Source organism: Sphaerodactylus townsendi, linkage group LG03, assembly GCF_021028975.2.
Source record: "Sphaerodactylus townsendi isolate TG3544 linkage group LG03, MPM_Stown_v2.3, whole genome shotgun sequence".
NCBI lineage: Eukaryota > Metazoa > Chordata > Lepidosauria > Squamata > Sphaerodactylidae > Sphaerodactylus > Sphaerodactylus townsendi.
The window spans coordinates 154,461,445-154,531,945 of record NC_059427.1 but is presented as its reverse complement, the minus strand read 5'-3'; the positions used below and the strand labels follow the sequence as shown (position 1 = coordinate 154,531,945).

The following is a 70,501-nucleotide window of genomic DNA, read 5'->3' as shown; positions in this document are numbered from 1 at the left end:
AGGCCAGAAGTTACCAACATTCCAAAAATGAAAGAGGAAAAAACAGGTCAGGATCTTCAGACCATGTCTTGTAGGTCTTGGGTGTTCAATACTGTCAGGCTCACACAGTGTGACTGCTGAAAGTCAGAGGTCCCCAAACTTTTTGAGTCTACATCTTTAGAATTTTGTGAGGAGTGGTGAATGCCAACCTGAGATGGCTGCTACAGGAGATGGAACCAAACCCAAAATGGCTGCCATGGGAGGTGGAATCAAATTGGAGGAACACCGTCTTCCTCACATCTTTTGGGAAGAAGTAAAGGCTAAAGGAGAGGTCATGGGATGGATCACAAACTGGCTAAGGAAAGCCCAAGTACTGAAGCAGTCTTCCTGATCCTTCAGTTGAAGATGTTTTAATTGGAGCAGTGGTACCCGGTAGCAAACCCTAACTAACAGTGATCTCATCCACTTTCTGAAAAGTTAGTTGGATGCCAAGGGCAGGATCCAGGGTGCCCACAGGTGCCCCATTGGGGAACCTTGCTCTTGGTGTTAGATTATAGGTGCTGCATTCTGGGAAGAAGACACAAACATTGTCTATTATCCACACTGCATTAATCACAAGTGAAAGTGATTTTGAACATGTGTTTAAACTTCTGACTCAACACACCATGTGTAACCACAGCAACCAGGGGACTGGATCAACAAAAATTTAGCCTGTGTGTTTTCTTGACTTGGAGATTCTGTGATGGGAAAAGCTACATCTCTGTGTCAGCCTACTTTTAAAGGCTAGTGGGGAAAAAGTCACAGAAGCATTCATGATACCCAGCCCCAAAATCCAAGCTTATCACCAAGGATTTTAGCCCTTTGTCATGTCTCAAATGTTCTCCAGGAAAGCTTTTAAATTTTAAGTCAGAATATTTTAAGGTCAGTGCTGCTTTCAGAAGCCCCAGAAGTTCCTGAGCCCTTCGGGGGTAGGGTGGTTTATCAAATCAAATAAATAAATAAAAATAAATAAATAAAACATATGGCAATTGAAAATTAAAGCAAGATTGGGAAGGGGCAGAGTTCTAGAAACAGAGGTGCAATCCTCAACCCAACTTTCTATCATTTTCAGCCTGTTCTTCTGTCACAGAGCTCAGGGAGGCTGGCATAGATTTCTCCTATCTTGACTCCTTGGGTCCTTTAATGGGTTAGGATGAAAAAGGGCATGTCAGGGCCAAGGTCGTGCAATGAACTTTATGGCAGAGTGGGGATTTAAACCTGTCTCTCCCAGGTCCTAGTATGACATTCCAACCACTATGCCACACTGATTCTCACATGCTTTCACATACCCTCTACCATTCCCCGCACACCCCTCCAAATTCACTTTATGATATCTCAGTAGATACAAACTGGATTATGAGCACCCAAGGAACAAATTCAACATTACACACAAACACATGCAAAGTTACCCAGGCTGCCAGCCCTTGAACACATGAAGCTGCCTGATACTGAGTCAGGTCATGAGCCTGTCAAAGTCAGCTTTCCTACTCTGACTTGCAGCATCTCTTCACAGAGGTATTTTCCATCATACATCCTCCTAGCTGGAGATGCTGGGGATGGAACCTGAGACCTTCTACGTGCAAAACAGATGCTCTGCTACTGAGTTCTTAGCTTCTCCCTCTTCCTTACACAGATGTCAAACTTGCGGCCCTTCAGATATTATGGACTACAGTTCCTATCTACCCCTGCCAGCATCATGCTTCCCACAGGACAAGGAAGATCAGAGATGTCAGAAGGAGGAGATATTTAGCTCTTTCCAGGTTCCACTTTGCTTGTCCAAAAAGACTTTTCCTACATGAAAAGTGCCATTGTGGGAATATTAACATGCATCTCTGGGTAAAGGCTAGTTTGGCTCTATGACATTCTGCAGTGCCAAGCTTGGTGGTTTCTGTTCTGCAGTTGGTGATACTTATTTTGAATTGGAACTATCGTGTTATAGAACAGCCATGTTTTACTAGGCTATCATTACCCAAGAGAACAAATCTTGTACTTCTGCAGGATAGATTGCCAAGTGAAAGTATACCACAGACAGAAAAAAGACTTTGTGCACATGGAGGGGTGGGGAGGGGTTATTCAATGGGAAATTCAGAGTAAGAATGCAATACTTGTGCCTGTTTTCATCTGTGAAATGCTGGCATCACATACCTGAGACTAGGAAACAGATCTTCAGTTTCAAAGGCTGTTTCATACAGGCGAGGAATAGCCAAGCGTATAGGGGACGGCAAAAGCTTACCGTCCCCAGGCCGCCATTTGCACAGAACGCTGCTGCTTGGCAGCATAACCGCCCTCGCGCCGCCCGACCAGCGCCAAGCCGGCATTTCCAGAGTGCGCTTGGAAGCGCGCTTTCCTGAAAACGCCGGCTGGGAGCCGCTGCCGTGCGAACGGCAGCAGCTTCCAGGCGCTTCCCCCCTCCACTCCTTCCCTTCACTTACCTTGTCCCCGGCCCTCCGGCGCGTCGCCGAGGCCACAGGAATGCGCCTTCCTGCCCTGCGGCAGCTGCAGCAGTACGCAGGGCCGGGGAACGTGTCCACAACGCTTAGCGATATTATAGAAAGAACCCACGGTGGTTTGGTAATTAAGCTGTAACGATAGTTGCAGCTCTGCGCCGTCATCCCAGCCGGTTCCCGGACCGTCCATGCAGACGGTCCCAGCGTCGTCGGGTCGGCGTGGTATTATTGCAGCTGACCGGGCAACCTCCGTCTCCGTGAAGGAAGCGGCCAAAGAGAATTGCTTCCCAGCACTTTTCTTCTTTCTTTCTACCAGTTAATGAATAAATTGCAGTCAGACTGGGCCTGATTTCATATATTTACTATAACTGAAAACAATCTTTCAAAGGTTAGTTCCCAGAAAGTGTAAAGAAGGTGGCAAAGTCAAGGATCAGTGAACTGGGATGTCTCACATACAAATCTTGCTTGTGACCAACATTTCACAATATGTTCAACAGGTGTTGTGTGATAGGAAGTGGGAACCAGTGGGAAGGTAAGGAGTGGAGACATCATACATGCTGTGACATCACTTTCATGGAAAACCTGGTAGTGATGTCAGGTAACTCTAGGAATCAATGGAAACTCTGGGTTGCCAACATCCAAATGAGACCTGGAGTTCTGGAATTCTCCAGGCTATAGAGATCAGTTCTCCTAGAGGAATTGGCAGCTTTTGAGAATACACTCTATGGCATAGGTGTCAAACTCACGGCCTTCCAGATGTTATGGACTACAGTTCCCATCATCCCCTGCCAGCATCATTCTGGCAGGGGATGATGGGAACTATAGTCCATAACATCTGGAGGGCCGCGAGTTTGACACTTGTGCTCTATGGCAACCATCATATTTCCACTAAACTCCCTCTTCTTTCTAAGCTCCACCCTTTGCAGGCATCTCCGTCCAAATCTCCAGGAATTTGCCAAGTTGGAGTGGGCAGCTTTAGGTAGCGGGAGAATCTTAACCCCCTTGGATGAAAAAATTTAATCCAATATGACAGGTGACAGTTTTCTGTGGTTATTCATCACTAAATAGGCACATACACACAAACAAGAGGGTTGTTTCGCTTGACATGCCAATTTTCTATCTAAAAGACTCCCTTTTTTTTTTTACAAAGGAGCATACAGTTATGCTCACCCCTATCCGTAGGGTGAAAGTAGGCCTTAGTAGATTCTCAAAACTGATGCTAGCAATTATGATGTCATCCTTCCAAAGAGAATGATGATGCCACAATATCTGCATGTCTTGAACAAGCAAGCGCTTGGTAGTGAGCAAAGGAATGCTTCACGTTGGGAATAAAAGAATAAAAACACCAGGGCTGGATTTAATGCAAAACAGGAGCTTTTACTCACTGCATGCTCAAATTGCTTAAAAGCGTTATAATTCTGCAGTTTGCAAAGAAGCACATCTCAAGCTAACAGCTGTCTAATTTTTCAACTTTCTAAATGTGCCCAGCCCACTGGCTTTAGATGATTCATAACTGCTTGTCAGGACAAAGAGAAGTGATCTCTTTCTAGATGGTTGAAGCTATGGGCTAGGGCTATCTTAGGTGGCATTCATAATTTTCCATTGCTGTTTCCAACACATAGGTGGATTCCACATGGGCCAAAAACAGTGGTGTGAAAATGGTGTAAAAGAGTTTAAAATGATGTAAAAGGGTTTACACCGTTTTCACACCACTGTTTTTGGCCCATGAGGAATCCGTCATAGAGTAATTTTAACACATCAACCCTTATTTACTTTGCTTCTTGTAGGACTGGAATACAATTTTTCCTGTGATTTAATTAGTTCTGTTCCCCACTGGGAGCTAGGGCTGCCAATGCTAGCTTGGGAAATTCCTCAAGATTGGGGATTGAAGCTTGGGGAAGGGGGGTTTGGGGAGAGGAGGACCCTTAGCAGGGTATAATGCTATAGAGTCTGCCCTCCAGAGCCGCCACTTTCTCCAGGGACACTGATCTCTCAAGCCTGAAGAATGACAGAACTGAAACCTAGTTCTTTAGCAGAGAAAAAACACAGTAGAATTAGCAGACCAGGTGCTCAGCAGCAGCAGCAGCAGCAGCAGCAGCAGCAGAAGGCCGTTGCTTTCACATCCTGCACGTGAGCTCCCAAAGGCACCTGGTGGGCCACTGCAAGTAGCAGAGTGCTGGACTAGATGAACTCTGGTCTGATCCAGCAGGCTCTTTCTTATGTTCCTCTTCTTATGTTCTTATATAAAAAGGAGTTTTAATAAAGTTCTAAATATAAAAACTCTACAAAAATATCTTTACAAAAAGAGGAAGACAAAATAGTCATGTGCTACAAAGTACTGGCAAGCTAACAAGCTTACACAATAAGCAAACAGGGAACAAATACAGCCCAGCAGCATACAATGATACAGCATAAAGACCAGGAGCAAAAAGGTGAAGGAAAAAGGGAGGAGAGTAAGGTATGGAGCAAGCTACACCATAATATGCAGCATTGAAGGTCACCCTCAATCAACCAATTAACTGCCCAGCTGCCCTGCATTAACATACAGTAACCAAATGGTGCAACTATCTTTCTCCTGCAATTACTTACATAAGAGGTGCCAAATATTCTAACAAAGAGTAGTTATAATTCCGGGAGTTCTCCAGGCCTCACCTGGAGGCTGGCCAGATTTCTCTTATTACAGACTTCTCTTTGAAAATGCCAGCCACAGATGCAGGCAAAACATTAGGAACAAGATCTACCAGACCATGGCTACATGGCTGGAAAACCCACAACAACCAGTTGAATCCATCTGTGAAAGCCTTCAACAATACTTTCAATGTTTTTTAATCTAGGGACCCCAGATTCTCCCTTTAAATCCACTCAGAAGGGACCAGAATCTGGGGACAATTTGAGGGTGCCTGTTAGGGGAGCAATGTTTATGTTAGCAGTACCAAAATTTCAGGCTACTTTCGGGAGACTATCCGGATGATACCACCCAGGTTTGGTGAAGTTTGGTTCAGGGGGTCCAAAGTTATGGACCTGCAAAGGGAAACCCCATCTACTATTAGCTCCCAATGGAAACAATGGGGGATGTGGGCACCCCCTTTGGGGGTCCATAACTTTGGACCCCCTAAACTAAACTTCACCAAACCTGGCTGGTATCAGCAAGAGACTATACTGATGATACCACCCAGGTTTAGTGAAGTTTGGTTCCGGGAGTCCATAGTTATGGACCTGCAAATGGAAGCCCCATCAACTATTAGCTCCCATTGGAAACAATGGGGGGTGTGGGGACCCCCTTTTGGGGGTCCATAACTTTGGACCCCTTGAACTAAACTTCACCAAACCTGGCTGATATCATCAGGAGTGTCACCTGATGATGACCTGAAATCTTGGTGCCGCTAGTCTAAAAACTGTGCTCCCTGCCAGCCAACAAAGTAAAAACACTAAAATATTTTCAAATACATTTTTGATTTTTGGCGCCCCCTGCAGCCGTGTGCCTGGTGCAACATGCACCCCCTGCCCCCTGGTGGGCACGGTCACACAGTCACGGTCACACAGCCTGGAAAACACACAACAACCAATATTGAAAGCGATGCTGGTTTTTTTTGGGGGGGGGGAGGAATCTATCCTGAAACAGCATCATTTTCAATGTTGTTTAAACTAGGGAGCCCAGATTCTCCCTTTAAGGTGGATTTAAAAGAAGAATCTGGGCTCTCTAGTCTAAACAATATAAAAAGTGATGCTGTTTCAGTGCGGACCCCCCCCCCCCCAAAAAAAAACAGCATCACTTTCAATGTTGTTTCAACTGGGGAGCCCAGATTTGTGAGTTGGGGCATGTGTTCAGATTTGTGAGTTGGGGCATGTTCTATAATGTGATTGTGACTTTGAGATGACATGGTGCTAAAAATTGTTCTTTCATCGTAGTGGGAGAGGGCAGCCTTTGGTCGTGGGGAGACTGTCCATATTGGGGGGGGCACAAAACTCAGATTTTGCACCAGGGTCCATTTTCCCCAGCTACGCCTCTGAATAACAAATTTCAGAGACCTTTATTAGGCATCATGATAAAATACAGATAAAACTGTGTAGTAGTATGATCCGAGTACAAATTGACAAAGTTAACAACCACTAATAGTTTCCGAGCATATCTGGATGTGCCTTACATGTGGACAACACAATGGATGACACAAGGGGGCCACCTTGTGGCCATGAATGAGAAATACAACACACCCTTTAATTCAGTCATAGTTCCTCACTGTGTGTAATTTTGAGAGCAAGCTTTCAACTCTTTCTCAAATAGGATGTCCCGAAACAAACCTCAATGCTATGTTGCCAGGTCAGGGCAGAGTTCTTGCTTCATGGAGTAGAAGGCTAGTCATCTCCAACTCACTTGACAGTTGGGTCCAGAGGGAAATGGATGAAGGATCAGTCAAATGGCAGCCTGAGGGGCACACAGGTCTCTGCTACATCCAAGCAGCACCTCTGTGAGAACTTGGTGCTTGTCTCACTTCTTTGAGGCTCACAAGACCAATGAGGATGCCAACTTTGGGGAGCAAATGTGATGCTCTGACTGGTAGGAGATTACAGGTCTCCCATCTGGGAGTCCATAAAAAGAGGTAGCTCTCCCTGAGTATTCAACCAGCCACATACTTCACTTGTCTTGATAATAGAAGAATGTAGCAATATTACATAATGGGTTGCCACTCTCCAGGTTGGGTCTAGAGATCTCCTGGAATGACAACTGGTCTACAGATAACAGAAGAAAATGACTGCTTTAGAGGGTGGATTGAACTAGCCAAGTTCTCACCTCCCAAACAAATGGCCACAGGAAAAAAGGGTGCCTGCTTGGAAAATGTCACTGGCAAAGACAATAAGGCTAGGAAAAGCTGAAGGCAGCATGAGATGAATGCACTCAAGAAAGGAAGCCATGGCCTTCAGTTTGCTAGACTGGGGCGTTTCCCCACTCACCCCGATCCCCCCTATGCCGCACGCTTGGGTGTCCCCATGACCCCGCGCTCTGCAGGGGTTAAGGTAAGTGGGGAAAGGCCCCTGAGCAACCTGTTAACGTTGGATATTTTGGAGGTCATTAATTCACAGAATCACCAAAAGTCAAAAATGACTTGATGGGACTGAACACGCACACAGCGGGGAATCTTGGGGTTCAGAGATTTTCAGGAAATGCTTGGCAACTAGTGGCCGAATTGGAGGGAGTCAGGACTCCACAATACCCACAATATCCATCTAAAATGCTTCGAAGGGCTAAGAAAGGCAAAGTTCTGGAGCATATGGAGTTTCCAACTGTTTTACAAAAAAACAAATGCCACTCCTCTGCCTCAAGTCTGCCATGAACAAGCAACAGTACTTTTCTTCAAGCCATGAAAGTGTCACTTTGATTTCTGTAGGTGAAGCAGCTGTTGGAGGCACAAGAACAGGTTGGGCTGCGTTTTTATGATCTGACATTTCTCCTCTCAACCTTTGACTCAGTTAATGTATGTGCCAACTCAAGGCAGCAGATCACAGCTGAAACATGACTTTTGTTCTTCAAAAAGTCCTTAAGATTAATCTAAAGTGTGTAAAGGGTGGCTGTGGTGATTTGGTTCATGCTCAGTGCACATATTTGCAGAAGCTCTCTTTATGATGAACGAGAAATTTGTTTTCCATTAGGAATGAGATGAGTCATAAGGGAGGATGCTTGTGGCAGGACAAGATAAGACCGTGGGATGACTAAGCTGAAGGGCAAGGTTTGTATCAGAGTGTACGTATTGAGCATGCTTAACAGGGTAATGCATATTAACTTCGCCTCCTGCCCGGACAATAAACTGTATTATAATGAACATACAGGTGGAATATGGGAGTGGGCCACATATTAAGGAGAAAACATGTAAATAGGCAGACTGGAAAGTTGTGACTCTAAGTACCCTTAGCCCAGTGGTGGCGAGCCTATGGCACGGTTGCCAGAGGTGGCACTCAAAGCCCTCTCTGTGGGCACGCGCAAACAGAGTGCCCCCCCCCCCACACATCTAGGCTGGCCTAGGCCACTGGGCTCGATTATTAGCATTAAACCTAAGACCTAGTTTTGGGGAAGCAGTGTAGGGAACCCTATTAAGCGCTGTTAACCTCACTGATTTTCATGTGAAAAACTAAAGCGCCATTCTTTACCTGGGAGTAAGCTCGGTTGCTGGCAATGGGGCTTGCTTCTGAGTTAAACCCTCCTAGGGTCATGATTCACCCGTTGGAAGAGTTGCACGGTTGCTTCAAAGCCAAGCCACCGACTATTACCAAGCTTACTTCCGAATAACGCAGGCCTTGGAGCCAACCGTTTTTTCTAAGCTAAAACCTCAGTATTCATGTTAAATTGCTGTGTTGGCACTTTGTGATAAATAAGCGGGTTTGGGCTTGCAATTTGGGCACTTGGTCTCAAAAAGGTTCGCCGTCACTGCCTTAGCCAATGGGGGAATAGAGAGGATGGGGTGAATTCTGGAGAAGGGAATAAATGGCCTGAGGATATACTGTTTTGGTGGAGTTGACCATGTGGGGACAGCTCCCCTTTCTTTGCAAATAAAGCTATTTAAAACTCTCATCTGTTGGCTTGATATTTGGTAAAGAAATGTTGGGTACCACATCTTTTCCTATATTCTGCAAAGGAGCCCAAGCAATTAATGTTTGTTATAGGCCTGAGTCATGCATTAGGTCCTGCAGAAAGCAACCAAGCCAGTACTCACCAGACACTGGAGGAGAGAAACTGCCTGATCTCTCAGTCAAATGTTATCTTTCCTTCTTGGCCCTCTGACCTGTCGATAAGAAATATGCCTGCCTTTTCCACACAGCCTCCCAGCTCTGCTAAAGCTGGATCTCTTCTCCTGGAATTCCTCCCCCTTCTCCTTACATTGCATAGCTCCACATTTCTCCCTCACATCATTCAGTTTTCATTTCCCTCTGGAGCGTTTCTGTGGCTGTGAAGGTCTGTGTCTGAGGGAAAGCAGTCCACCAGCAATTTGGCCCAGGCTTGCCAGTACTTTGTCTTTCAGGTGTGACCTCACAGATGACTTCACAATGTTGCTCTTAGAGATCACAATGGCTGCCTAGCAGAGCACTTGAAGGCCTGACAAGTCCTTCACAGGAATGTAGGCAGCCCACCCCCATGTTTTAAACTGCATGTCAGTGATGGAGACCTTTTCGAGAGGCTAGAGAAGCCACAGTTGGCAACTGAAGAGCAACAATCAGAAGTGGAGGGTAAGGTTGGGAAAAGTAAAGAAGCCCAGTGTGTCAAAAAGCTAATTGGGGAGGGCACAAGCTTAACTCATAATTCCTTTGAAGAGTCTAGTCTTGAGTAAGAATCTACCCCCTGGCTCACATGAACATGAAGTTTAATTCTTCCAGAAAAAAATTCCCACCTCACTCTGTATCTAGCTGCTTAAGAAAGTGTTTTGCTTGTTTTAAACTGTGTCATAGAGAAACCACCAGCTTTTCCTCAGGTGAAAAAGGGAAGCTGTCCATTTTAGACCACTCAGAAGATTATCTTGAGGATCAATGGATTTGCTAGGATGAAAGCCCCTTTGGATCAAGACAGTAGTAAGAAAAGTAATTTATTTATTTGTATTTTTATCCCACCGTATACCCAGAAGTCTGAGGGTGGGTTACAACATAAGACTCATAAAAGTAATAAAATCCACAATCTGAAAACAATTACAACACGCAATAATAAAACCTGTTTAAAAATTCATGTTATTACTGAAAGGGGAAAACCCTCTCTTCAGTCAAAGGCAAGGGAAAATAAGTGCATCTTTATCCGTTTTCTCAATGCATATAAAGATGATGCTTGGGGGAGACTGTTTCACAATAATTGTGCTGGATTCAACACATGGAGGTCTGGTCTATGTCTTTAAGCCCAGTATCAATTACATTCACGGAAAGCCAAGCCTGGTTCCAGGATGTGATCCAAAGGAAATGTACCACCAGCAGCTTCAGAGGTTAGCGCAGAAGAAATAAAATGCAGCGTCATTTCCACTTTGTATTGGCAGCACTTTTTGTACCAGCTAAAAAAGTACTTATGGCCCTAACTTGGATGGCCCATCCTGCATAGCCCAGGCTAGCTTAATCTTATCAGATCACAGAAGTTAAACAGGGTTGCCCCTGACTAGTACTTGGATAGGAGACTGCCAAGGAAGTCCGGCGTTGCTATGCAGAGGCAGGTAATGGCAAACTACTTTTGTCTCTTGCCTTGAAAAGTGCCCTAGGCCATAAGTTGGCTGCAACTTGATGGCATTTTACACCCCCTAAGCAGGGATGTTCACTGAAGCCTGCACAAGACCCCATGTGGTTGTGCAGTTAGCTGGCAGGACTATACCATAAACTTCCCAATACCTTCCTCTGGGTTGATTGACTCACATCTGGTATTTAGGATGACTGAGACTATGGAAGGAACTTGGGCATAGTCTGAAATTCTCTCAGGATGTAGATTGTGATATTGGGTGAAGAGCTCATTTGTCTTGAGAGACCAAGTTTCTAGAGCGTATTTAAAATATTTATATATTGCCCCTTCTCGTTCTACCCTCAAAATACCTTGATGGTTTTAAGAGTTGCTTAAAAATATGATGCGGTGATTATACTGGAAGACCTTATTAAAATGTGGTAAAATATTAGGGAAGCATTTCTGTATGTACATTACATTATAAAGATTTGAAAATTATCATTGTCTTGGGACAAATGAATTAGCCTTTTGGGTGTAAAAGTGGACTGACTCTACTAATGTTCTAGAAATGGCTAAACAGGATTTTCTACAGAGGTGGACAGGCGGTAGGGTATAGCCTGATAGTAGTAGTAGTAGAAGAAGAGGAGGAGGAGGAGGAGTTTGGATTTATATCCCCCCTTTCTCTCCTGTAAGTGACTCAAAGTGGCTGACAATCTCCTTGCCCTTCCCCCCTCACAACAAACACCCTGTGAGGTGGGTGGGGCTGAGAGAGCTCCGAAAAGCTGCAACTAGCCCAAGGTCATCCAGCTGGCATGTGTGGGAGTGTACAGGCTAATCTGAATTCCCCAGATAAGCCTCCACAACTCAAGCGGCAGAGCTGGGAATCAAACCTTGTTCCTCCAGATCAGAGTGCACCTGCTCTTAGCCACTGCTCTTAGCCACTACGCCACTGCTGCTCCCAGATTGCAACTGATCTTGTAAGTTAAGCAGGGTTGGTCCTTGGTGGGAGACCAGCAAGGAAGGCTGTGCAGAGGACAGCAATAGCAAACCCTCTCTGCTTCTCACTTCCCTTGGTAGCTCCTTATTGGGAATGTCAGATTTTCAGTGCAATTTTTTTTTAATAAGATGTTTATTAGGTTTAAAAAGTCCAAAAAAGTGGTACAGATACCTTAGGAGAACTCCTGCAATCTTTGAAAACATCAATATAAACGATGAATGTATACATTTATATTACCTAAAATCTATTATTTGCCTGTCGCAACACATCAAATCTATTAGTAGTTCAGGAAGCAAGCTTGCCCACTAAATTATTACAGAGAAGTTCGTCTATAAGCAGCTGTTTGAACAAAGTGCCGTAGGAGTCCTGGCTTTACCTTTGATAAGATGTGTTAGGGAAGGTCATATACAAAAGCTCATGAGATTCTGTAAGGTCCTTAAGCTAACCCTTTATAGCCCACTGTGGTCTGAATAAATTTACATAAATGGTTCAGCTAATGCAGGCATACCACTAATTATTAGCTTTTTCTAGAGGATTGACCCTAGGAATGTGCAATATTTTTATTTATTTATTTATTTTATGGGATTTCTATACCGCCCAATCCCCAAAGGGCTCTGGGCGGTGTACAACATGGATTCCATATACAGTACATAAACAAAACCCCATTAAATTAAAATGTAAGTTTAAAAGTTTAAATATTTAAAACGCAGCAGTAATTCAGTAAAATGGCGTCAGCAATACCCCAGATTAAACCCTCCCAAAAAAGGGGGAACAAGACAGTAACAAAAGTGGGTCCCCTAGATGACAGGGGGACTCCGAAAACCGGAGGAATAGAGTAGAAGGGGCACCTTTTAGATTCAGGAGATTTCTACAGAGGCATTGTCACAGCCCTTTAAATACCAGGTCAATCTGGAGCAAGTAGCAGGTGATGCTATTTACCTTTATGCCATGAAAAATCTTTAGTGACCATTTCCCATTAATTACATCACTATTAAAAAGGGATAGGACTTTCCCCCACCCCCCTGTCCAGCTGGCAAGCATTACATTGAATGCCTTGAGGTTACCCTAGTCCAGAAAAATCAGAATAAACAGTGCAAAGCAAGCCAAATGCAGAAGTTCTTCCAATCTGTATACTTCATTTGCTTTTTTGCCATCATTTCATATGATTGTTTTGCTATCAAGTCATAGTTGACTTATGGCAACTCCATAGACAAGAGACATTCAGAGGTGGTTTGCCATTTATTGCCTGCTTCTGCATCACACCCCTGGTATTCCTTGGAGGTTTCTCGTCCAAATGTTTGCCAGGGTTAACCCTGCTTAGTTTCTGACACTGATGAGATCAGGCTAGCATTTCATACAGAACACAACATTCAATTTGTCCTGGCTTTTATTTGTTACCAGGGAAGTCACACTACCCTGGATATACACACAGCACTTGAAACCATCATTGGTGGAATGACCAAAATAGTCATTGTAAAGCTTGGCTGTACTGATCTTCTCCGATTCACTGTTTGGCAGCTCCTTAGATGCCATATCCCAGGGGTCCTGAACCATTTTGTGCCTGCAGACACCTTCGGACTTCTGACGCATAGTGGTGATTGCAGCCACGAAAAAGCTGCCACAGGAGTTGGCTCCAATCACAAAACAGTTATGGCAGCTTAACTTCATCCATGAAGATATTTGTGCTGTGGAACAAGTTGCCATCAAAGCAACATTTTAAAAAATCTGCACAGCCAATCAAATTTCGAATAGCTAGTCAGAAGCCTTGCTGGGAAACCTCATGTGTCCCTGCTCACTTTCTAGAAGCACCTGGTGGTGCCAGGGAAGAAGAAGAAGAGTTTGGATTTATACCCCGCCTTGGTGGGAATCAAACCTGGTTCTCCAGATTAGAGTGTACCTGCTCTTAACCACTACGGCACTGCTGATCCATATGCACCATGGCACCCTCGGGCACCATGTTGGGGACTCCTGCTACATAACCGTGACACTTTCCAGCCAAAATCAGTCCAAATACTCCCAAGCTGTGGTTGACGGTTACTTAAACCCACTCATGTGCACCAATGAACACTAACTCATACCTAGTAATTCACCAACAAAGTGGAATCCGGAAAGAAGAGCAGCTTCTTTGCAATATCTAGCATTTGAAGAAAAGCTGAACACAGAAGAGAGGAGGAAAAACACAGCGCCGAATGGTTTGCAATTTACATCTTTAATTGTGCATTCACTTGACACCACATCAGACCGTTCACATGATAAAAGACTGCAACGCCATTCCCTGCGACTCCCTTGACGACTAGCAGCTGAAAGCAAGTGTTCCCATAACACACTTTGTCCTGGCTAAAGAAATTATCATATTTGTTAAACACAGTGCTCCACAAACGTACCACTTCTTAAATTTAACGAGAGAAAGAGAGAGAGAAAGAGAGAGAGAGAGACAGAAGAAAAAGAAGAAAACAGTGTTAGTTTAGTGCCGCTCCTGAGCGCTACGACCAGACGTGGAGACTGTGACCTGGAATGTTAGCAGGCCGGGCTCTACCCGCCACCCGCACTTGGTGGGCTTCCCCAACACGGAAGGTTGTGGAATGTGAGCTCCTACAAGATGGAGTGCTTCTCAAAGGGAATAGTCAGCTCCTTAGCTGCTGGCTCATCCAAAAACCAGTACAGCTTCCCAGTATGAGGCTGGACCAGGGCAGCTGGCAGGGGGTTTTCTTCATTGCCTTCCAGGATGCGCTGTCCCAAGAAACAAAAGGTTCAAAGGTTAGAAAATTCAACGATCTGCATACAGTGCTCAAAATACAGGAGGAATGTCTGAAGTTTTTTTTTCTGTCCCAACACCCTTCCTCATGTTTAAACAAGATGAACATGAACTTCAGTTTTTGCTGACTAGAAAACAGGTGGCTCTGTTCAGATGAAACAGAAACAAACCCTAGAAGTCAAAGGCTTTCACGGCCAAATTCAACTGGTTCTGGTGGGTTTTCCAGGCTGTGTTGCCGTGGTCTGGTGGATCTTATTTCTAATGTTTTGCCTGCATCTGTGGCTGGCATCTTCAGAGGTGTATCACAGAGGGAAGTCTGTTACACGCTGGGAAGTCTGTTATACACTGGACACATGCAAACAGTGTGTAACAGACTTCCCTCTGTGATACCCCTCTGAAGATGCCAGCCACAGATACAGGTGAAACGTTAGGAACGAGATTCACCAGACAACGGCCACACAGCCTGGAAAACCCACCAGAACCAAACCCTGGAAGTATTCAGACTTTAAATCTCCCTCACCCCTGAGAAGCTGAACACTTTCTGGATCCAACCAACCCACTGGAATGAAGCTGCCCCTCAACAGTAGAGTATCCTATTACATGCAAACCTCTAAATTGGATCAAACGGTATAGTTGTGTTCTCCAGCCTCTGAAGAAAACTTTTCAATACTCAATTCAATCCTGGTTTGCAAGAACAAAGACAAACTACAACTTGTGTCAGATATTACCACATACCAATTTGTTGGAAACCACAAAGTGTTTACTTTCTGAGTGAAAACTGGGGGAAGAGAAAGGGAGGAGCAATGTGTCCCTAGAATATTGGAAGCCATTTTGAACCAGTAATACCTCATTCACTTTGGCAGCAGCTGCTTTTCCCTTATTATCAGACAAAGGCATCCGATACCAGAGTAATCAACTGGATGTGCTGCTTTGTCATAGCTATGAGCCACTGGTCTGAGAAGATGCTGCCACTGGATGGTTCTTCCTCTTTCATTTTCAGGAAAACAAGGAAAAGAAATGGGCTAGCTGGTTCCAAGAGCAGTGACATCCCTCTAGATTGGAACCACCGGGCATTTCTGCAGTTGGAAGGACTTTTTGGAGGACAAATTCATCTGTTTCTTGGGGTATCCCAATAGCATCCTAGGAGAAATTTGAAGCTACTGAAAGAGGAAAGGGGGGAGAAAATCATGCTCCATCTCAGTAAATTCTTCCACTCACAGAAACACTCCAGTGAATCCAACCCACTAATTTGTGTCAATCTGCTTCTTTCTTGGTCTTTCTAAAAGAGACAACCAGGAGAGTTACATACACATAGCCACAAATCTGATTTCACTCCTAAGCAAGACTGTTCAGTACATCAACCCAGCAACATAAAATACTCTGGATCCGGGGGTCTCTGGCATTTACCTTTATCACAGCAGACTTGCTGTCCCCAGTGGCAACAAACACCACGCTGCGGGCTGCATTCAGAACCGGCAGGGTCAGTGTGATCCGCTCAGGGGGTGGCTTTGGAGAATCACTAATGGCGGCCACTATCTTCTCTCGCTCCTGCCAGGAGAAAGAGGTCACAAAACAGTAGGAAGGTTGGCCGATTAGGGGATCTGCCTGGCATAGTGGCATCCAGGTCCTATTGAACCAATCCTTCCAAGCCATCATCTTTGAGTTTGCAACCAGTTTGTGCACAAAAGTTTATTCTGTAGGTATCCAGATCTCATTTGCTCTTAGGGTCTTAAAAAGACAACTGTGTTTTTTTTCTCAGTGCACAAAACCCAAAGTTAATCCCTTTAGCCAGGAACAATGGCAGGCCCTTAGGGTATGGATTACTGAGTTTGCAGCAGAGTTGGGTAGATATGTGAGAAGCAGGAATTTGGATTTGTGGAGCAAATAGCCTTCAGTATTATGTATGAATCTGTCAACATACTGATCCTGCCTTTCCCTCCAAGAAGGGCAGGTCAACATGCATCACTCCTTCTCCTCCTTTTGGTTTTTTACTCACAGCAATGTTGATTGCATGGCTTGCCAGTTGGGCCTTTCCCATTTGTTTCATAACTGAAATGCACAACACAGTTTTAAGTGTGCTGCTCTCCACGCTTCTCCCACTCACTATGTCAGCTGTGTGATCTTTACTGTTCTTGTTGCATTGTTTCAACTTGCATAATGTGCCTTTGACTCTCGATGGGAAAAGCAGACTACACACATAAGTAAATGCACCAAATAAACCCTACACAGGACAAGATTTGTGAATATTAAAATAATTCAAGGCTGTATTTCCACACGTTTAGTTATTCTTGGTGCCCTCTGACACTTCAAGCAGGTAAGGGTGCACGCACATGATTGTGTATAAAGGAAGCTTCTGGAAAATTGCGCTAAGCCAAGAAGACACTTTGCATGCCTGGCACTCAAGTGAGTTTTGCCCACTCCAAACTCTCAGGGAAGCATGACAGACATCCATTTAAAGGTGAGTGGCCTCTCACCATTCCACCCGCTTTACTCGCCTGAAGTCGCAGGATAGTGACTTCATGCCGCTAATCAGAATAGGGAAATAAAAATCCCAGATGGTCCAAACAGTTCAGAGTTGAAGGCTGGTGCATGCCCATTTCAGGGACACACATATTTGAAACGTTAGTGTTTTGATGCTTCAAGTCCACAGCTGATGCATTGTGCTTTGTAAAGAACACAGGAAGCGTTTCAAAACACAATTCCCTTTCAACGGAAGCCTCAGCAACTTTCACAACTGTTCATCTTGCAAGGACCGAAGTACATAAGGTTAAAAGCAATTTAAACTTACCGTTTTTCTATCCCCACAGAGCTCATAGTGGTGGAAGAGTCACGTGCCTTTAAATGGGATTTTTTGAAAAAGGAGAAAGAGAAGATTCCTAACATTTATGTGCACACGCACGCTCCAATCAATTTAGCTGGCAGTTTAATCAGCTAAAGCTTCAGTTGATCAGTTGGTAAGGAGGAGCCCATTTTAATTAGTTCGTTGAACTGTGATTTAAAGGCACAATTGTTTAGTCTTTGAACCTGTTTCTGGTTCTTATGTGCAACTATAATAGGGAAGGAAGAAGAAATCGTTGAAGCTTGCTTCTTCCTTCTAACGGCAATTTCACAGACTTTTCATTGCACAAATCTTATACCTCCTTCCTTCAGACAGATACTTTTACTTTAATCTAAGCATCAGACAAATTTATTTGATATAATTTATTAACTGATTAAGAAACATTTGATTAGTCAACCAAGTAGTCTTTAAATCAGTTGCCAATTTTTAACAAAATCAGCCACCCCAAATTTTTCACCTTTGAGGAGTGAGTCATCACAGCAAGGGTTGCTGAACAACTGAAGAGAGGAAAGGAGGAAGATGGCAAGTCAGAAGGCGCAAAGGGAAATAGCAAATATCTGGTCAGTATTTGGCAGAAATGCCTTGATCCTATCCACCCACACACCCTGGCTTCTACAGCTACCCCAGTAGATGAAGGGCCTCTTTGTGCCTAGACTATAAAATCTTTGCAGTGTAATCCTATGAGATCCAGCTAAGACCACTGATTTCACTGGACTCAGACTGGAGTGACTCTGCATTGGGTTCCATTGTTAATTCCCTAGATGCCAATGGCAACAGATTTGACAAAGGCCATGGTCTTGCTGATGCAATGCATTAATTAATTAAGTTCAGGATTCTTCCCAGAAGAGCTTTGGAGAGGTAGGCAATGATGGTGCCACAACAGAAAAGGTCCAGCTCCCAGCAGACAACAAACAAAGCCCTTGAGAAGGCAAGGAAGTTGTTAATACCAGGGAGTGTATTCTCTGAGGTTAGCTGGATCAAGACTGTTTAGGGCTTACTAACCAGAGCCTTGATTTATGTTCTGAAACAAACTGGGAGCAAATGTCGGCTTCAGCACACATGTGAACATACTCTCAGTGGCCTGTGTCTATGCTGTGTGTTGCTAAAGCCACCTCTTTTAAAAACACAGGTTATCTCAGGTTGAGAGCAAGATGCCCGCAAGCCTTAATCCCATTCCATTCAGCTGCTTGGAACATTCAGCTCCTGTTATCTGGGTCAATGCTAGCTTGCTCTGCTCCTTATTTAGCCTTAGGATGTATGACCTCCAGTAAGGCAAAAGAACAACAAATGACCCTGATCTCATCTCCCACCCTTACCCTGGCTCACCTGTAAGAGGGGATGATCAGGAAAGAGAGAGCAGGTGTGTCCATCCGGTCCTACTCCCAAGATCAATAGGTCAAACACAGGCATATCTTCTCCCTGAAAGGCCTGCCGGAGCAAGGGAAAGACTGTCAGCGTGTCAAGGGAGGGGATGCTAGCAATTCAAGAGACTGATGCACGGGTGACATCATTTTGACAATGTTTTTCCCCAAGCTAACAAACCCAGCAGAAGTCAGAATGTACCAGCTGATCACCGTATCCGGAGTGCTAAAACTATTTAAAGCTATGCTGTTGCTTGCAAGGACAGACGATTCTATAAGGGACTCCTACCTCGCCCAACCCCACCCTCTGGCTCCTGCTACCTTTGCGCTATTGTGCTGTGATGTTAGACGGCTGTTCATATTTTTTTAAATAAACCGCTTGGGTCCTGCTTTGCAGGAGAAAGAAGTATAAAAAATATTGAAAGGCATTAAAAAAATTCCATCTCTGTGACTAATAAATTCAGCTTGTAGTCTGTGAGTATAAACACTTGCCAATGGAATACCACTGGCAGATAATTCAATGAGGAAAGAGAATGCTGCCAACCCAATATTCCCTACTGGGCACCTGGCTTTGCCCACTGGGGCTGGAGAGCCAAACTCTGTTACAAGGTCATGCCCTAGTACTGGCCCATTGCCTCCCCCATCTAAAACTGTTTTGCTCTGAAGATTCCAAGGTCTCAAAAGATGGCGCTCCTTTAAGGCTATTGGCCCCTACACGCTCAGCAGGGTGTTGTGCTGCTCAGCATGGCACTGTGGGGCCACAATTAAAATATACAAATGGGGATCTACGTGGAGGCACAGGTGAGGAAAAATCCTACCTCTCCTTAGAAGACGAGAAGTTTTTATACCCTGCTTTTCTACATGTTAAGAAGTCTCAAAGCGGCTTAAAATCACTTCTCCTTTCCCTCCTCACAACAGGCTCCTTGTGAGCTAAGTGGGGCTGATAAGAGTTCTGAGAGAACTGTGACTGGTCCGTCACTCAGCAGGCTTCGTGTGAAGGAGTAGGGAATTGAACCCAGTTCTCCAAATAAGAAGAAAAGGAGTTTTTATACCCTACTTTTCTGTACCTTAAAGAGTCTCAAAGTGACTTCCAATCACAATCTCTTCCTCTCCCCACAACAGGCACCTGTGAGGTAGGTGGAGTGTAGAAAGTTCTGAAAGAACTGTGATTGGTCCAGGCTTATGCAAGAGGCTTCACGTGGAGGAGTTCAAACCTGGTTCTCCAGATTACAGTCTGCTGCTCATGTGGAGGAACGGGGAATCAAACCACACATGGCTGATGCCCCTTGCTGGCCCGTGTTTCATCCAACTGCATCTTCCAGCTGTCTACTTTCCCCATACCCACCCACATCTGCCTTCCTGGCCCGTCTGTCTGCACACCTCCTTCATCACCCATCTCCATTCCAGGCCACCAACACAACTTGGGGGGTGGAGGAGCCCACCTTTGGGTTACTGATCACAGGTGTGCCAACACAGCACCAAAAGGGAGAAGTAAGGAGCTAGAACCACTTTCCCCTCCTTGCCCGCTCCACGTATCCTTTGACACCACATCTTCATGCAGTATTTTGGGCTGCTACCAGGTCTAGAATAAAACATCCTGTAATGTGTAGAATGTATAGAAATGTATCGTATATGTGGGAGATCCCAGCTTCAATCCACAGCCTCTCCAATTAAAAGGACTGGACAGTAGGTGATGTGCCAGACCTGGGCCTGACCCCTGAGAGTCATTGCCAGTCTGAGCAGACAATTTAGCAGAAAAAGAAGAGGAGTTTGGATTTATACCCCACCTTTCTCTCCTGTAAAAGAGACTCAAGGTGGCTTACAAGCTCCTTTCCCTTCCTTTCCTCACAACAGACACCTTGTGAGGTAGGTGGGGCTGAGAGATTTCAGAGAGAGCTGTGACTAGCCCAAGGTCACCCAGCAGGAATGTAGGAGTGAGGAAACACATCTGATTCACCAGATAAGCCTCTGCCTCTCAACTGGGGAATCAAGCCCAGTTCTCCAGATTAGAATTCACCTGCTCTTAACCACCACACTAGGCTTGATAGATCAATAGCCTGATCTACAGTGAGGCAGCTCTATGTGTGTTCATATGTATCCCCAAATTGTTTAAAAATTCTGCAGATTCGGGGATTCCCTTGAGTTTGCAGAACCTTGTAACTTAGCTATGCCTGACCTTACTGTGAAGATTTGTCTATCAGCCCAGAGGGTTGCTCCTAGTCTAATAGATACAGGAAATAGCTAAAAACTGAAGTTTCAGTTTACACAGCTATTGCCAATGGACTTTAATCATTCCGGGGTACATTGTCCATTCTTCCTTTTGAGGGAAGAGTTCTTTTTTTCAGGAAGGCCAGTCATATTCTGCTATGGACATACCCTATTTCAGATCTCAAGCTCTTAGTGAAAATCGGCCAACAATTGCAACAGTCCTACAAATCAATCAGTCCCAAGCATCTTTGCAGATGACAGAAAAAAACAAAACTGGGCTCAATTTTTTTCCACCCCGTCAAACTTCAAGATGAGTTTGGGAAGGGCACCCAGTAAGGATTCTGAATTAACCTTCCTCATCCTAATAATTGCCAAGTAGCCCATCAATTGTCAGTATATGACGCCTGGAAGGTCAATAAGAGATTACCCTACAACACATGCTCACACACACCTGCCAGCCATACCTCTTTCAGCTTTGCCGCGTAATCTGTGGCTGCCTCTTCTACAGGTAAAGATGGGTTGATGATGACAATTTGGTCCTCGGGTATGGTGATTTTGGAGAAGAGGTAAGTCTGAAACAGAGAAGGAAATTAGGACAGTCACAACCACCAAATAACTGATCCAAGATCATACCTCTGACAGTCTCTTCAGCTTCGCCTACCAAACGACGAAGTCACAGTTGTAAACATTTGCAGAAGATTTTAAACTGGCACCCTGGAAAACTGCAGCAGAGATCCCATGACAAGGGTTACCTTGGCACATCGATTAAAAATTCTCTAACCATAGGAATCCTGCAAAAGAAATGTTGTTCCCATGAACCATCAGGAAGAGCACAGAGGTCTGCAGAGGTCCCGACTTTCATGGAAGCTTGCTGTGTGATCATGGACAAGCCCAACCTACCTGGCAGTGTTTTTTAGAGGACAAAATGGAGTTGAGGATAATAACATAAGCCACTTGGGGTCACTTGGGGTGAAAATGAGATACAAGTTAAATTAAATTTAAACATTTATCAGAAATCCTGCTCAGCCTCACTCTAATGTTTAGTTTATTTCAGCACCACTAAGGCTACAACCTAATGTTAGCTATCCCCTCTGGAATTAATGCTAACTTTTTATTCCTTACAAGTCCTGAATCTGTAAACTTGCAAGGTGAATGATACGAAGAAATGTTCAAAATCTCTCTCTCTTTGCCATCAAGTCACAAATCACTTATGGTGATCCCACAGGGTTTCCAAGGCAAGAGATTTGCCATTGCCTGCCTCTGGACTTGCTTGGTGATCTCCCTCCCAACCAGGACAGAACCTACTAAGCTTCTGAGAACTGATGAGATCAGGCTCACCTAAGCTATCAAGGCCCAGCAATAACTGTATGCTGCCAAGTAGCAATTGACTGATAGCAACCCCTGTGAGTTTTTCAAGGCAACAGATGAGTCAAGGTGGTTTGCCATTGTCTTCTTCTGCTTAGTAACCTCAGTAGCCCATGGTGATCTCCCAGCCAAGGACTAACTGTGGATTATTTACCATGCATCAACTATGCTTGCATGGCAAAGAGATCCTACACATGCATACCCACTTTGAAAACGAGTATGGAAGTATAGAAATCAATCCACAAAAACCCTGCATGTGTGTTACACTGAAAGCACAAACAGCTTGGTGACTGTGCATATCAAAAAGATTGTAGGCAGCGCACACCCCTGCTAGATGCTGCTGATTCACTTCCTGGTGCATTATTGTAATGCCTGGAAAGCTCTCTTTCAAGACCCTGCAAACAGAACTTAAATGGTACAATCAGCTGCATGTGCACTGAATGTGTTTGACTCCAGCTTCTCACAAAGTCCTTAAAAGAGCCAGAATACAAGGCTAATTATACAATCCACAAAAAGAGAGAATAGCCAGGTGAAATCATTTCCTCATTACAAAAACAGTGGAAAGCCAACTGACTGGTTCAAACCGGAGGAATGGAGTATATTCAAACCAAAGATGAAGAAACTCTCAAGGTGACATAATTTGCAATCCACATCCTCCTCCACATCAGAGATAAGCACTAAAACTCCAAAGCATACATTGGAAACCACGAAAACCAGGTGCATGCTATGCATTCATTTACTATAACATGCACAGTTTGCACACGTGTTCATGTTAACGTGTGTATAGGGGTTTCACTACTCTTAGGCAAGCCCTGTGCATTGGAGGGAGGAGCCAGAGCTCTTTCTAGAGGGAATTCTCCCCAAAAGCACCCCAGGGGGAACAGCCGCCACTCACTGCACTCCTCCCCAGTTCAGTTCCCCTCAGTCCGCCACGGTCTGCCTGTCACCCCTCCTCTACCCCGGGAAAAAAACAGGCACCCACCTTGTAGGCGCCGTAGTTGCTCTCCGGGTCCTGCAGGGGAACGCGGCGCTCGTCCACGAAAGCCACGAGCCAGCGGGCCGGGGCGGCAGCGACGGCGGGCAGCTCCTGGGCCAGAATCCGCACCAGGCTGCCTCCCGACAGGCCCAACGAGAAGCGCCCGCCAGGCCCGGACTGAGCCTCGCGCTGTGCCACCAACTGGGCCAAAGCCGAGCCCAGCTCCTGCGGGGAAGGGAAGACCGAGACCTGGGGCGGCGAGGCGGGGGCGGCGGCCGGGCCGCGCCTGGAGACGGAGGAACCGGGCATGGTGGGCCAGAGGGGAAGGAGCCGAGAGGGGGAACTGAAAAGCCCGGCAACGTCGCCCGGGGGGGCTCATAGTGCAAAAGGACAGGACCCGGGCGGAAGCGCAGGCAGAAGTCCCGGACATGGGCGGAAAAGGGACGGAGGAAAAGTTGTGTTACCGCCGGAAATAGGTGAAGGGATTACCAGCGCTCCGTCTCTTTTGCCGAATGAGGTGAAAACCATGACCAGAGCGTAGAGTCGGGAAAGTACAGGAAGCGCCACCGGAAGTAAATAAAAAACAGCCACAACGGAAGTTTGTGTGATCGAGGCAGCTGAAACTGCATGGACCGAAGGCTTTTGTAGGGCTTATTTTCATTTCTATCTTGTGTTTTCTCTCCCCGCCCCATCAAGCCACTGCCACCCGTAAACACCAGGCAGGTTCGCATATGAAACAAAAATACTGCTTCTTCCATATCAAAAACCAAGTTAAAATTCAAATACGCGCAAAAGAGAAAGCAGGGAATATAAGCTGTAGGCTCGTCTGCTTTTAAATATATTTCTGTATACTTAGGTTTATTTAAATATATCTACCCCGCTTTTGTCCCACTGGGAATTGACAGCAACTAAAAAAGAGTCTCGGAAGCGTAGACAGAATATGCGATTTCCTGCAGCTTGGAACGGCCGGAGCTCTATAGGGCAGGCTGGCTCAAAACAACGAGCTGCCAGGTTTTGTTAGTTTTGTGGATTAATATCCACTTCTTCCGTTCACGCAGTCTGTTCACTGATAGGACATGGTTCACCTTTACTGCAAATTACTACATTAGATACATTTAAACAATTCTTTGATCTGTTCTAAAGGTGTCCGTCAAAAACCTGATGTATGACAGATCAAAAAATTGTTGAGTGTTTAAATGTTTCTAATGTAGTAATTTGCATTAAAGATGTACCATGTACTATCAGTGAGCAGACTGCATGAACTGAAGAAGTGGATATTAACCCACAAAACTAGCAAGAAAACCTGGAGGGTCATCGTTTTGCATGGACTGATGTATACATGCATGCATACATACATACATACATACACACACATACATACATACATATACATATATATACATATATGTGTGTGTGTGTATATGCCTATTTGCTTGTAAATTTTTTTGCATATGCTTTGAGCACTTTTGATTAAATACTTGAATTTTATGCTCCCATAAAATGTTATGGGATTGTCTGGGTACCTCTCTTTGCTTTTTGTTGTTTGATTAATTATAAAGCTGCTTCATGTATTGGGGGGGGGGACGACAAACAGGAAATAAATTCATTCAATATGTTCTTTTAAAGTGTTTTATTCTTTTAAGTTTTGAATTTTGTTTTCTAAAACAAAGTTATATTTTGACAACATTGAAATGTAACTTTGCTTCAAACAACCAAGTTAGTCAGTGAATGATTTTCATTTAAAACCATGAATGAGCTTTTAGTGTTTTTTTTAAACAAAGGTCAACCATTTTCACCAGCAGTTCTCAGCTTGTAGGTGCCTTTGTCTTCTCTGAGGATTAAAATCACACAGCTAAAGGCTTATTGCAAATGTTAATTTCAGCTATGCCAGGTTCTGATGTGAAGTTATGAAAAGGCACATTTCTGAGTCTTTATGGGCGGGGGGTGGGGGGGAACCACTGTTTCATGTCTGAACCATAACCAAGGTTATGCTAGAACAAGAGGATGTGCTCAGTAAAATAACATAATGTTATTCTGCAGAAGTCCTTGCAAAATTGCTTTACACAAAACTCCAAACCTGCCAAAGACAGTAAAGATTCCTTGAACACACACGTTGCCCCTCTAACAGGGCTTCAGGCACAGAGACAACTGCACAATTCCAGTAAGTTAGTGTAAAAGATTTAATGTCCTCCCACATCAATTGTTTTCAGAGGGAAACCAGTAATAGCCTTCTATCACACGGCCACCCAGAAGACTCCACAGATTTCCCCTTCTTTTTTGGAAGTAGTGTGCCAAGTATAAATGATGCATCTGGGGTGAAAAAAGCAGAACAGTTGAACACGGTTCAACATTATGTTGCAAATCCCTTTGATCAGTTATCCTGTACCTCCTTCAAAAAGGAGCCCAGGTCAGCCAGACTGAGTAAGCATCACATTATTTAGTAATATTAAACCATTTTCTTGAAATTCCAGATGACCACAACTCAGTAACTTCACAACTGTGTGCCAAGAACTGCCATTTGCACAGCATGCCCTTAAGCAGATGAAGCAAGAAGATATAGGCTGCTTCCTTCCTGCAAATGCACAATGCAGACATTTGTAGAAGCCTGGACTTTTTGAACAGCACAGAGATCTTCAGGCAGGTCATCAAGAGCAAAGGGCATTTTTCTATGCCTAACTTCCTTTTTGGTTTTCCACAATAGCCTTCAAATATTTAAATCAAAATGGTCAGGTTTAAAAAGATAAGACTAGATGAAGAGATGTTGCCAGCCAGCCACTGTATAAATGCAAGGGCAGCTTTCCCAGTGATGATGACTGACAGTCTACAGTGAAAATTAGGAGTATGGAAATCCCAGAACTGGACGGTTTGACAACAGTAATCATGCTGCTGCCTCCAAGGAGTGGAACAGTGTCAAGACACGGAATAAGGCTATTGCTGGCTCAGTTAACACCCATCACATCGAGGGCTTTAAAGGTTACGATACAGTTTCATCAGCTGTTCCTGTTAGGTATGAAGTATCCCAGTGCCATGGTTGTGACCAAGTAAACCATTCTAAAGATTGGACGGTAGAAAATGGCCACGTTTTTGACCCAGGAAACGGTTACTGTGCTTTTTGAAAAAGAGGAAGAAAAGCCCACCCCCACGCCTTGGCTGGTTTTGTCTCTGCTATAGATTTTGTGAACGAAACTCTCACTTTGCCTTTTCTAGCCAAGTCTGTGTCTCTGCCCAGGCAAGGTTTCCCAGCAACCAGCTCTCCAGCAGGTAGAGCTTTTTGCTGATGTCTGATCCTGAGAGACACCTTCCTAGCCTAGATGTTCTCTCAAGCATGAGTCTAGATCCAGCCCGGTAGGTACTTGCCAAGTTTTACATCCAAGAAATATAACCGATCGGAGGTTTGGTGTGGATTGTAGCTTTCCCTTTGCAAACGGGTCTTCTGGATTTTGAAAGTGCCTAGGGGCAAGAAAAGAAAGGATTTTAAAAGGCTGGTTACAGCAAAGTGAATTATAGCATAAGAAGAGCCCTTCTGGATCAGACCAGTGGTCTATCTAGTCCAGCATCCTGTCTCACACTGGGCAAATAGTTGATCTGGACATCCAACAACAATGTAGAGGCAGAGGCCTTTCCACATTTTAATCATTCATTTTGTAAAGTATTTAATTTTATCCGTGTTGAATCTACTGCCCATCAGCTTCAATGAATGCCCTTCAGTTCTAGTATTTTGGGAAAGGGGGGGGGGAGTTCTCTTTGTCAATCATGCCCCCTGTGCAAAATTTTATAAACCTTTTTCATGTTTTTCCCTTAGTCATCTTTTTCTATACTTCCCTGAGGCTAGGAGAGAAATGGTTGTACCTATCGTTCAAAGTTAGATGGCCTAGGCTTGCCCAGTCTCATCAGATCTTGGAAACTAAGCAAGGTTGGTCCTGGTTAGAACTTGGTTGGAAGACCACCAAGAAAATCCAGGGTTACTATGCAGGGGCAGGCAATGGCAAACCACCTCTGTTTGTCTCTTGGTGTGACTTGATGGCACTTTCCACCTCCATGATTCAAAGCAAATGGTCACTGGGAAGACATGGGATTCAAAAGGTGCATCAAAGGAAATTGTGCTGCAGAACACCATTACAAAATGTGACTATGTAACAAGAAATTCCCTTTTGAATCCTGTTAGAGAACCTGCACTAAACAATTTAAAGGCTTTGCCTGTGCAAAACTGTTTAGCAGCAGGATTTACCTATTAAAGGTGAGTGTACATGTGTAGATTAACCAGTGGCGGGATTCAAATAATTTAACAACCGGTTCTGGTGGTGAGATTCAAATAATTTAACAACTGGTTGTTTACAAGCACCATTTCAACAACCAGTTCTGCCGAAGTGGTGTGAACCTGCTGAATCTCACCACTGAGATTAACCACCTTTAATTCTGATAATACAAAAAGCAAAGGGGTTGAGAGTTCAGTTCTTTGAACTACTGACCAACTAACCAGACAGAACACCTGGAGAAACTTGTCTTTTACTGAGATAAGGAATTTTTCCTTTTATTGAACAAGAGAGAAAAAAAATACAGGCATAAAAAGTTGACCCTGCAATTACTGTAAAGATAAATGCTGAAATAATTACTTAATCATATTATAGCAAGTCATAGTTTTAAAAGCAAATCCAGTTTCAGCTATCATCTCCCTGCTGTTAAGGATCATCAAAAAGTTCAAATTATCTCACCGAGCCTTCTTCGCAGACCTCTATCCAGAGAAATCTGGTTAGTTTCACAGAAGTGCATATTTATAGAAAAAAATGAATCTTATCTTTCTCCAAATCTATGATATTCCTGTGGTTATTATCTAGATGATGGATTGGTTCATAACTAAATGTGAGATAATCAAGGTAACTGACTTATCCATAATAGGTAAATTGTATACAAAGCACCTAGAGCGTTATCTTAAGACCTGGACATTAAAAACTCAATTATAGGTCAGGAACAAATAGGTTTTACGGAAGGCAAATCAACCATAGATCACCGCTTTCTCTTAGCATTCCTGGCCAATAAATATATGAATCAGGGCACAAAGAAACTTTATGTGGCTTTCATGGATTTGAAAAGTGCCTTAGATTCCCTGCAAGGCATAACTCTGTGGGAAAAACTCAGGAGATTACTACAAATGGATCCTCGGCTTCTATTTCTCATTTTAAAAATTCATTCGAATAGTTATAGCCAGATAGAATTTACAAATAAGAGGCGATCTAACTCCAAAATTTCCAATCTTGACAGGTGGCAAGACAGGGTTGCATTTTGGCTCCTCATCTTTTTAATTTATATTTGAATGATTTAGCTAATTCTACAAAAAGCCAATGGACTTTAAAATTAAATACTAGGGATACTCCCGTATTACTTTATACTGATGACACTACAATCCTATCATATACTAGAGTTGAGATTTTAAGATATCTCGCGGTACCATTACTGTCAATAAAACAGTTTAGTTATCAATTATACTTAAAATCAAAAATTCTAGTCTTCTCAAAATCTTGGAAACATAAAGGGTAGGTTGTTGGTAACAATTGGCTGCACAAGTTAAAGGAATTCCAGTTATCTTGGTATTGTTTTCCAGCATAAACTTCAATGGTCCAAACAAAAAGCAAAAGTAATTAGAACTACTACAACTGCTCAGCTTCCTTAATTACACAATTCTTTTACACCAAAGGCAACTGGTGTTCCAGCTGCTGTAAGAATATTTGAAGCAAAAATAATTTCATCCTTTCTGCATGGTTCACAACTTTGGCTGGGAGGTTTGACTCTAATATTGAGAAAATACAGTCCTCCTTTACACAGGAAAATCCTGGGTGTTCCAAAATGTGTCCCAAATAGGGTGATCTATGCTGGAACTAGGTATACACACTCTGTTAATGAAAGCTTGGATTATACTTTTTAAAATTTTGGCTAAGAAATATTCTTTTGGGGTGAAAGAAAATTTGTTATTCTCCTATTTAGAAATCTGACCGACTAGGCATATCCTGGTTTATTCCATGTTGAGATCCCAAAATAAGAACTCTGGGGATTCTCACTGGAAATTCTCGAACCTCTTGTGGGGAATATATATTTAGGTTGCTCAGCCAAAGAGACTGATTGTCTTGGAATTTCAGTCCCCTTCACCCAGTACAACCACCACTATGTTCCCCAGATTTTTCTAAGCCTACCTGTCCTATATGGAGGAGAAGTAGCAAAATACTTCTAAAGTCTCGACAGTCCATCTAAATTACATGGCAGAGCATTTATGCTTGCCAGAGTAAACGCCTTTCCTTCTAAAGTTACAATCGTGAGATTTCAAGGTGTTTTATTTGCTGACAGACGATGCCCATGCTTGTAAATGCCGTGGATACAATACAGCATATCCTCCTAGAATGTCAGCTACACTCTGCATTACATAGTCACTATATAACCCCGATTATTAAAGCGAAAACAAATTTGCCTTCGGCTTATGTAGTGAAGTATTGACTTAGTGATGCATCTTCTGGGAATAACACAGGGTCGCATGCGTATCTAAGCGGAAGTAATATCTCAAAGGCAGTTACTAAATGTGTGTCCCTGGATGTATCAAGTCATCTTAATTACAGTGATTTAATGTCTGAGGCTCAAATTAATTTGTAATAAACTTGTGAGAAGTCATTGTCGGTTTTAATTAACATATGGATATCACAATAGGTCTCCAGAAAGTTTGTGTATAATTTATCCTAACTTAGTGTATTGGATTCCTCATTGTATTGTTGTTTATGATATGAACATACTGTATGCAGAATTATTTATGCCTAATAAAGGTTTACTGTACTGTACAAGGTAACTGCAAAGAAGCATATCAGCATAAGCATATGAGTGACATCTGATATGGCAAGATAAGGCCAATCTGAACCCTTAATCTTTATTCAAAATTAATTAATGTCACTTTATTGTTTCAATTAACTATCTAAGGTGAAAGCAACGTTGAACAAACGTTGCTAACTCAGCAAGAAAAGAATAGGGATATCATACCTACTGTCACAAATTGGAACTCATTTAACAAGATCCAGGAGAAAGCTTCATGAAGGTTAAAACATTCCAGGTGTGAGATTATACAACACTGGGGGCAGGGATATTTGAGATGCAATGAATATTTCTGTAAAATGTAGTGGGTTACTTTTCTTACGACCAGCCCTGAAGCAAAACTCAAGAGTATTAAAGCAAATGTGTAGCCCCTTGATGACCCCAAAGTAGTTATTCCAACACCAGGCTTGAAAGCTCCACAGAGCTGCCATAAGTTAGCTGTGTCTTGACGGTACTACAAATAAACTCTCTTTGAGGCGATAAGGGATTTCACTGCAGGAAAGCATGTAAAGCTGATCCCAAGTAAAGTCCAGGGAGAGAATCTTTGATGCGAAAAACTTAAAGCCTAGTTATGGACCATGATCAAATCATCCCTTCCTGTCTTTGATAAGCACAACCTATATAGCTGTCCATTGCTCTTGGGCGTCCACAAGGGAGAAAGTGAGGCTCTTTGGGGATTCCGGCACCTATAAAACTTTGGCTAATTAAGGTCAGTCTCGGAGGGTGCAGCTGGAAGATGTAACAACCCTTGGTGGATGCTTCAGAAACGGCAGCCAGATTCACTTTGAACCCTGAGAGCCAGCTAAACAGTTGCTATTTTGCAGTGGAATATCAAGCTTCTATTTTTGCATTTCATTTAATTAAGGCTGCCACCTGATCCACTGATTCTCCCTCAGGCGATCTGTGTCATGGGCTGCTTTGCTTCGCTTCCAGTGGTTTTAGTTTTGGCCACAACTCTTATTTATTTATTTATTTGGTATGGGAGTGGGAGCTTCTCCTTTTCTGAAGCAAAAACAGAAAAAGTTTTCAAAGCCAGTCCCTGTTGCGAAAAGGCTGTTAATTCCAATGTGAGGGAGTGGAAGCAAGAATGCCAGTGTGCTGGTGAACAGGCAGTTTCTTTGTGGGCACGGACAATGGATTCTTTAGCAGCAAACTTGGAACAGCACCCTGGGCCTTTTGAGGAAACCCACTCAAAATACATCCTGTTTCTCTCAAACAAAAAGAACTGAGAATTCTGGGGGAGCTAGTTGCCCATTGAAGAACAGACTCGGATGTTGAGAGTCAAGAGTACGTGGATATCCATGCACACAAGGACCAATTCCTGCAATAAGTTCTCCACTTGTTAAAACATGTAGGCATCAGCAGCTACTGGGCAGGAAGGCTACTAGGTCAGCAGTCCCCAGGAGGTGGTATCTGCAATCAGTGGCGCAGCTTCCACAGGGCAGGGTGGGGATAGACACCCCGGGCGGCCACCACTGGGGTCACATGGGGGGTGGAAAATCGCCCCCACACCCCTCCTCCTTCCCCCCTGCCTAGCCCTGTTCTGCTAGGTCCACTGCCAGCTAAGGTAAGGGGGGGCATGGAAGGGGCACGGGGGCCCATGGGGATGGGGTGGAAAACTCAGAGTACACCCCAGGCTCCATTTTCCCTAGCTATGCCCCTGTCTGCAATGCAGCCACATCTGGAATACTGTGTATCATTTTGAGCATAACACCTTAAAATAGATACAGTAGGTACAAAAAAGGTCAGCCAAAATGATCAAGAGATTAGAGGAAAGGCGACAGAGTTTGATGTTTTTTAGTGAATAGGAGGATTAATAGGGACATGATAGAGGTTTATACAGCTATGAATGGAGTGGAACAGTGGATCACTTTTTTCCTTTCTTTGGCATAAACACTGAAAGGCATCCAATGATGTTAATGGGCAGTAGATTCAGGACAAATCAAAGGAAGTATTTCTTCACTTTCAAAGGGTAACCACATTGCTCTATAGTAGGACAGCTAGATTCAAGTCCAGTAGTACTTTTGAAACAAACAAGATTTTGGCGAGATGTGAGCTTTCAAGAGTCAAAACTCCCTTTGACAACTGAAAGGCCATGCCCCAAAATCTTGTTGGTCTCTAAAGTACTACTGGCCTTGAATATAGCTGTTCACTGAAACAGTAATTAAGATACGGCAGGGATCACCAAACCCATAGACACATTTGGAATTCTTGACAGGCATGCTGGGTGCAATTACAAAATGGCTGCCGCAGGAAGACAAACCAGCCACAAAATGATTGCCACAGCTTAACTTCAGTTCCACACTTATACAGTGTAGATTGTTGTGCTGTGGTGGTAGCTGCTGCTAAAGCGAAACGGCACAGTTAATCAAATCTCCAATAGTCAATCAAAAGCCTTGCTGGGCAAAAAAACCTACCTGGCCCCACCCACTTGGTGGGTGCCAGAAAAGGTGTTGGGGACTCTGATCTAAGGCATTCTGTACCACTTGTTTAGCTGTTTTTCAAAGGTGCTTAGTCAAGTTCACAGAAGGCAGGCCCATAAATGAGCATCAACCATGATGATGAAATGGATTCTCCATGCTCAGAGGCAGTGACCCTACCCAAATTCCAGTCGTGAGGGACAACAACAGAGGAAAGCTTTGGCCTCTATGCCCTGTTCAAAGGTCTTCCAAGGTCTTCTATCTAGTCACTATGCAAAAAAGGAAGCTGGACTAGATGTGCCATTAGTCTTCTTCAGGGCAGGTCGGATACAGTGGTAGCCATCAAATCCCTTCCAGAATCTTTTGAATCTCTCACTGTGCACCCTTTAATCATACCTAGGAAGGGCAGCAAGAACGAACAGACTCTGCTGAAATCATTTGTTCAGCTTTAGAACGGCACAAAAAGGCAACTACTTAAGACATGTCAGATTGGAACCTACCAGCTTTTCCAGCGGACAAAAATGGGAGGAGGAGCTATCCCAGGTATCACTGGATCCACATGGACAAAAGCCACATAAGGCAGAGCTTGCAGGAAGAAGGGGAACTGGGCGACACTGAGCAGAAAATCTGGTAGGATCCAACCCTTCCCTAAAATGTGTGACAAGATGGGACCTTGGTGCAAATATGTCATTCACCTGTGGTGTCGACCTGAGGCAAGAGTCGAAGGAAGATGGGCCGTGCGTAGGGGGGTAGCACTTTCTGCATTTCCTGGTACAGCACGTTGGGGTTCAGTTTGGTTTCTGGGTCAGCAATTGCTGCCATTCCAGCTTTGCCTTCCACACCTGAATGAAAGAAAAATAAACGAAGTAAGCAATCAGTGTCCAGGAAAGAGCAATGTGCTGCTTTCCTCTCCCCAAAGAGGCAAATGAGTGGCATCTTATCCGACTTCACAACTAGCAGCTTACATCTTTACCCTTCCAGAAAGTTCAGCCCACCCTTAACTAGATACAAAACGCTTATTAACAACTCTCCCTTTGGTCACGGCATTGTCAAACAGACCTCCTTTGGTCAACTTTTTCCTGTTCTCTCTTCCCTTTTAGTTTGCAAGCTGTTTTACAGCAGTTGATGCACAGCACCCCTAAAGAGCCCCACGTATCGCATTTAAGTGCTTGGACTAACTTCTAAATTGCTGCGAGCAGTTTTTCGTGACAGTGTTAGGCAAGCAAATAAGGGTCAAATAGAATTACTAAAAATCCCAGAGGGATGGAAGGGCGATGGATTGGGCATCTGCCTGGAATACATTCTCCACTCAAGGGTACTAGCTACCCTCTCTTTTTACATTTTTCATCCTGACCCGATTAGGTCGACTGCTCTAAAGTGACTCAGCATAAAGGAAGACTGTTCAGCCTCAGCTATTCATGCCAGAGACGAAGGCTGCACAACTGAGAAGCCCTTTGGCAGAAGGAATAGGCCCCAGCCTGAATGAACTAGAAGGAAAATTGGGAACACTCCATATCTCTGCAGGAATGCTGTCTCTGTGAAGACTTTGGGATCTTGGCTGCAGAATGGAATATCTCGGAAAACAATTTTAACTTTATTGAAGGTTCAAGAGTCAAGTACGAAGGAAGGAATGGGGGTAGAATCAACTGTCTTTCTGTAATACTTCTGTGATCTCAGAGGTTTTCTGATTTCTATGGAAGAAGAAGAGTTTGGATTTATACCCCACCATTCTGTCCTGTAAGGAGACTCCAGGTGGCTTACACGCTCCTTTCTCTTCCTCTCCCCACAACAGACACCTTGTGAAATAGGTGAGGGTGAGAGAGGTCCGAACAACTGTGACTAGCCCAAGGCCACCCAGCAAGAATGTAGGAATGTGGAAACACATCTGGTTCACCAGATAAGCCTCTGCCACTCAGGTGGAGGAGTGGGGAATCAAACCCGGTTCTCCAGATTAGAATCCATCTGCTCTTAAACCACTATACCATGCTGGGCCATGGGAGGGCAGGTGACATGGTATAAAACCAATCTTGCCAGATCTCAGAAGCTAAGTGGTATTGGTAGTTCGAAGAGAGACCATCAAGGAAGACTCTGCAGAGGAAGGTTTGAGCCTTCTCTGTTTCTCACGTGCCTTGAAAGCCGCTTGCTGGGGTTGCCGTAGGCCATTGCAACCTAATGGCACTTATGTATGTATGGGGAACATCAATTAGACAGTTGGCCATACTAGCCCTGTATCATTTACTCTGACTGGCAATAGTTCTTCAGAAGTTTCAGGAAGGTGTTCTTCCTCCCTTTCCAGAATATTGGGAATGTCATTCATTTTCTTGCAACAAAATATGTTGTGATGGTCTGTATTTGAGGGGTTGTCTTTGTGTGTATAACCTCTGAAACAGAAGGTATACATTTGCTGGATGAAGCCTTTTTACACGGTTCTCCCTTCCCTTTCATTATTCTGCTCACTGTACCCTAAGCCCAATAGAGAACAGGTGATTTGTAAACATCTCAGGCAATTGCACACACCTCCTTGGCTTTTTCAGTGCCTGCCCTTTGCCTTAAGGAAGAAATAAAACTCGATGGAGACTGCGTTTCTGCTAGACTTTTTATCATAACTGGGTGCAATCCTGATTTCAGTTGCAACAAACAGGGGAGAGAAGGGAGAGTTTAAGGCTTCCATGCCTACAGTAAACAAAAACACCTCCTGAACTGCCATTAGGCTTTTAAAAAGGCAAAATAAGACAGTTACTTTTTTTTGGGTGGGGGGGGGGGGGGGTGGGGGGGAGTGGGGGGGGGGCGTTTGGGGGGGGGGGTTGGGGGGGGGGGGGGTGGGGGGGGGGGGGGGTGGGGGGGGGGGGGGGTGTGGGGGGGGGGGGGGGGGGGGGAAGGGGGGTGGGGGGGGGGGGGAGGGGGGGGAGGGGGGTGGGGGGGGGGGGGGGGTGTGGGGGGGGGGGCGGGGGGGGGGGGGGGGGGGTGGTTTGGGGGGGCGGGGGGTGGTGGGGGCGGGGGGTGGGGGGGGGGGGGGGTGGGGGGGGGGGGGGGTGGGGGGGGGGGGGGGTGGGGGGGGGGGGGGGTGGGGGGGGGGGGGGGTGGGGGGGGGGGGGGGTGGGGGGGGGGGGGGGTGGGGGGGGGGGGGGGTGGGGGGGGGGGGGGGTGGGGGGGGGGGGGGGTGGGGGGGGGGGGGGGTGGGGGGGGGGGGGGGTGGGGGGGGGGGGGGGTGGGGGGGGGGGGGGGTGGGGGGGGGGGGGGGTGGGGGGGGGGGGGGGTGGGGGGGGGGGGGGGTGGGGGGGGGGGGGGGTGGGGGGGGGGGGGGGTGGGGGGGGGGGGGGGTGGGGGGGGGGGGGGGTGGGGGGGGGGGGGGGTGGGGGGGGGGGGGGGTGGGGGGGGGGGGGGGTGGGGGGGGGGGGGGGTGGGGGGGGGGGGGGGTGGGGGGGGGGGGGGGTGGGGGGGGGGGGGGGTGGGGGGGGGGGGGGGTGGGGGGGGGGGGGGGTGGGGGGGGGGGGGGGTGGGGGGGGGGGGGGGTGGGGGGGGGGGGGGGTGGGGGGGGGGGGGGGTGGGGGGGGGGGGGGGTGGGGGGGGGGGGGGGTGGGGGGGGGGGGGGGTGGGGGGGGGGGGGGGTGGGGGGGGGGGGGGGTGGGGGGGGGGGGGGGTGGGGGGGGGGGGGGGTGGGGGGGGGGGGGGGTGGGGGGGGGGGGGGGTGGGGGGGGGGGGGGGTGGGGGGGGGGGGGGGTGGGGGGGGGGGGGGGTGGGGGGGGGGGGGGGTGGGGGGGGGGGGGGGTGGGGGGGGGGGGGGGTGGGGGGGGGGGGGGGTGGGGGGGGGGGGGGGTGGGGGGGGGGGGGGGTGGGGGGGGGGGGGGGTGGGGGGGGGGGGGGGTGGGGGGGGGGGGGGGTGGGGGGGGGGGGGGGTGGGGGGGGGGGGGGGTGGGGGGGGGGGGGGGTGGGGGGGGGGGGGGGTGGGGGGGGGGGGGGGTGGGGGGGGGGGGGGGTGGGGGGGGGGGGGGGTGGGGGGGGGGGGGGGTGGGGGGGGGGGGGGGTGGGGGGGGGGGGGGGTGGGGGGGGGGGGGGGTGGGGGGGGGGGGGGGTGGGGGGGGGGGGGGGTGGGGGGGGGGGGGGGTGGGGGGGGGGGGGGGTGGGGGGGGGGGGGGGTGGGGGGGGGGGGGGGTGGGGGGGGGGGGGGGTGGGGGGGGGGGGGGGTGGGGGGGGGGGGGGGTGGGGGGGGGGGGGGGTGGGGGGGGGGGGGGGTGGGGGGGGGGGGGGGTGGGGGGGGGGGGGGGTGGGGGGGGGGGGGGGTGGGGGGGGGGGGGGGTGGGGGGGGGGGGGGGTGGGGGGGGGGGGGGGTGGGGGGGGGGGGGGGTGGGGGGGGGGGGGGGTGGGGGGGGGGGGGGGTGGGGGGGGGGGGGGGTGGGGGGGGGGGGGGGTGGGGGGGGGGGGGGGTGGGGGGGGGGGGGGGTGGGGGGGGGGGGGGGTGGGGGGGGGGGGGGGTGGGGGGGGGGGGGGGTGGGGGGGGGGGGGGGTGGGGGGGGGGGGGGGTGGGGGGGGGGGGGGGTGGGGGGGGGGGGGGGTGGGGGGGGGGGGGGGTGGGGGGGGGGGGGGGTGGGGGGGGGGGGGGGTGGGGGGGGGGGGGGGTGGGGGGGGGGGGGGGTGGGGGGGGGGGGGGGTGGGGGGGGGGGGGGGTGGGGGGGGGGGGGGGTGGGGGGGGGGGGGGGTGGGGGGGGGGGGGGGTGGGGGGGGGGGGGGGTGGGGGGGGGGGGGGGTGGGGGGGGGGGGGGGTGGGGGGGGGGGGGGGTGGGGGGGGGGGGGGGTGGGGGGGGGGGGGGGTGGGGGGGGGGGGGGGTGGGGGGGGGGGGGGGTGGGGGGGGGGGGGGGTGGGGGGGGGGGGGGGTGGGGGGGGGGGGGGGTGGGGGGGGGGGGGGGTGGGGGGGGGGGGGGGTGGGGGGGGGGGGGGGTGGGGGGGGGGGGGGGTGGGGGGGGGGGGGGGTGGGGGGGGGGGGGGGTGGGGGGGGGGGGGGGTGGGGGGGGGGGGGGGTGGGGGGGGGGGGGGGTGGGGGGGGGGGGGGGTGGGGGGGGGGGGGGGTGGGGGGGGGGGGGGGTGGGGGGGGGGGGGGGTGGGGGGGGGGGGGGGTGGGGGGGGGGGGGGGTGGGGGGGGGGGGGGGTGGGGGGGGGGGGGGGTGGGGGGGGGGGGGGGTGGGGGGGGGGGGGGGTGGGGGGGGGGGGGGGTGGGGGGGGGGGGGGGTGGGGGGGGGGGGGGGTGGGGGGGGGGGGGGGTGGGGGGGGGGGGGGGTGGGGGGGGGGGGGGGTGGGGGGGGGGGGGGGTGGGGGGGGGGGGGGGTGGGGGGGGGGGGGGGTGGGGGGGGGGGGGGGTGGGGGGGGGGGGGGGTGGGGGGGGGGGGGGGTGGGGGGGGGGGGGGGTGGGGGGGGGGGGGGGTGGGGGGGGGGGGGGGTGGGGGGGGGGGGGGGTGGGGGGGGGGGGGGGTGGGGGGGGGGGGGGGTGGGGGGGGGGGGGGGTGGGGGGGGGGGGGGGTGGGGGGGGGGGGGGGTGGGGGGGGGGGGGGGTGGGGGGGGGGGGGGGTGGGGGGGGGGGGGGGTGGGGGGGGGGGGGGGTGGGGGGGGGGGGGGGTGGGGGGGGGGGGGGGTGGGGGGGGGGGGGGGTGGGGGGGGGGGGGGGTGGGGGGGGGGGGGGGTGGGGGGGGGGGGGGGTGGGGGGGGGGGGGGGTGGGGGGGGGGGGGGGTGGGGGGGGGGGGGGGTGGGGGGGGGGGGGGGTGGGGGGGGGGGGGGGTGGGGGGGGGGGGGGGTGGGGGGGGGGGGGGGTGGGGGGGGGGGGGGGTGGGGGGGGGGGGGGGTGGGGGGGGGGGGGGGTGGGGGGGGGGGGGGGTGGGGGGGGGGGGGGGTGGGGGGGGGGGGGGGTGGGGGGGGGGGGGGGTGGGGGGGGGGGGGGGTGGGGGGGGGGGGGGGTGGGGGGGGGGGGGGGTGGGGGGGGGGGGGGGTGGGGGGGGGGGGGGGTGGGGGGGGGGGGGGGTGGGGGGGGGGGGGGGTGGGGGGGGGGGGGGGTGGGGGGGGGGGGGGGTGGGGGGGGGGGGGGGTGGGGGGGGGGGGGGGTGGGGGGGGGGGGGGGTGGGGGGGGGGGGGGGTGGGGGGGGGGGGGGGTGGGGGGGGGGGGGGGTGGGGGGGGGGGGGGGTGGGGGGGGGGGGGGGTGGGGGGGGGGGGGGGTGGGGGGGGGGGGGGGTGGGGGGGGGGGGGGGTGGGGGGGGGGGGGGGTGGGGGGGGGGGGGGGTGGGGGGGGGGGGGGGTGGGGGGGGGGGGGGGTGGGGGGGGGGGGGGGTGGGGGGGGGGGGGGGTGGGGGGGGGGGGGGGTGGGGGGGGGGGGGGGTGGGGGGGGGGGGGGGTGGGGGGGGGGGGGGGTGGGGGGGGGGGGGGGTGGGGGGGGGGGGGGGTGGGGGGGGGGGGGGGTGGGGGGGGGGGGGGGTGGGGGGGGGGGGGGGTGGGGGGGGGGGGGGGTGGGGGGGGGGGGGGGTGGGGGGGGGGGGGGGTGGGGGGGGGGGGGGGTGGGGGGGGGGGGGGGTGGGGGGGGGGGGGGGTGGGGGGGGGGGGGGGTGGGGGGGGGGGGGGGTGGGGGGGGGGGGGGGTGGGGGGGGGGGGGGGTGGGGGGGGGGGGGGGTGGGGGGGGGGGGGGGTGGGGGGGGGGGGGGGTGGGGGGGGGGGGGGGTGGGGGGGGGGGGGGGTGGGGGGGGGGGGGGGTGGGGGGGGGGGGGGGTGGGGGGGGGGGGGGGTGGGGGGGGGGGGGGGTGGGGGGGGGGGGGGGTGGGGGGGGGGGGGGGTGGGGGGGGGGGGGGGTGGGGGGGGGGGGGGGTGGGGGGGGGGGGGGGTGGGGGGGGGGGGGGGTGGGGGGGGGGGGGGGTGGGGGGGGGGGGGGGTGGGGGGGGGGGGGGGTGGGGGGGGGGGGGGGTGGGGGGGGGGGGGGGTGGGGGGGGGGGGGGGTGGGGGGGGGGGGGGGTGGGGGGGGGGGGGGGTGGGGGGGGGGGGGGGTGGGGGGGGGGGGGGGTGGGGGGGGGGGGGGGTGGGGGGGGGGGGGGGTGGGGGGGGGGGGGGGTGGGGGGGGGGGGGGGTGGGGGGGGGGGGGGGTGGGGGGGGGGGGGGGTGGGGGGGGGGGGGGGTGGGGGGGGGGGGGGGTGGGGGGGGGGGGGGGTGGGGGGGGGGGGGGGTGGGGGGGGGGGGGGGTGGGGGGGGGGGGGGGTGGGGGGGGGGGGGGGTGGGGGGGGGGGGGGGTGGGGGGGGGGGGGGGTGGGGGGGGGGGGGGGTGGGGGGGGGGGGGGGTGGGGGGGGGGGGGGGTGGGGGGGGGGGGGGGTGGGGGGGGGGGGGGGTGGGGGGGGGGGGGGGTGGGGGGGGGGGGGGGTGGGGGGGGGGGGGGGTGGGGGGGGGGGGGGGTGGGGGGGGGGGGGGGTGGGGGGGGGGGGGGGTGGGGGGGGGGGGGGGTGGGGGGGGGGGGGGGTGGGGGGGGGGGGGGGTGGGGGGGGGGGGGGGTGGGGGGGGGGGGGGGTGGGGGGGGGGGGGGGTGGGGGGGGGGGGGGGTGGGGGGGGGGGGGGGTGGGGGGGGGGGGGGGTGGGGGGGGGGGGGGGTGGGGGGGGGGGGGGGTGGGGGGGGGGGGGGGTGGGGGGGGGGGGGGGTGGGGGGGGGGGGGGGTGGGGGGGGGGGGGGGTGGGGGGGGGGGGGGGTGGGGGGGGGGGGGGGTGGGGGGGGGGGGGGGTGGGGGGGGGGGGGGGTGGGGGGGGGGGGGGGTGGGGGGGGGGGGGGGTGGGGGGGGGGGGGGGTGGGGGGGGGGGGGGGTGGGGGGGGGGGGGGGTGGGGGGGGGGGGGGGTGGGGGGGGGGGGGGGTGGGGGGGGGGGGGGGTGGGGGGGGGGGGGGGTGGGGGGGGGGGGGGGTGGGGGGGGGGGGGGGTGGGGGGGGGGGGGGGTGGGGGGGGGGGGGGGTGGGGGGGGGGGGGGGTGGGGGGGGGGGGGGGTGGGGGGGGGGGGGGGTGGGGGGGGGGGGGGGTGGGGGGGGGGGGGGGTGGGGGGGGGGGGGGGTGGGGGGGGGGGGGGGTGGGGGGGGGGGGGGGTGGGGGGGGGGGGGGGTGGGGGGGGGGGGGGGTGGGGGGGGGGGGGGGTGGGGGGGGGGGGGGGTGGGGGGGGGGGGGGGTGGGGGGGGGGGGGGGTGGGGGGGGGGGGGGGTGGGGGGGGGGGGGGGTGGGGGGGGGGGGGGGTGGGGGGGGGGGGGGGTGGGGGGGGGGGGGGGTGGGGGGGGGGGGGGGTGGGGGGGGGGGGGGGTGGGGGGGGGGGGGGGTGGGGGGGGGGGGGGGTGGGGGGGGGGGGGGGTGGGGGGGGGGGGGGGTGGGGGGGGGGGGGGGTGGGGGGGGGGGGGGGTGGGGGGGGGGGGGGGTGGGGGGGGGGGGGGGTGGGGGGGGGGGGGGGTGGGGGGGGGGGGGGGTGGGGGGGGGGGGGGGTGGGGGGGGGGGGGGGTGGGGGGGGGGGGGGGTGGGGGGGGGGGGGGGTGGGGGGGGGGGGGGGTGGGGGGGGGGGGGGGTGGGGGGGGGGGGGGGTGGGGGGGGGGGGGGGTGGGGGGGGGGGGGGGTGGGGGGGGGGGGGGGTGGGGGGGGGGGGGGGTGGGGGGGGGGGGGGGTGGGGGGGGGGGGGGGTGGGGGGGGGGGGGGGTGGGGGGGGGGGGGGGTGGGGGGGGGGGGGGGTGGGGGGGGGGGGGGGTGGGGGGGGGGGGGGGTGGGGGGGGGGGGGGGTGGGGGGGGGGGGGGGTGGGGGGGGGGGGGGGTGGGGGGGGGGGGGGGTGGGGGGGGGGGGGGGTGGGGGGGGGGGGGGGTGGGGGGGGGGGGGGGTGGGGGGGGGGGGGGGTGGGGGGGGGGGGGGGTGGGGGGGGGGGGGGGTGGGGGGGGGGGGGGGTGGGGGGGGGGGGGGGTGGGGGGGGGGGGGGGTGGGGGGGGGGGGGGGTGGGGGGGGGGGGGGGTGGGGGGGGGGGGGGGTGGGGGGGGGGGGGGGTGGGGGGGGGGGGGGGTGGGGGGGGGGGGGGGTGGGGGGGGGGGGGGGTGGGGGGGGGGGGGGGTGGGGGGGGGGGGGGGTGGGGGGGGGGGGGGGTGGGGGGGGGGGGGGGTGGGGGGGGGGGGGGGTGGGGGGGGGGGGGGGTGGGGGGGGGGGGGGGTGGGGGGGGGGGGGGGTGGGGGGGGGGGGGGGTGGGGGGGGGGGGGGGTGGGGGGGGGGGGGGGTGGGGGGGGGGGGGGGTGGGGGGGGGGGGGGGTGGGGGGGGGGGGGGGTGGGGGGGGGGGGGGGTGGGGGGGGGGGGGGGTGGGGGGGGGGGGGGGTGGGGGGGGGGGGGGGTGGGGGGGGGGGGGGGTGGGGGGGGGGGGGGGTGGGGGGGGGGGGGGGTGGGGGGGGGGGGGGGTGGGGGGGGGGGGGGGTGGGGGGGGGGGGGGGTGGGGGGGGGGGGGGGTGGGGGGGGGGGGGGGTGGGGGGGGGGGGGGGTGGGGGGGGGGGGGGGTGGGGGGGGGGGGGGGTGGGGGGGGGGGGGGGTGGGGGGGGGGGGGGGTGGGGGGGGGGGGGGGTGGGGGGGGGGGGGGGTGGGGGGGGGGGGGGGTGGGGGGGGGGGGGGGTGGGGGGGGGGGGGGGTGGGGGGGGGGGGGGGTGGGGGGGGGGGGGGGTGGGGGGGGGGGGGGGTGGGGGGGGGGGGGGGTGGGGGGGGGGGGGGGTGGGGGGGGGGGGGGGTGGGGGGGGGGGGGGGTGGGGGGGGGGGGGGGTGGGGGGGGGGGGGGGTGGGGGGGGGGGGGGGTGGGGGGGGGGGGGGGTGGGGGGGGGGGGGGGTGGGGGGGGGGGGGGGTGGGGGGGGGGGGGGGTGGGGGGGGGGGGGGGTGGGGGGGGGGGGGGGTGGGGGGGGGGGGGGGTGGGGGGGGGGGGGGGTGGGGGGGGGGGGGGGTGGGGGGGGGGGGGGGTGGGGGGGGGGGGGGGTGGGGGGGGGGGGGGGTGGGGGGGGGGGGGGGTGGGGGGGGGGGGGGGTGGGGGGGGGGGGGGGTGGGGGGGGGGGGGGGTGGGGGGGGGGGGGGGTGGGGGGGGGGGGGGGTGGGGGGGGGGGGGGGTGGGGGGGGGGGGGGGTGGGGGGGGGGGGGGGTGGGGGGGGGGGGGGGTGGGGGGGGGGGGGGGTGGGGGGGGGGGGGGGTGGGGGGGGGGGGGGGTGGGGGGGGGGGGGGGTGGGGGGGGGGGGGGGTGGGGGGGGGGGGGGGTGGGGGGGGGGGGGGGTGGGGGGGGGGGGGGGTGGGGGGGGGGGGGGGTGGGGGGGGGGGGGGGTGGGGGGGGGGGGGGGTGGGGGGGGGGGGGGGTGGGGGGGGGGGGGGGTGGGGGGGGGGGGGGGTGGGGGGGGGGGGGGGTGGGGGGGGGGGGGGGTGGGGGGGGGGGGGGGTGGGGGGGGGGGGGGGTGGGGGGGGGGGGGGGTGGGGGGGGGGGGGGGTGGGGGGGGGGGGGGGTGGGGGGGGGGGGGGGTGGGGGGGGGGGGGGGTGGGGGGGGGGGGGGGTGGGGGGGGGGGGGGGTGGGGGGGGGGGGGGGTGGGGGGGGGGGGGGGTGGGGGGGGGGGGGGGTGGGGGGGGGGGGGGGTGGGGGGGGGGGGGGGTGGGGGGGGGGGGGGGTGGGGGGGGGGGGGGGTGGGGGGGGGGGGGGGTGGGGGGGGGGGGGGGTGGGGGGGGGGGGGGGTGGGGGGGGGGGGGGGTGGGGGGGGGGGGGGGTGGGGGGGGGGGGGGGTGGGGGGGGGGGGGGGTGGGGGGGGGGGGGGGTGGGGGGGGGGGGGGGTGGGGGGGGGGGGGGGTGGGGGGGGGGGGGGGTGGGGGGGGGGGGGGGTGGGGGGGGGGGGGGGTGGGGGGGGGGGGGGGTGGGGGGGGGGGGGGGTGGGGGGGGGGGGGGGTGGGGGGGGGGGGGGGTGGGGGGGGGGGGGGGTGGGGGGGGGGGGGGGTGGGGGGGGGGGGGGGTGGGGGGGGGGGGGGGTGGGGGGGGGGGGGGGTGGGGGGGGGGGGGGGTGGGGGGGGGGGGGGGTGGGGGGGGGGGGGGGTGGGGGGGGGGGGGGGTGGGGGGGGGGGGGGGTGGGGGGGGGGGGGGGTGGGGGGGGGGGGGGGTGGGGGGGGGGGGGGGTGGGGGGGGGGGGGGGTGGGGGGGGGGGGGGGTGGGGGGGGGGGGGGGTGGGGGGGGGGGGGGGTGGGGGGGGGGGGGGGTGGGGGGGGGGGGGGGTGGGGGGGGGGGGGGGTGGGGGGGGGGGGGGGTGGGGGGGGGGGGGGGTGGGGGGGGGGGGGGGTGGGGGGGGGGGGGGGTGGGGGGGGGGGGGGGTGGGGGGGGGGGGGGGTGGGGGGGGGGGGGGGTGGGGGGGGGGGGGGGTGGGGGGGGGGGGGGGTGGGGGGGGGGGGGGGTGGGGGGGGGGGGGGGTGGGGGGGGGGGGGGGTGGGGGGGGGGGGGGGTGGGGGGGGGGGGGGGTGGGGGGGGGGGGGGGTGGGGGGGGGGGGGGGTGGGGGGGGGGGGGGGTGGGGGGGGGGGGGGGTGGGGGGGGGGGGGGGTGGGGGGGGGGGGGGGTGGGGGGGGGGGGGGGTGGGGGGGGGGGGGGGTGGGGGGGGGGGGGGGTGGGGGGGGGGGGGGGTGGGGGGGGGGGGGGGTGGGGGGGGGGGGGGGTGGGGGGGGGGGGGGGTGGGGGGGGGGGGGGGTGGGGGGGGGGGGGGGTGGGGGGGGGGGGGGGTGGGGGGGGGGGGGGGTGGGGGGGGGGGGGGGTGGGGGGGGGGGGGGGTGGGGGGGGGGGGGGGTGGGGGGGGGGGGGGGTGGGGGGGGGGGGGGGTGGGGGGGGGGGGGGGTGGGGGGGGGGGGGGGTGGGGGGGGGGGGGGGTGGGGGGGGGGGGGGGTGGGGGGGGGGGGGGGTGGGGGGGGGGGGGGGTGGGGGGGGGGGGGGGTGGGGGGGGGGGGGGGTGGGGGGGGGGGGGGGTGGGGGGGGGGGGGGGTGGGGGGGGGGGGGGGTGGGGGGGGGGGGGGGTGGGGGGGGGGGGGGGTGGGGGGGGGGGGGGGTGGGGGGGGGGGGGGGTGGGGGGGGGGGGGGGTGGGGGGGGGGGGGGGTGGGGGGGGGGGGGGGTGGGGGGGGGGGGGGGTGGGGGGGGGGGGGGGTGGGGGGGGGGGGGGGTGGGGGGGGGGGGGGGTGGGGGGGGGGGGGGGTGGGGGGGGGGGGGGGTGGGGGGGGGGGGGGGTGGGGGGGGGGGGGGGTGGGGGGGGGGGGGGGTGGGGGGGGGGGGGGGTGGGGGGGGGGGGGGGTGGGGGGGGGGGGGGGTGGGGGGGGGGGGGGGTGGGGGGGGGGGGGGGTGGGGGGGGGGGGGGGTGGGGGGGGGGGGGGGTGGGGGGGGGGGGGGGTGGGGGGGGGGGGGGGTGGGGGGGGGGGGGGGTGGGGGGGGGGGGGGGTGGGGGGGGGGGGGGGTGGGGGGGGGGGGGGGTGGGGGGGGGGGGGGGTGGGGGGGGGGGGGGGTGGGGGGGGGGGGGGGTGGGGGGGGGGGGGGGTGGGGGGGGGGGGGGGTGGGGGGGGGGGGGGGTGGGGGGGGGGGGGGGTGGGGGGGGGGGGGGGTGGGGGGGGGGGGGGGTGGGGGGGGGGGGGGGTGGGGGGGGGGGGGGGTGGGGGGGGGGGGGGGTGGGGGGGGGGGGGGGTGGGGGGGGGGGGGGGTGGGGGGGGGGGGGGGTGGGGGGGGGGGGGGGTGGGGGGGGGGGGGGGTGGGGGGGGGGGACTGGATAGCTTTAAAAGGGGCTTGGACAGATTTATGGAGGAGAAGTCGATCTATGGCTACCAACCTTGATCCTCTTTGATCTGAGATTGCAAATGCCTTAACAGACCAGGTGTTCGGGAGCAACAGCTGCAGAAGGCCATTGCGTTCACATCCTGCATGTGAGCTCCCAATGGCACCTGGTGGGCCACTCCGAGTAGCAGAGAGCTGGACTAGATGGACTCTGGTCTGATCCAGCTGGCTTGTTCTTATGTTCTTAAGCTGTGACTAGCCCAAGGTTACCCAGCTGGCATGTGTTGGAGTGGACAGGCTAAACTGAATTCCCCAGATAAGCCTCCACAATTCAAGTGGCAGAGCGGGGAATCAAACCCGGTTCCTCTAGATTAGAATGCACCTGCTCTTAACCACTACAGCACTGCTGCACATGCTGAGAGAGGCACATTAGCAGAATGGGGCTTCGGGGTGGAGCTGACAAAAATCAACAGCATGGATCCAACCCCTGACCACTCAAACTGAGCAAAGTTTATTTATGCATTTATTCATCTTGCTTTTTGCCTCAAATTTGACACAAGTTTGAAGCCTCAAGTTTTTGCACACGTCTAAGCAGCCTTCCTCCAACTCAGGTAGAGAAAAGCTCAATCGAAGTTCAGTAGCTCCTTAAAGACCAAGAAGATTTCCAGGGTATAATAAGCTTTTGAGAGTCAAGGCTCCCTTTGTTCGATACTGACATATCTGTCAAAGGAGCTCTGATCCTTGAAAGCTTATATTCTGACAATCTTTTTAGCTTAACCTGTTACTGGACTTGAATCCAGCTTTTCTACTTCATCTCCATATGGGAGGGGTGTGTGCGTGCGCACACTATCAACTCACAGCTGACTTGTGGCAACCCTGGGTTTTCAAGCCAAGAGATGTTCAGAGGTGGTTTGCCACTGCCTGCCTCCACAGGGGCTGAGAGAGTTCAGACCAGACTGTGACTGGCCCAAGGTTACCCAGCAGGCTTTATGTGGAAGAGTGGGGAATTGAACCTGGTTCTCCAGATTAGAGTCTGCTGTTCTTAACTTCTATGCCACACTGGCTCCAACACGGCTACCCACCTGAACTATCTCCATCGAAGAAAGAGTAATTTAATTTGGAGAAAAGTTCCTTAGCATTGGGGAAGGTTATTTGAAGAGTGGCCGTGTCCCTCCCCCTCCCACACTCATACAATCTTTCCATAACATCAGAGAGTCACTGGTGACACCAGAGCCAGCCTCCATTCTGAAATCAGCACTGATGGTTTTCACCTACCTGCTGAGTGGTACAGTGGTAGGCAGTTATAGATTATGTCATTGGGAGTCATTCTGTAGGCATAATATCCAAAAGCTGCTATTCGGTAATATCTGAAAGGAAGCAGGAAAAAAAAAGCTGAAGAGTCCAGGATCTTTCAGCTTAGATGACTAGGTGGGGGACATTATGAGGGTTTACAAAATTATGCATGGGATAGATTGTGGATAGAGAGGACTTTTCCTTCTTTCCTAAAAAAACTAAAACTCTACGACATCAAATGAAGTTGATGGGCAGTGCATTCAGAACAGGCAAAGGAAACACTTGTATTGTTGAAGGCTTTCATGACCAGAATCAGCTTTCAGTTGTGGGTATCCCAGGCTATGTGGCCGTGGTCTGGTGTTTTTGGCTCCAGATGTTTCACCCACATCTATGGCTGGCATCTTCAGAGGCATGTCATGGTAAGGTATGTTTCTCTCCAAGAGAAATGTATCTTATTACCAGGCGCGTAGATGCAATGGGGACATCCGGGGCAGCTTGTCCCGGGCGCCACCATTGCAGTCATGTGGAGAGGCGGAGCCGGGGGCATTTCAGGGATGGGGAGTGTCAGGGGCAGGGAGGGCACGCACAGGCTGCTCATGCCCTGGGCGCAGTTCCCCCTCCCTTTGTCACTGCTTATTACAGTAACAAGAGAAACATATCTTATCTTACATGATTCTGAAGATACCAGCCACAGATGCAAGCAAAACATTAAGAAGCCAAAACCACCAGGCACTAGCCTGGAAAACTGAATTCGCTGCCAGGGGATGACCACAGGGATACACAGTTTTAAAGGGGGTTAGACAGTCAAAAGAGGATACTTGTTACTAGCCATTTTTGAGCTTGTGGGCTCCCACAGCTTACCTGTGGTCACCAAACAATAATCCTTGTGATGTTTTGGCATCTGCTGACAGAGAACCTTTTTAAAAACCTGCTCAGCTAATAAAATCTCCAACAGCCAATCAGAAGAAGCCTTGCTGGACAAAAGCCCCTTTGGCCCCACCTACTTTATCAAAATAATTTGCAGGCTAGGAACATGTCGGCAGGTGCTGTGGTCACCCATAGGCACCATAATGGGGACTCTTGCACTATCTATTGTGGTAAAAATAATGAAAGTGAAATAGTAGATTATATTTGCATAATACTGAACCCTAGGAGAGCCATATCACTGGCTAGGTTTAATTTTCTGCTCTCAGCGCTGCTATATGATAGATTTTTGAAAATAGAGGGAGCAAAGAGATTCTGCTCCTATAACTTAAATCAACTGGAAACTCAAGCCCATTCCCTCTTCCATTGCACTAAATATGAGGGAATTAGGGGGAAATATGCAAATGCTCTTCTCTTAAACTGTGACAGGATATCAGATGCTCAAAAGATCTTATACTTGTTAAATAATTCTGATCCTGTAGTTTGTGAATTGATGGCCAAGTTTTTACTAGAAATTATATACCCTAAAGGATAGCTCTGTTCTTTTTAATTTTGTTGTGTCACCCTGTTATTAAGAGATTCTCTATTATTACTCTATCTGGGGATTGTTTTAACTTTGTTTTTTTGTAACCTACCTGTATCGTCCCATAGCCAATAAAAGCTTGGTTGGTTGAAATGTAAGTGAGTGTGAACGAGAGTAAGGAAGAGAGAGAGTGGCCTCTACACATTAAGGGCCACCTGTCTGGCATCTTCTTATACTCCCTCAGTTCAATATTTTCCTTGGAAGGAAGAATGCCCTTTTCTTGCAGTTGGCTTCTCTTCAGCATTTTTTTGGTCAAACGTCTCCCCTTTAGGTAGGTCAGGTTTGCTGGGCTACAGGAAGACAAGCTGACACATCCAGGACTGAAGGTATGATCAATAAGTAATCAATAGGTAAGCTCTCTCACACCATGTGCCTAACTTAAGGAACAAGGACAATGCTTAATTTTTCCCCCAGTTGTCAATATGATAAGAACAGGGGGTGAGGTGGGGGGCTATGGCTTTTCCCCTGCTGTCTGTGGCTTAGAGGTAGAAGACTTGGTTGAGAAAAAGGAAACCTGAGGGGACCCAACATGTCATGGACACCTATTTATACAATGAGAGTTCATACAAGCAGCTGCTTAGATAAACAGCCTTGGGACAATGGACCCCTTCTTGGATCTAACTGGTGGTCCATTTCCTCAGCATCATGTGTCACAGAGCAGTCAACAAGATGCTGCTGAGGACCAACGAACAGGGCACAGAGGCCAAGGCCTTCTTTGGCCTTGCCTACTATAGCACAGTATGCTGCCTCTGAAATTTACTAACTAGAAGAAGAGTCCTGTCGAGCAGGCCAAAGGTCCAATCATCAGACAACCACATCAACGCAAGGTGCCTTATGTTACTCCTCCCATCTGCCAGGAATTCCAAGAGACAGAAGAATCTGGATGATCTCCTCATATTACCTGGCTTTTTTAGATGGGTTGCCCCAGCATGGTGTTTAGTAATCCACGTACAAGCTACAAATGTCCACAAACACTGAACACTGGCAGAGAAGACCAAATACCCTGGCCAGACACGACAAGGCTCCTCACCTGCTGTGCACTACAATGGCGGCCTTTGGCATTCCAGTTGTGCCAGAGGTGTAGATGTAGAACAGTCGATCTAGGGGAGAAAAAGAAGAATCAGGTAGCATGATTGGTGATGTGCCCAGGCTGAAATAGCACAGGCCAAGACAATCAGCAAAGAGACTGCTGACCCAGCAGACTCCACCTGCAACAGATGACAGCCCATTTTGCCAGAAGCAGTTCTGCTCTTTGAACCAGTCATGGGGCCTTAAGGTGCCTGGCTGAGACATCGGAAACCTGAATCTGGAAGAAAGGTCAGCTGAAACCCATGACTATGACAGGCTGCCCTGAAAGAAGAAGAACTGCTGGCATCCCCACTGGACCTTGCAGGCAAATTTGTGAGTCACTCTGGAAAGGCCCATGTCTGCAAGGAAACCTACCGTCCAATCCCTTAGGTGAAACCTGAGCCAAAGGAGATTTGGATGCTTGAGCCAGAAGAGGATCCAGATGCTTGGTGTCCGAAGGAACGGATTCAGGGTTCATGTCTCCAGAACAGAACTTGACCATATTTTTACCCAGCATGCCATTCACCTCAGCGACCGCTGAAACAACAACAACAAAAATCAGCATCCATTGCAAGAAGCTCCAAAAGGAAGGCACTCAGCTTCAGCATGGGTTCCACAGAGGCCCACCAAACGTTAGATGGGGCACAGATGCAAACAACTGCCAGCGCTGATGCAAACAACTGCTTGCTTAACCAAAAAAATGAAAGTAAAGCAAATGGCTTACCCCCTTCAGGAAGGCTAGATGTAGCAACCCATCCGCTGCATGATTACTCCTGCAGGACTGAAATGGTAGGGTCTTTCTCTATGAGGACCCCATTGTTCTATCTTGCCCATTTTTTATCTCAACCTTCCTCCCATGAACTGAAAGCAGTGTTAGAGTTGCCAGCTTTGGACTGGGAAATTCTCTGAGATTTGGGGGTGGATCCTAGGGAGGGTTGTTTTGGGCAGGGAAGGGACCTTTGTGTGAATGTGATACCTAGAGTGCACTCACTAAAGCAGCCATTTTCTCCTGGGGAACTGACCTCTGTCATATGTGATCAGTTGTAATTCCAGGAGATCTCCAGCCACCACCTGGATGTTGGCAATCCTACGCAGTCTGCATGATACCCTTCTCCCATTATATCCTCATAACCAAGAAGAAGAAGAAGAGTTGGATTTATATCCCCCCTTTCTCTCCTGTAAGGAGACTCAAAGGGGCTTACTTTCCCTGTGAGGCGGTGGGGCTGAGAGAGCTCCAAAGAACTGTGACTAGCCCAAGGTCACCCAGCTGGCATGTGCACAAGCCAATCTAGTTCACTAGATAAGCCTCCACAGGTCAAGTGGCAGAGTGGGGAATCAAACCCAGTTCTCCAGATTAGAGTGCTCTTAACCACTATACCATGCTGGCTCTCATATGTGCAAGAGAGTGTGTCTCTGATTGTGTGTGTCTCTGACTGTGTGTGTCTCCGTCACTGGCCGAAGAACATCCTGAGAATTCGACAGCTAAACAGGAAACTGAACCTAGGTTTCCACAGCTGTATGAAATTCTGATCACAAGACTATACTGACCATCTGTCGTGCTTGTACTTTGAGGCCATATCAGCTCCCACCCTAGTCGACAATGGAACAGAAGCATCACATCTCCTCATAACACAAAGGGTTACAGTTGTGTTAGCACTAAAAAAATGTCAAAATCAACTTATTCAAGATGCAGCATATATGGCCAACAGACCATTTATCCTCACAGATCATCCAACTAGGAGCCTGAGGAATCAAGAAGCTTTTGAGAATTTGCTCCAGAGGAAATCTTCTCTTGACCCCCTCCCCAGCACTGAGTTTTGCCTCAAAGCACTTTAGGGGGGGGTCACAACCTCAAATGGATACAAGTCCCACCTGCTGACAGCTCCCCGCCAAAAATGAGGGCTTTGGCCCCTGAGGTTTTCACGCAGTACATCAGTGAATCGAGGCGCAAGTTGAAGTTGATGAGGGCCGCCTCGATGCCCACTTTGGCCATCCCTAACCAGAGGCCCACAAACTCCGGACGGCTCTCCATAAAGATGGCAATGGAGTCACCCGGAAGAAAGCCTTGCTGGCAGAAGAAGTTGGCCACGGAGTTGGAGAACTCATCTAAGCGCCGGAATGTCCACTTGTCATCAGTGGCCTCATAGATCAGGGCTACTTTGTCCGGATGCCGGCGTACCATCTCCTGGAAGATCTTGGGCACATTGCTTTTGGCTTTCCGATGACAGTACAATTCGTACTTGACCTGAATAAGCACTGACAGGCCCCTGCAAAAAAGAAGGAAAGGTCTCAGTTACTAGGACTCAAATCGTAAGGCTGCCAGCACGGAGAGGAAAAGGCTGCAGAGTAATCCAATACCAGGGTATCGCCTCATCCAAATGTTCGCCCTTCAAGAAGCTGTTGCTTCAAATAAATTACTTCAACACAAGAGAGGATTATGGGGAACCAGCTCTGCAGTCAGGTGGTCCCTTGCAGTTTTATTTTACTGAAAACATTTTTAAGCTGCCTTTCTATTCAACTTGGGGTTTTCAAGGGGATGAACAATCAAAGCAATTTTAAAAGATTGAAAAACTCATTAAAAGAATTAAAACAGAACCCACAAATACACAAAATACCACCCGAGGCCAAAGGGAAATGTTCCGCGAGGAAGCAAGGGATGGAGATGCTGAGGCAAGGGAACAAAAAATTCTTCCACTTACACTCCACAGAAGGCAGTGAAAAATTATCCGAGGATTAAGACCAGAATCCAGAATCCGAGAGACACAGGAATCCATAAAAAGTTATAGCAAATTTGTTTATTTATACCTGCAATGTTAATTTGAATTATTTCTCTTTCTTTGCATCAGTGATTCATCTTTTTATTACTGTTCTACAAAGCCTGGATAGCCCATGTTCGCCTGATGATAGACAGATAAGACAGATAGACAGATAGATAGATAAGATTAAGGTTTAAAATTTGGGCATCAGATTGCCACCTGACATCCTACCATATAAGCTTTCATCGCTCAATCCCCCATGAGTAAAACCCAGCTTCCCCCATTCCTGTTCCTGCATTTAACTGCTGAAACCAGAAGCTGTCCCAACCAAATTTTCTGTTGCCCTAGTAGCTACTTCACAGCAACAAATAATAAAAATAATTTGCTTCTACTATGTTCCATTTGTGTATTGGTTATAAAAAAAGGGAAACATTATAAACATGCCATACATCTGCAGCACTCTCTCACCCAAAGCAAATTAAATTGCGCAAGTGCTGGATTTGAATCCAAAAGAACATTAAAAACCAACAAGATTCTCAAGGTTTCAGCTTTTGAGACTCAAAGCTGCCTTTGTCAGACAAGACTAAGGGAATTTTGACTCTTGAGAACCTATACTCTGAAAATCTTGTTAGTCTAAGGTACTACTGGACTCAAATCTACTCCCACTGACCAACATGGCTACAGACACTCTGAAACCAAACTGTTCCATGAAAATTCTGTTCCATGAAAATTCTTGGTATTCACAGAAATGGAAAGCACACATGAATACCTTACTGGTGGATACCTGAAAATACCTGAAAAAGTGTAAATTTTGGATTGACATAATCCAATAATCTTTGTTTTATAGGGTCTTTTTGTGTATTTTGGCTGTATATTTATGTTTTGTTTAATTGGTCAATGACAATTATAGTAAATTAAATTAAATTACCTACAAGTGGATATCTATGAGCTTCTTTTCTTCTTCATCACTGGGGTTCTATACAGAACAGTGGTGTAGCTACAACAGGACAAGGGGGGCGCCCTGCCCTGGCTGTGCGCCACTGGGGTCATGTGGGGGTGGAAAATCGCCTCCCACACCCCTCCCCACATTTACCTTAGTTCAGCCTGAAAAAGTTCAAGCTGAAAAAGTGGCCTGTTCAGTTCAGCCTGAAGAAGCGGCCTGGTGGGAACTACACTTCCCAGGAGACCTTGCGAGCCTGAAGGTCTCCTGGGAAATGTAGTTCCCACCAGGCCGCTTTTTCAGGCTGAACTAAGGTAAGGAGGTGGGCGCCGTGGGGGTGGGGGGAGACAGTGCAAGCAGCATTTTGACCCGGGAGCCATTTTTTCCCCCTATGCCACTGATTCAGAACCAAGTATGAAGGTGGAACAAAGCTGTTTGCACTGCATACCACATTCTACAACCCACTCAGAGAACCAGTGTTGGCTGGTTTTTAAGAGCAGGTGGACTTTAAGAAGAAGAAGAGTTTGGATTTATATCCCCCCTTTCTCTCCTGCAGGAGACTCAAAGGGGCTTACAACCTCCTTGCCCTTCACCCCTCACAACAAACACCCTGTGAGGTGGGTGGGGCTGAGAGAGCTCTGAGAAGCTGTGACTAGCCCAAGGTCACCCAGCTGGCACGTGTGGGAGTGCACAGGCTAATCTGAATTCCCCAGATAAGCCTCCACAGCTCAGGCAGCAGAACTGGCAATCAAACCCGGTTCCTCCAGATTAGATACACAAGCTCTTAATCTCCTACGCCACTGTTTTAACCTGGAGAACCAGGTTTGATTTCCCACTCCTCCACATGAAACCTGTGGGTGACTTTGGGCTAGTCACAGTTCTCTCAGAACTCTTTCAGCTCCACTTACCTGACAAGGTGCCTGCTGTGGGGAGAGGAAGGGAAGGACTTTGTAAGCAGCTTATAGTTGAGAAAAGCAGGATATAAATCCAAACTCTCTCTTCTTCTTCTTGGATCCTTCCCCTTCATTGACAGCTTTTGCTTGTGCAACAGAGAACAAAGCCTGCCAATTCCCACTGCAGACATGAGTGTTATTTCCAAGGGACAGGAAAGGAACACAGCCATAGAACAATTACTTGCAGTTGTTTGGATCCAGCGTTTTTGGTACAACAGCAAATAAAGACATGGGATGGGAGAAATGAAATAGCTGAAATCCTCAGAGAAGGGACAGAGAAGGGTCAGAGAAGGGTCGAGCACCAACAGTTGAGAGTGCCAGTGCAGATTAGTGGTTGAAAGCAACAGACTCTAATCTGGAGAACCAGGTTTGATTCCCCACTACTCCAGATGAACAGTGGGCTCTTCTGGTGAACTGCATTTGTTTCCCCACTCCTACACATTGAACCCTGCTGGATGGCATCGAGCTAGTCACAGTTCCCTCAGAACTCTCTCAGACCCTCCTACCTCACAAGGAATCTGTTGTGGGGAGAAGAAGGGAAGGAAGTTCTAAGCCGCTTTGTGACTCCTTACAGGAGAGTAAGGTGGAATATAAATCCAAACTCTACTTCTTCTCCTTCATGCCTAGATCCAGAAGAATAAACCTTCCATCAAGCTTTTAACTTGCCCTTGAGAGGACCATCCAGAGGGGAGGGGGAAGAAGCAGCCAAGCATCAATTCCACACAGAGAAAGAAGCTCCAGCCATACAGTGATTGATATCTGGCTGCTGAATCCCTAACAAGCCTTTGAGGTAGGTTTTTTAAAAAACCTGTAGCAGTAGTTGTGATAGGAAGACCCTGAAGACTGGGAAGATGACACTGGAACATCTGCCCACCAGCCTTGGGCATGTTTCTAATCTGTCGTATTTTCAACTAAGGGTGCCAAAATGCCTTCAGGGCCATATATGGTGGGTTTAAAAAGACTTTTCAACTGAAAAATAACAATACTAAACACAAATTTTCTGCCCAGAGTAAATGGCACAAACAAATTGCATGCAAACTTGCTTTGGTAGGGGCAGGGGATGAAGTTTTATTTGCATACCGCTGAAAGTTTTTTCTCCAGCAATAAGCAGTAGAATGACTAAAAGGAGGGTGAACAAGACCGACAGAAGGGGACAGGAGAGACAATGCCAAAAAGATGGGTATGACCAGTGGTGGGGTTCAAATAACTTAACAACTGGTTGTTGACAATTACGATTTTAACTACCGGTTCTGCCGAAGTGGTGCGAACTTGCTGAATCCCACCACTGGATATGACTCAGTATTTTAAGAGAAATCAGAGGTCAAACATCCAAACACCAGGCCTGCATATTTTCAAAAGCCTTTCTGTAATCATAACGTCTAGAAAACCTTTTTTTTTTTTGCTTCAAATGAAAGCCAAGATGTTTAGGAATTCAGATTCTTCGCTAGATCCCGTAATAATCTCAGTACCTATTTATGTGAGAAAGCAGGCGGCTTGTGGTCACTTGAAACAGCTATCCATTTCAGCTTCTTTGCCCAGAGTTAGCTAGCTGCAAGCAGCTGTCATGCATAGAATTAAGCTTTGCATTCCATTACAGATTTCCACAGGTGAAGATAGAGGGGGTGGGATAAGGATACTGCAGATACTGCTGGCCTTGATCCAAAGAGTCTCATTCCTCTGGTTGCCAGGTATCCAGCAGGGAAGGGGAGGGGAAGGTCTTATCAGGCACAAATTGAGGCCTAAGCCTCAATACCGTTGCTGTGTTGATGTCATTTCTGGAAGTGACATCATCATGTCACTGACAATGTGGGAGATGCTCTGGTATTTGGGGGAAAAAACTCTGTGGTGGAGGTTGTTTTTACATAGAGTTTTGTTCAAATACCACAGCTTCTCCAATATTGTTGGTGATGTGATGACATCAGTTCTGGAAGTGATGTCAACTCACTGACAGCATTTAGGCCTAGGCCTCAATTTCTACCTGCAAAACCCCTGTAGGACCACTGAATGGCATTGGGAGGGATGGGGAGGCAGAGTGTAGGAGAAAAATTTAAAAGAAAAACACTGGAAAACATAAGAGTTCCTGATGGTTCCTAGAACTGCCCAAAAGTGACAAGGATAGCTCTAGCAATGACCAGAAATTCTTACGATAATCTTACCTTCATTTCTGGGTAGCTCTAGGAATTGACAGGAACTCTATGGTCAGAGCAACCTATAAATAGATGAGGCTTTTTTTTAAAAAAAAAATCTCCCCAGGATGACTGCACAACCGCTCTCCCTCCAGTCCCAGTTTCTGCATGCCAATCAGCTGGGCATTGGTGGGCAAGGGCTGCTGGCTAACGTCTTCTGCCATGAATGGGCAGATAGGAACTCTATATCAAGTCCGAGTGTCCCTAGTTAAGGTAACAGAACTGGGAAAGAGGCCTCTCTCTACCTGAGACTCTGGAAAACTGCTAGTTTAATGTGGTTTAACACAGCTCCATGTGTTTAACTTCAAATACACCTATCTGATGACAACATTTTAATCTTATTCTTTGTACCAGGAGCAAACAGTGCTATACAAGGACTTCTCTTCGGCTTCATGCACAGCTTATGTATAATTGCAGTCTGTCCCCACTTTGAAATAAAGAAAGGGGACCTGAGCTCCCGGGTACATATAAGCCGTGGCTCTGCTCCGTCTCTTCCAGATCACATTCTGAGAACACAGTGCAAAAGTGTTCATTCTCCCTCCCCCTATATATGGGACTACTGTATCAGAGTTAAAACTTTATATCAAACTCCTGAAAATCTCACAATTTGGGGCACCTTATAAAAAGTTTTGATAGTTGACTGGCTGTGAAGAGCTCATACACACAGCAGTTGTAGACAGCTAGTGTGTAATGGTTATAGTGTCAAGTTAAGACCAGGAAGACCTGGGTTCAAGTCTACAATCAAGGCCTAACACACAGTATGCTTTTCCTGGGAATTTAGGGTCAGCGGACACGTTCTGGGATTTCCATGCTTCCAAGGTGCCCATAGGCCTGATGGAAATTGGAATCAGGACACCCATCTGGCTTAAACTTTTTCCCTTAATGACTTTTGTACTCTGAACTGACCTGCAGCAAGTTCCTATTTGCTCCACTGGGGAAACGTAAAGTCTACTGGTATCTACATGTTAGGTATGTCTCAGTGGGGCAAATAGGAGCTTCCCAAGAAGATTTTAAGTTGAGAAAGCCGTGGACATGGAATTAAGCCCACTCTCCTTGCATGCCACAGTTTGGATCTGAATTAGATCCTCTCATGCTGGGAAGCACAGAGCTTTCAGACTTCTCTCAGCCTGGCAACATCCAAGGAAAGTGTCCAACATACTTAGGCCCTCGGCCCTATAGCACACAGGCAGCACAATTCTATGCATGTTTATCCAGAAGTCAGGCTCATGTTGTTTACCACATTTGAACAGGCCCGTTTGCACAGGATCACATCACTTTAACCTTGAGCCAGGTGGTATCTCTCAACACAACTACTGCATGTAGTTGGTGTTAAGATAAAGGACTGGAGAAAACTAGGAACCCATCCAGAGCAGGAGGGGGAGTGGGGAGAAATCTTATAAAGTAACTGCACTTCAAGAGGATTGTCAACAGACTGGAGAAAAAAATGTTCTGTCTCTTTAAAAAGGTAAAGGTCCTCTGTGCAAACACTGGGTCATTATTGACCCATGGGATGACATCATAACAATTACTAGGCAGACTCTGTTTACAGGATGGTCTGCCATTACCTTTCCCAGACTTCTGTACTTTACCCCCAGCAAGTCTGGTACTCTTTTTACCAACCTCAGAAGGGTGGACGGCTGAGTCCACCTTGAGTTGGCTATCTGAAACTGACTTCCGTTGGGATGGAACTCAGGTTAGAAGCACAGTTTGGACTGCGATACTGCAGCTTACCACTCTGCACCTGTCTCTTTAAAAGAAGCTCAATGGGATGCTATTTACCGCCATGCCATGAAAAGCTTTGGCTGTTCATTTTCACACATTTATTTTACAAAGTGCCACGGAGCTGCAACCAACTCATGTGACCCCATGAAGTTCAGATAAAGCAAAAAAAAAAAAGATGGGGAGCACTAAGGAACACAAACAAGTAGTATAGAATCAAAGAGTTGGAAGAGACCACAAGGGCCATCCTGCCATGCAGCACACATAATCAAAGCATTCCCAACAAATGGCCATCCAGCCTCTGTTTAAAAACCTATAAAGAAGGAGACTCCATCACCCTCTGAGGCAGTGTATTCCACTGTCAAACAGCCCTTGTCATCAGGAAGTTCTTCCTAATGTTTAGATAAAATCTCTTTTTCCTGTACCTTGAACCCATTACTCCTTGTCCTAGTCTCTGGAGCAGCAGAAAACAAGCTTGCTCCATCTTCAACGTGACATTCCTTCAAATATTTAAACATGGCTATCATGTCACCCCTTAACCTTCTCTTCTCCAAACTAAACATACCTCCTAAGCCTCTCCTCATAGGGCATGGAATCCAGACCTTTTACCATTTTAGTCACCCGCCTCTGGACCCATTCCAGTTTGTTGATATCCTTCTTGAATAGTGGTGCCTGGAAGTGGACACAGTATTCCAGGTGCAGAACAGAGTGGCACTGTTATGTCTCTCAATCTGGATACCACACAGAACTGTACTTTAATCTTCCAGTGGAATAGGGTACATACTCCTATTGATGCAGCCCAGAACTGCATTGGCTTCCTTGGCCGCCGCATCACACTGCTGACTCATATTCAGTTTGTGGTCTACTAAGACCCTTTCACATGTACTGCTGTCAAGTCAGGTGTCACCATCCTATATCTGTGCATTTCATTTTATTTGCCTAAATGGAGTACCTCACATTTATCTCTGTTGAAATTCATTTTGTTAGTTCTGGCCCAGCTCTCTAACCTGTCCAGGTCATTTTGAATCCTGACTCTATCCTCTGGGATATTAGCTACCCTTCCTAATTTGGTGTCATCTGCAAATCTGATTAGCATGCCCTCTATTCCATCATCCAAGTCGTTGATAAAAATACTAAATAGCACTGGGCAGGACAGAACCCTGTGGCACCCCACTAGTCACTTCTCTCCAGGATGAAGATGAGCCACTGGTAAGCGAGATGAGCCATTGGTAAGCCTTTGGTAAAACAAGTTTAGGAAAGCCTGCAGAAAAGCTCAAAGGTACTGTATGAAGGCAAGAAACATCAGCAGCAAACCCAGACCAAATACATTGGGTGGAAGCGAGGTAAATAGTCCTTGTTCCTGTTGGTGCTGTAATGTTTCCAATTATGTTCTGGAGTACTTAGTATTAAGTGTGACACCAGCTGAAGAATTTGCAGCTTCATTTAGGTTTGAGTGTGTGGTAGGGTTATTTCAGGACACAGAGTGTTTGATGAATGGGTTAGTTTTCTTGCCTCCCCACCCCCTTCCTAGCTCCAGATACAATGAAGACTGAAAAAGTTGCAAAGTGCATCTCACTCCTTCTCCTCTTCCTCCTTTGTTTCTTTTTTATTCACCTTTCACACACATCACAATGTGTATATTCTGCAAGTGTATCACTTGGGGCAATATGCATACATCTTCCCTCTGCTATCTGTGCCAAAAAAAATACAGTTCTCTTGTTATGTTTTCGGAAGTGGGTGAGCTGCTAAGAAGCAGGGCTGGTCTGTCTTCAGCTGATTTTACTCAAGCACTGAAGTGTTAAGTGTGTATTTATGTTTTAAAGAGTTGGTTGTGAAATTGTTTACTTTTATTTAAAGGAAATGTAGTGTAACTTTTTAAAATAACCTGTTTAAAAATAAAGTGATTAACATGTCAGGCATTTAATAGCTAGCGTTGCCCATAGGCCTGGAGGAAAATCCCGTCCTTTTAACATGTCCTGTTCAATATCTGGCATCCCTAACAACCAGACTGCACCCTTTTCGATAAAGAGATCCAAGGGCAATTAATCTGTCACCACTTCCTTCTGGGCCTTCTTTGTAAAGTAATTCTCCGCCAGAGTCCTAGTGCCTACCTAGTTCCTGATTTCAGACCGGGGGGGGGGGGTTGTCCTTGGAAACTAAGTAGGGTCAGCTCTGGTTAGTATTTGGGTGGGACACTACCAAAGGGGACCAAAGTTACTATGCAGAGGAAGGCAGTGGTAAACCTCTGCCCATCTTTTGCCTTGAAAACCTCTGAGGCAGACCTTTGTGCCAAAATGCATTTGGCATTCTGTTTTACTGTATTTGTTATTATGCTATTTTATCATATGTACACAGTTGTTTCTTGTTTTTGATGTGTTTGCATATAAAATTATGGTGTAATGTTATATTATCTATCTATACATATGGTGTAATGGGTGTGTGTGTGTGTGTGTGTGTGTGTGTGTGTGTGTGTGTGTGTGTGTGTGTATAAAGTACATAAGAATACATAAAGCCAAAAAATTTTAATATATATAATTATATAAAATGTTTGGCTTTATGTATTCTTATGTACTTTATATCGTAAGCTGTCTTGAGCTCCATAGGGAAGAAAAGTAGCTAATAAAAATATACAAATGCGAGTTATGATGCTGCTACTGATTTTAATTGATTTTAACATACCTTTTTATTTATACTGTTATATTATGTTTATTACTGTTTGCTGTTGGGCTTTATTGTACACTGCCCTGAGCCTTTTGGGGGTAGGGTGGTCTATTAAATCTCATAGTAATAATAAAGACCAGCTGTATTCTCCTTAGTAGAGTCCATCTCCCAGGATTTAGAGAAATACATCCGTTTGCCTTTCTTTGCCAGTTGATCCAAGAGAAGTGACAGAAGACTCTTCAGAGTGTTAAACTACCAATACAAAGCGACCTTTTAAAAGCCACAGAATCACACCTGATTGGGCACCCAAAGCAGGAGCTTAGGGAACCAGGCTGGGGGAAAGGAGAGCAGCTTTAGCAACAAGCAGTTGGCATTTTTCCCAAGAAGGCTGGCCTGTCACAGTGACCTTACCCCAAGCTCTGCCAGGAAAAGAACAGAAGGGCCTTTTCAAGCATTGACTGCACTTTCCATATTCTTAGGGTGGGCTTTATTTTCCACTGTTACTTCTCACTTGCCATCAATTGGGAGGAAGTACAGAACCAGAGTTCACTGACAGCTGCTTTAAGAAGTAAAGTAGTCTTTGTAAATACAGCAACTCCAAATCCTTTGACACCCCCCGCCCCCTCCAAGGATGCATGAACTTGCGGAAAACAGGTGCCAATTTCTACTAGGGGGAAAGGCAGAGGTAAGAGGATTAAGACAGTACTGAACATTTTGCATTTCCAATACACCAATTTCACGTATGACACAGCATGCAAAACAAACAAAAATCACCCAACACAGAGATCTTGTGCTACTTCCTACACGTAAAGGATTTCTATGTAAGAAACATGAAGCCTTTATCAACTAATGTGCATTCTGCAGCACTCAAGAGTAGTTTCTTACTGTTGCCACAAGAATCCCGTGGGTAGGTTAGACCCAGAGCTCATGACTATCCTTAAGTCATCCTGTGTGTTTCACGCTTCTGAGCAGCCATTTGAAATCAACATTCCCAGTTCAAGAGCCAAAACCACACAATAAGCTTACAGTGCCCCCACCCTAAGCAGAGCTATGCCCTGTTTAGCATGGCACTACCAAGAAAGAAGAAAGCAAAAAAGCACCCAGAAGGGTCTGAATTTTTGAGAAGGGGATTAGCAGGGGAAGAAAGGCTTGATTAACTCCTCCCATATTGTCCTACCCCATAAAAATAAAAGTTGCATAAAACTTTGTGCAAAGAATCAGCTGGCAGGAAAAGAGGTCCCCAGCTTCCATTTGGTTGTTTTTTCCTTTTTAAAAAAAACCTAACGAACGGGAAACAGAATCATGCAATTACACTAAACATACATACATACATGCAGATTAACACCTGGACTGGGGATACTCATATTCAGATACATGCTTAGACACAGAGATACAGCTTTAGAAAAAAGCACACTCCCGCACAAAGAATATTCTCTGGTGAGATCTACACTTAAAGCCTATATGGTTGGGCTAAGTTTGATTGATCCCTGGTGTATACTGCACTCAACAGAAAGAAATTATACTTTTATTTCTTCTGAGCATCATAATTGTTTCCTGTTAGACTACTTTCTTGCTTCAGCTTCTCTGCCTGTGATTACTGCCTGTGATATAGATGCTATTGTTATTTCTGATCACACCTTCATATCACTGAGTTAGACAACCTGATTTATGGCATCTTAATGTTTCTCTTCTTTATGATGAGACTTTTAAAAATCAGTTGATGGCTGAGATATCAGAATATTTTAATATAAATCAAAAGACTTCCAGTACTTGTGCTGATGTCTATGAAGCTTTAATTAGAGGGGTACTCTTTGTATGTGCTTCTCATAAGAAGTAGTTTAGAGAAAGGAAAGAAATACCATTGAAAGATAGATTGAAATCCCTTTTAAGCCAGTTTGCTACATCTTCCACATTGTGAAAAGTTGTGAATTGTGAAAAGTGAAATATGAATTAAACAATATACTATCAGTGAAATCAGAATATACTCTTAACTTGTCTACGCCAGTCATATTTGGGAAGGTGGTGGGAGACCAGGTAAAATTCTAGCATATCATTTAAGACAGAAAGGGAATAAGAACTATTTTCCTTTAATCAAGGGTCAGAAGAATAGACTACATACAGCCTGTAGTGAAAAAAACTTTCAGTTCTGTAAGTGTTATTCTGAATTGCACAGGAAAGGCAAAGAATGTACAGTCTCTGCAGATAGAGAACAATGGATTATAATGGCATGCCACAATAAATTTGATCCATTTTCACATGCTAAGTTAACATTATGGGCCAATCAGATCTAAAAATTGAGAACAAATCTTTTTTTATGGAAGACTTGAATCAATAGGGAGATTTTTACATTGGACAAATTGAAAGGTTATGATGAGGAGCTTCTGTCATTTTCTGAACTGAGGTCTAGATATGACTTGCCATCTTACGGCAATACTCACAGTTGCAGCATTTGGTGGCATCTAAACATGGCCCTGCAGCATTAAGTGTCTGAGGCCCATTATATATGGAATGCTCACCTCAGAGCTCTTAGCTGTGCAATGGAGCTGTAGTGTGGTCTCCTCGCGTTTCTCTGTTTATACAAGAGAAGGCTTTCATGACCAGCCCCGCAACTGCTTGCTGAAGTCTCAGCAGGCCTCTGCTTTTCCTGGTTCTCTTAACTCCATCCATCAACTCCCTTTTAAAGGAATAGAGCTTATCATACCCGGTAGTTGCAAGATAAAGGACTTTGTTAAAGCCCTTTGAGTGGCAGTTATATTGATATACCTGTGATTGCAGTTATATCAATATTGTAGCCCATCTCCAAAAATAACCCACCCCCCTCCAAAAAGAGGCAAAACAATTCCCTGGACCACACACAAGGGGACCATGTCATAGAACTGATATCTCACCACTCTTCCCCTCCTCCTCCCCACATCCCTACCTCCTGGTTTTCAAGTGAAATAAAAAGAAGAAGAGTTTGGATTTATATCCCCCCTTTCTCTCCTGTAAGGAGATTCAAAAGGGCTTACAATCTCCTTTCCCTTCCCTCCTCCACCCCCACGACAAATATCCTGTGAGGTGGGTGAGGCTGAGAGGGCACCGAAGAACTGTGACAGTGATTTGGCAGTGATTCTCTGTTTATAATGATATATCAATCTAGTAAATAACAAAAATTGAAGCAATAACAAATCTGAAAAGGTTGGAGGGGAGACAGGTGCACAGGAGTGACAGGAGTGGGAGGGGCTGGTGGTGGGCACAGGGAAGATGTCCAGGGCGAATCTCCCCTGCTCTGCCACAGCTACAACTTGCCCCACATTTCACAGCATACTACTACGATATATTGGATCTCACTACAGGATTATTATTTTTTTTAGAAAATGGGGCTGTGGCACTAAGATTTCATCTGAGTTTCGAGCAGCAATAACCTTGAGTCTTTAGGAAAGTTATCAGCAGGCCTGGAGGAAGACGTCCCTTTTTTAAAAGAAGCAAAGTTGTTTATCTCCAAGCTATGAAGAGTCTGAGCTGTCCGGTTCTATATGTTAAGCTTCTTTTAAAGGAACAGGATATTTTTCTTCAGGTCTCTTGGATAACCCTAGTCTTCTGGAGAGGGTGTCTCTTTAGGATGCCCAGGCTAGTCTGAACTCATCAGACCTTTGAAGCTAAGCAGGGTTGGTCAAAGTTAGAACTTGCATGGAAGACCACCAAGGAATTCCAGTATTACTATAAAGAGGGGGGCAATGGCAACTCTTATGTCTCTTTCCTTTAAAAACCCAATGGCAATGTCCCCAAAGTGGTGCCCTGGACACTGCTATACCAATACCGTTAATGGTGTCCATCAAGTGTTTGTAGAAAGCGGGGTAGTGGGGGGGTGAAGCTTTTGCCCACAAGTCTTTTTACTGACTGCAGGTTTTTTTAAAAATGTTGTTTTTGTAGCAGCTGCCATCTCAGCGCTTGGACTGTGCAGCAGAAAGTAAGCTGGAGCAGCCATTTTGTGGCTGGCTCCACCTAATGTGGCAGCTATTTTGTATATTCATCTAGCACACTGTGTCAGAATTCCTAAGGAGTTCACAGGCTCAAAAAGATTGGGAATCCCTGCCCTACAGGGCCACCATGACTTGACGGCAAAAAGGGCATTTAATGTACCTTGTTCGGGAGCCCTCTTTGTCACCGGCTGTTCGTTACATTTCATAATAAAAGCAAATCCTTTAGCACATATAAGCCACCCAACTCAGTCTTGTCCCCTGGTAAACCAAGCTTCAGAAGCCAGGTCTGTGTTCCTTACATGTATACGAGACTGAGTTAACAGGAACAAAGTTTCACACAAGTTCTACCTTGACCTCCTTAAGGCTTAAGAACAACAAATCCAATTTACGACAAGTTTCTGCTCCCAACTCCTTTAGGCAAAAATTAAATTCTTCGAGGTTGACAGAAGGTACTTTTCTCACATCCCCCTGCCCCAGAGAGTTCATATCAGAAGCCCCATTAAACCCCTTACCACTAAAACAGCGAGAGAGGCATCACTGGATGAAAGAGATACTTGTTTAGTATCCTGCCCATTACAGCAAAGGAGGTACTTGTACTTACAGGAGGTCCCTCAAGGCAGTCTTAAAGATGATCCGAAGGAATCTCCAGCCGCCGCTGCCGATGTAGATACCCAGGGCAGCTGCAACGCTCCACCACCAGGGCATACCAAAAAAACGCATTAGTCCAAGAGTTCCAAAAGCGGCAGTACAGACCCCAATTGTGCGCATTCTGAAGGGAAAAAAAGAACATTAGCTGCAGTTTGACTACTAATACAATCGAATGCTTTCTGCACTTCCACAGGACATTAAGTGTGTTGGGCAGAGCATGACCAAGATTGCCTAGGCTGGCTGGGTCTCATCAGACATCAGAAGCTAAACAGGGTAGGCCCTGGTTTGCATTTGGATGGGAGACCAAACACATTTATTTACTTCCTTCAGTTATACTCCTGTCTTTCACCCCAAGGGAGCCCAAAGCAGCTTACATTCTCCTTTCCTCTCTTCTTATCTTCTCAGTAGTCCTGTGAGGTAGACGAGACTGAACTGATATGACTGGCCCATGGTCACCCAGCAAGCTCCCATGGCACAGTGGAGATTTGAACCCGAGTCTCCCAGTCTGTGCAGAAAAGAATATTCTACTGCAATGCATTGTGTATAACTGCCACCATCAAGATATTGAATCTGATACAGGACACAATAGCTCTCCCATCTCCTGAAAGGTTAGAGCCACCACAGGTATATTATACTGGTGATCCAATATTTCCCATTCACAATCCTGAGACTGCCTCTATAGGGAACACTGAGGAGCTACCTAATAATACCACCTAGGCACTTATAAAACAATATAGTAGGGAGTCAATCTAATTATGGATGCCCACAATTCCATCAGCCTCTGCCACCTGGGCCATGCTGGCAGGCTGATTTGTAGTCCATGAACATCTGGAGGGCCATATTGAAGACCCATGTCATGGCAGGGATCTTCAGAGCCTGGCCCTCAGATGTTTGGACTGCAATTCCCATCAGCCTGCCACCTGGCCATGCTGGCGGGCGACAGGACTGACCATGAACCTAATCATAAAGGATGCACACAGGAACATTCTCAGAGCCAGTCTATTCATTGCCAAGGATTGCCAAAGTTCAAGCAAAAATATTTGTACAGAAGCAGCCTATTCACTACATAATCATCAAAGATCAGACCCTAAAACCTTTTCCTCAAATTGGCTTAATGTTAATAATATTTAATCTACCTGTTATTTTTACACATTTTAAGTGTTCTTACTTATTGTGATGTTTAAGACAGAATGGACTATAGCGGAGAACAAAACGTAGGGGAGGAGCATTTCAAAAGAGGAGAAAAGCTGGGTGATAAATAGAGAAGGAAGCTGCAATAGAAATAGGGGGAAAGCTAACTGATGGCATAAAAGCAAAAGTGTGAATTTCTGTCTAAAAGAGATATTCCCAAACTTTCTGAGTTGTGGAGCACTTTTCACGGAGAAATTCATCACTATTGTTGCCTTTATGTCAAAGGCACATGTGGCTGTTTTTGTCTAACTGTCTCTTATCGTATATATAGCAAAAGCATGAATTATTTTTCGAATTCTAAATTGCTTAAATTTTGATCTTTCCCAATGAAAGTTATTAAAAATTAAATTTTTAAATATCATTTTCTCAAAGTGATTTGTCACTTTCATTCCAGTTCTTTGCAGAGCACTTGGAGTTGCTTCACCGAGCACCAAGTACTCCATGGAGCGCTGTTCGGGAACTGCTGTCTTATAGGTGAATGAACAAACCACTCATGCCCTTTTAAACACTTTAATGATGATTAGTTTGGATGCCCTCATCTTTGAGGGATGCACATGACTCCAGTAACTCCACACGTAATGCTCTTATTGCTTTTTTTTAAAAGCACCACATATCCTTCCAGTCATGTGAGAGTGAATAAGCAAGAGCCTCATGGAATCCTAAAGATATCAATATTTTTCTGTAGTAAAATTGCCTGGACAACTGCCCACTCTCTCAGGCGCACAACAACAAAGTCAGTTGCTCTAGTCCACAAAGGTTTACGCTACAATTTTTAAAAAGCTGTTCATCTTGAAGGTGCCAGAAGACTCCTGCACATTTCTTATTGCAAGAGATTGACAAGGCTACCCCTGTGGAGTTATTATGAAGAGAGGGAACTCTCCTGCACCAGCCAATCATCATAATGATGATACAATTTTACCATAATGAGTGTGACGACCCTTCCTCCTCCTTTTTTAACAGTGCAATTCCAAGCAGAGTAACCCTCTTCTAAATCCATCAAAGGCTTAGATGAGTAGCTCTGCTTAGGAATGCACACAGACAACCATTTCTTTCAACTTCTGCTGGAACAGAATGGGAAGAGAAAATGGCCCCAGAACAAGCCAAGGTGAGTGGCCCCCACTGACTGCAGCTCCTCCTCTCTAGACAGCAGGGATCCTCTGTTAATTCCCTTCCTCTATTTCTTTTTAAGGATGTATCTCTAAATTACAACCATCACAACAGAGCTAGCTACTTGATCAGTCAAGAAAGGATTTGGTCAATTGAACAGTCAAATGCTGGTCAACTGCCTTACTTATATTTAGTTGCTCTTACAACTAAGGCTAAACATCCAATTCATTAACTGTTCCAGCAAAGTAAAAAAAAAAGTTTCAGTTACTTGTTATAACCTATAAAAATCTTATGCAAGAATTCTATAAAGAATCCACTGAACAATTCTTGCTTTTGGCTTTTATCCTGGAATCACCAAGGTCAGCAGACAGTTTCACAGTAAAAAAAAGAAATAATAGAAACAGAAATACAGCACAGCAAAACCAACTGGGAGAACCAACATGCATAGGTGTCAAACTCAGGCCCTCCAGATGCTCATGGACTACAATTCCCAGCAGCCCCTGCTAGCATGGCCAATTGGCCCTGCTGGCATAGTTTGACAACTATGGCTAAGGTGCCAGACTAGAATCTGGGAAACCCAGGTTTGAATCCCCACTTCGCCATGCAAACTTGCTGCTTGACTTTGGGCCAGTCACACACACTCAACCCTGACAAGTATTTGGAGACCTCCAAAGAATGTGAGGCCAAGGCTGGCAATGGCAAACCCCTTCTGAATGTCTTTTACCTTGAAAATCCTACAGGGTTTCACCACATGTCAGCTGTGACTTAAGGACAAACAAAAGAAAAATACCAACTTCTTCAAACAAATGCCTGTTTTAATTTGTGCTAACCCAGGCATCAGGCCAGTCTGCCTGGTTGATGGCAGCACATACAACAGATATCCAGTACAAGAAGCTTTGGAATGCTATTTTCAATTTCAGCAGCCCTTCTCATTAAATTATACCATAGCAACAACAACAAAAACCAAGGTGCCATCAGAGCAGCAGTGGCATAGTGGTTAAGAGCAGGTACATTCTAATCTGGAGGAACCGGGTTTGATTCCCCGCTCTGCCTGTCTGAGCTGTGGAGGCTTATCTGGGGAATTCAGATTAGCCTGTGCACTCCAACACACACCAGCTGGGTGACCTTGGGACAGTCACAGCTTTTTGGAGCTCTCTCAACCTCACCCACCTCACAGGGTGTTTGTTGTAAGGGGGGAAAGGAAAGGAAGTTGAAAGGGAGGATTTAAATCCAAACTCTTCTTCTTCATCATCAATACAATTGAATTGGCTTCATCCAACATTTGACCAGGGTCACACAGGAGCTGGACAACTGACAATGTCTGACTATTTGATTGATAAGCGTGCCAATCCTAGCTGTAAACTGCTTTGAGGACTCATTGGTAGAAGAATTGGGAAGTAAATCTAACCTGTGTGTGGGAAGAGCCATTAATGACTTAAAACGCTTCACCAGGTCAGCTGCTTTCAAAGACAGGCCGCTGTTGCAACGCAGCAGCTGCCTCGCCTTCCTTGTGGCTGCCTTGTCGCTTCTAAACAAATGTCCCCTTTAAAGGGTTGTTGTTGAAGATGTTGTCTTTGCGCTTATTCACGATAACGTCCTTCGTTGCCGCCTGTTGGCGCCGAGTTCCCCGCTTCATTACCGTCCTCCAACCTCCAGGGTCGGAGGGCAGCGGGGCGGGGCTTTGACGCCTGTTAGTATGGTTTAATGACATCGGAGTGGGGCGCAGAAAGGAGAAGAGGCGCCTCGCGGCGGAGCCGTTTCGCCGCCTGTCGGTTTGAAGCAATTCGCTCGCGATGCTTCGTATTTGGTCGGTTGCCTACCAGAACTCTGGCGGCGTAGTTTAATGGAGGCCGTAAGGAAACGCCTAACATGTAAAGCAATCGTCATTAATCCAATTTACAGTGACCTGGTAGGGATTTCTAAGCAAGAGACTAACAGGGATGGTCGGCTACTGCCTTCATCTGTTTAGTGACCCTGGTATTCCCTTGAAGTTTCCCATCCAAATAATATTTAGGGCTGACCCTGCTTAACTTCTGAGATCTGAGACTATCAGGTCAGCCTGGGTCATCCAGGTCAGGGCAGTAAACCTAATCTATATCTATAAACGCGAAATACCACTGACTGACTGACTCACTCATCTATCAAAGAACTCCCAAAAAAACCACTCCTAATCCGCTCAACAACGCTAAAAATTTTGGCACACCGGGTTCATTATAGTGTGGTTTAGATGCTCACTAAGAAAAAAAGATTTTTTCAAAAATATTCAGTTTTACTCCGAAGTTATGACCATTAATATTTACGAAGTTGAACTCTGGCCATCTGCGTTACTGTTGAACTCTGGCCACCTGAATGAACATTCTAAAGGTGACAGTTAAAGTTTTCCGTTTGCCGCTTGAAGGATTCCAATCTAAAAGGGAGTAAAAAAATGATTAGCTTCACATGAGATTTTAAATGAAGCTGGGCACTTCTTGGACGCTTCTACTTCCATGCATTGAATTGACAAGTTCTGATAATGCTGACCAAACAAGCACAATTGAGCCAATGGTGGCCCAACTGGATTCTACCACCGACCTCCTTACCTGTTCCTTTGTTGAAGCAGAAACATACGAACCTGTTCCTTCTGTTGAAACAGCTAAAGGGAGGAGAGGGATTAAACGCAGAAAGCGATTTACAGATTCGATTAGAAAAAGACAACTACAGGAAGCTGCTGCAAAATATGCGAATAACAACCTAGATGTTCATTGAGAGCCTGTGAAAAAGTATGCTGAATGTCACCCCGAAGTTCACAGACAGGCTGTGATGAGGTATGTTGAATGTCACCCTGAAAATCATACAGAGCTTGTGATGAAGTATGCGTAGCGAAGCACAGGTGCCCTGCTAGTAAATAAATATAGGAGTCTTCTTCAGTTTGCCATTTCCTGTTTGATCCTTACAGATGAATCAGAACTTCTGGATTTAAAACTATTAGTCACACACAAGTCTTGAAAGGAAACATTTTGTCCCAACTACAAACATCCTTTTGAACCTTTCTCCCTTTTTATGTGTTTATATGTGTGGTTGCTGCTTTGTTCTGGATTTGAAATGAAATACAGTCAATGTGAGAGAGTTTAAAATAAGTTATTCCTGGTCTGTTCCACTGCTTAGCTTTCATTATTCTCCTCATGTTAAATCTGGTTGTTTCATGTATATTATCTTACAGGGATCAGAGGGGATGTTTTTAAGTGAATTTGTTACCAGTTGTTCTGTTGCTTTTGATTCATTTTGGTGTTGAGTCTGGTGTGGGTTTAATATAGTTTACATTTAGAGTTGAGAACCTTTGGGCTGAGAAGCAGGATACA

At 50.9% G+C, this 70,501-nt stretch overlaps 2 protein-coding genes across 2 annotated transcripts; both read right to left on the bottom strand.

The window, feature by feature from the left end:
- Nucleotides 1-13,825: 13,825 nt before the first annotated feature.
- On the bottom strand, nt 13,826-23,502 carry PGLS (6-phosphogluconolactonase). The gene is made up of 5 exons (XM_048489823.1): nt 23,146-23,502; nt 21,263-21,370; nt 18,556-18,657; nt 15,798-15,938; nt 13,826-14,365 (listed from the first exon to the last, which is right to left on the bottom strand). The coding sequence occupies exons 1-5, from the start codon at nt 23,446-23,448 to the stop codon at nt 14,228-14,230; spliced, it is 792 nt and encodes a 263-aa protein (XP_048345780.1). The 5' UTR covers nt 23,449-23,502; the 3' UTR covers nt 13,826-14,227.
- Nucleotides 23,503-25,301: 1,799 nt separating this feature from the next.
- SLC27A1 (solute carrier family 27 member 1) lies at nt 25,302-69,783 on the bottom strand. The gene is made up of 8 exons (XM_048487514.1): nt 69,743-69,783; nt 64,819-64,986; nt 50,913-51,307; nt 49,416-49,577; nt 49,003-49,072; nt 46,448-46,539; nt 33,101-33,247; nt 25,302-26,589 (listed from the first exon to the last, which is right to left on the bottom strand). Exons 1-8 carry the CDS (start codon nt 69,766-69,768, stop codon nt 26,471-26,473), a joined length of 1,179 nt encoding a protein of 392 aa, XP_048343471.1. The 5' UTR covers nt 69,769-69,783; the 3' UTR covers nt 25,302-26,470.
- Nucleotides 69,784-70,501: the final 718 nt, after the last annotated feature.

What these genes read in the sequence shown, in the direction of transcription:
- SLC27A1 (XM_048487514.1), bottom strand. Translation starts at nt 69,768, where the DNA reads ATGTTTCTGCTTCAACAAAGGAACAG. An exon ending in CTGCTTCAACAAAGGAACAG is followed by an intron (nt 64,987 to 69,742) that starts GTAAGGAGGTCG and finishes TTTTCCCTTCAG; the next exon opens with AATGCGCACAATTGGGGTCT. An exon ending in GCCTCAGGTCGACACCACAG is followed by an intron (nt 26,590 to 33,100) that starts GTGAATGACATA and finishes TCTTGCCCCTAG; the next exon opens with GCACTTTCAAAATCCAGAAG.
- PGLS (XM_048489823.1), bottom strand. Translation starts at nt 23,448, where the DNA reads ATGCCCGGTTCCTCCGTCTCCAGGCGCGGCCCGGCCGCCGCCCCCGCC. An exon ending in GCAACTACGGCGCCTACAAG is followed by an intron (nt 21,371 to 23,145) that starts GTGGGTGCCTGT and finishes TCTCTGTTTCAG; the next exon opens with ACTTACCTCTTCTCCAAAAT. An exon ending in ACGCGGCAAAGCTGAAAGAG is followed by an intron (nt 18,658 to 21,262) that starts GTATGGCTGGCA and finishes TTGCTCCGGCAG; the next exon opens with GCCTTTCAGGGAGAAGATAT.